At 39.3% G+C, this 72,089-nt stretch overlaps 2 protein-coding genes and 1 long non-coding RNA gene across 5 annotated transcripts; all 3 read left to right on the top strand.

Annotated features, from left to right (window-relative positions):
* Positions 1 to 16,644: 16,644 nt before the first annotated feature.
* On the top strand, positions 16,645 to 20,069 carry LOC108699575. The gene is made up of 3 exons (XR_001932817.2): positions 16,645 to 16,843; positions 17,702 to 17,786; positions 19,861 to 20,069. It is a non-coding gene; the product is annotated as an uncharacterized LOC108699575 (long non-coding RNA).
* A 12,840-nt stretch (positions 20,070 to 32,909) lies between these two features.
* On the top strand, positions 32,910 to 45,176 carry LOC443722 (cathepsin S). 2 transcript variants are annotated; one of them, XM_041573464.1, is made up of 9 exons: positions 32,910 to 33,005; positions 33,114 to 33,184; positions 33,310 to 33,456; positions 34,508 to 34,630; positions 37,650 to 37,805; positions 38,902 to 39,123; positions 41,321 to 41,486; positions 42,057 to 42,159; positions 45,077 to 45,176. In XM_041573464.1, the coding sequence occupies exons 3-9, from the start codon at positions 33,325 to 33,327 to the stop codon at positions 45,174 to 45,176; spliced, it is 1,002 nt and encodes a 333-aa protein (XP_041429398.1). In that variant the 5' UTR covers positions 32,910 to 33,005; positions 33,114 to 33,184; positions 33,310 to 33,324. The 2 variants fall into 2 exon arrangements, with proteins under 2 accessions (XP_041429398.1, XP_018086838.1); XM_018231349.2 differs by lacking the exon at positions 33,114 to 33,184 and having other exon boundaries at positions 32,961 to 33,005.
* A 3,288-nt stretch (positions 45,177 to 48,464) lies between these two features.
* On the top strand, positions 48,465 to 62,752 carry LOC108699063 (procathepsin L). Of its 2 annotated transcripts, none has more exons than XM_041573465.1 (8): positions 48,465 to 48,568; positions 48,727 to 48,891; positions 49,630 to 49,752; positions 54,390 to 54,539; positions 57,581 to 57,802; positions 58,350 to 58,515; positions 58,762 to 58,867; positions 62,474 to 62,752. In XM_041573465.1, exons 2-8 carry the CDS (start codon positions 48,760 to 48,762, stop codon positions 62,571 to 62,573), a joined length of 999 nt encoding a protein of 332 aa, XP_041429399.1. In that variant the 5' UTR covers positions 48,465 to 48,568; positions 48,727 to 48,759; the 3' UTR covers positions 62,574 to 62,752. The 2 variants fall into 2 exon arrangements, with proteins under 2 accessions (XP_041429399.1, XP_018086413.1); XM_018230924.2 differs by having other exon boundaries at positions 48,498 to 48,568; positions 48,737 to 48,891.
* Positions 62,753 to 72,089: the final 9,337 nt, after the last annotated feature.

Raw genomic sequence — 72,089 nt, 5'->3', positions numbered from 1 at the left:
ATTGATGGTTGCAGAAACACAAATGATTTACACATTTCTCTCCTTATTTCCTTAATTATGGATTGAAATATTATTAATATTATTAACATGTATTTATATAGCGCCAACCTATTGCGTAGCACTGTAAAGTAAATGTAATTATACAATTAAATCACATGAATTATATACATAGAACATATGGGGTTACAGATACATCACAATCAATACCGGTACAAAAAGGCGAGGAAGGCCCTATGCAAAGGAGCATACACTCTAAAGGGAAGGGAGTAATACACAAGGTGTGGGAGTGGGCAAGATCGAATTAAGTTGGTGAGAAATGTGGTATTGTATGTGGTGTTGCTTTTGGTAGTCAAGCAGAGTGAGGGTAGGCTTCTCGAAAGAAGTGCGTTTTAAAAGATTTCTTGAAAGCAAAAAGGTTGGGAGAAAGTCGGACAGACCGTGGGAGAGAGTTCCAGAGGAGGGGTGCAGCCCTCGCAAAGTCTTGAATGCGAGCATGTGAGGAGGTAATGAGAGAAGAGTTGAGTAGCAGGTCAGTAGAGGAGCACAGTAAGCGGTTGGGTGAGTATATAGAGATGAGTTCAGAGATGTAGGGTGGGGCAAAGTTATGAAGTGTTTTGAATGTCAGGGTCATTAATTTGAATTTGAGTCTGAAATGTAGCGGAAGCCAGTGCAGGGATTGACAGAATGGCGAGGCAGAGGAGGAGCGGTTGCTGAGGTGTATGAGCCTCCCAGCAGTGTTCATTATGGACTGGAGAGGTGACAGTCTCTGGAGGGGAAGTCCAATTAAAAGAGAGATACAGTAGTCTAGCCGTGATATGATGAGAGAGCGAATAAGAATTTTGGCAGCATCTTGGGTGATAAATGATTGTATTTTGGATACAATTTATTTCTGTTTTTGAGGCATTTGAATTACTTGTGTATATGTAATAGACAGTGGGGGGGTTGCTTTCTAGTTCTACTCTATTATATACATTCAGTTAACAAAAATAAACTAGCAGCCCCCCCTGATAGCCACAACCATCTCATTGTGACAAATCATTGTGACAAATCTGTTAAATAATATAATATAATACTGAATTATTCAATAACTGTATGTTCTACTTCTCAGCAAAAAAACCTTGCATATGTAACTTTAAATGAAGGGTAATAATCAGGTATTAGTAGCAATCCAGTAGAAAACTCAAATGTTTTAAGGATATAACTGTTCTGGATTCTCTCCTTCAGCATGTTCCGGAAAGCCAATATAAAGAAGATTATTGAGGAACATTCTATTTAAAATATTTAAAATATCATGTCTTGGATAGACAGCCAAGTGCTTACCCTTTGTTCTACTGCTGCTCTCTTATTACTCAGCTTCTGGAGATCATGCTTAATTGTTATATTACTAAAATGTTTACCAGTCCTTATTTAAAGTGGGATTTTTGGTTTTCCCTCTAAACTGTAACACACACACATGCACTGAATAAGGTAAGCTACACAGTTTAATCTCCACCAGAATAGAGACAGAATATGAGCAGCACATACAAATACAGACGAGGACACTATACATAATTTGTCAATGTATTTTTCTTCTACTGAATAATGGAGGTAACAATAGGTCCTCACATATGAACGTGTTTCTTTAAACCAGAATTCAGCAGATATATTCTGACTTCTCATACACAAACTGTGTTTACTTGCAGAAGCTCTTATCTATCACTCTGTTTTGGCTTTTGTGCAGATATTTGCTGTTGTGACCACAGGTTCCTGTTTAAGGGAATGCAAGACCCCCTACCAGACAAATCAGTGTATAAACAGCATATTGGCTGCACAATGGGAAAGTTCTGCTGCTTCCGAGGATCTTCCTCTCACTGTGCAGGTAGAGTGACTCTTTTCTAATCATATGTACCCAGTCTATTCTATACAATTATCATGCACACTCACTCTTACATATTCCTCTATTTGTCTTTTTCTACTAAAATGTATTGGACCTGTTATCCAGAATGCTCAGGACCTGGGGGTTTTCTGGATAATGGACCTTTCTAGCTTTATACTTTAAGTCTACTAAAAAATCATGTAAACATTAAATAAACCCAATAGGCCATTTTGCTTCCAATAAGGGTTAATTATATCCTAGTTGGGATCAAGTACAAGCTACTGTTTTATTAATACAGAGAAAAACAAAATGTTTTTTTAAAATCTGGATTATTTGGATAAAATGGAATCTATGGGAGATGGCTTTTCCGTAATTCAGAGTTTTTCTGGATAAGTGGTTTCCGGATAGCAGGTGCCATACCTGTACCTGCCTTCACGAATCATTCATGTCTGGATATAGTATGCAACAAATCCACTATTTTGGATTCGGCCGAACCCCCGAATTCTTCACGAAAGATTCTGCCGAATACTGAACCGAATCTGAAACCTAATTTGCATATGCAAATTAGGGGTGGGAAGGGGAAAACATTATTCACTTCCTTTTTTTGTGACAAAAAGTCACAAGATTTCCCTCCCCCCTAATCTGCATATTCAAATTAGGATTTGGTTCGGCTGGGCAGAAGGATCCTGCCGAATCCTGCTGAAAAAGGCCAAATTCTGAACCGAATCCTCGGTGCATCCCTAATAATAACACAAGTACAAACATTGGCAATGCAAATTAATTAAATAAATTAAAGTCTACCCGTTAGAAGATAAGATCAGGACAACCTGTACTTTGGGATACGACTTACTGCCTTACAATAGACTAATCAAAACTGACGAAAGGTGGTTGGTAGGGGTCCCTGGAATTGTTTAGCAACTACGTTTATAAACAGGTACTGATATACTTAACTAGCATCTTGTAATTCACAGGAAGAAGAACGTGAATTTTATCACAGTTCATAACTTGGAATATTCCTTGGGACTCCACATTTATGATATTGGGATGAACCATCTTGCAGATATGGTAAAAACTCCAACATTCAATGCAAAGTTTTCCTGATGTTAAGTAGTGTAAAACTTCCTAGCAGCACTTTAACATGACTTAGTGTTGTGGCCTGTTGGTAAAGTTTTTTCAGTATGATGGATGAAGTACAGCAATATAATAACCCTGTAACACAGAAACATTTTTAATTAAAAATACAGTAGTAGATTAGGTGGGAGTGTGGGAGTAAATAGAATTATTAGGCCCATATTCTCCATTTCGTGAGGAAAATTGGCTGTTTTTTTGTGGGAATATGGAAGCTGTGCATCAGTCATTGCTATCACTAGGCTCTCTATACACCTCTATACATATCCCATAAACCCTTACTATTGCATTGCCAATGAGAGCAACGAAATAAGCTTCACAGGGCTGATTTGTGCCATCTCTTGAGTGCCCTTTGTCCCTTATATACAGTATACTGTGACAGGGTGTTTGGAAAACAACACTGTCTTGCAGGAAAGTACATGGAAAAGAGTACATTTAAACTGCAAGATAGGTGTTGCAAAGGAATACTTGGCTCAGGTAGGGTTAATATTCCCTCTCAGCCAGGTAATTAAGTGGCAGCTGAGAGAGGATCTACCTGACCATGTAAAAGGGCTGTGTGAGCAGAGTTCAGGGCTCTCCAGGGAAGTGAGGTGCTGTGAGAGACAGAGCTGGGCAGAAGGGTCTTTTCTGCCAGCAAGAGAGTTCCAGAGCTTGGAGCCTAAATCCCTTGTGGGGAAAGAAAGAGGAAAGGACTGGCAGAGGCTAGTGAGTCTGAATCCCAGGAGGGTAAGCGAGCAGGGCTGAGTGTGAAGCCCAAATACTTCAAGGTACAAGAGGGTGAGAGTTTCCCTTGATGGTGAGCGACCAGAGGGGGAAAAACCCTGAATGTTTTGCAGTGTATTTACTGAACTGTACCCTGCATGTTCTACAGTGAAGTTAAACTGTAACCTGAACATTTTTCTGTTGCCTTTTTGTTGGGAATGTCCAGTGCTTAATAAACCTGTGTTTTTGTCCTAAACCTTGGTGTCCCTGTCTCTAAGCTCCAAAATCCTATGCTACCTGCCTACCAAATGCTAATTCCCCCATAAAAGTGCATCTGCAGGCCAGTGGCATGTCACAATACACAAACATTCTCAGTGGCGGAACTACCAGGGGTGTAGCTGGTTCAGCTGCACCAGGGTTAGTGCTCCTGCACCCCCTATGGGGCCTGCAACCCAGGAGAGCATTCAAATAATTTCTAGATCACTGGGTTCTCTACATGTGCGCTGAGTGTGACGTCATCGGCCGGCACACGATTGTCTCCACCCGATTAGCCCTGTGCCTCAGATATGGTTTTGGGATCCACTCGTAGTTCGTGGAAGTCGCACAATTTATACATAGTTTGTTTGGTAGTGTCGGTTCCCAGCTTGTTTTGTGCTCAGGTATCCTGTATATCCATTGGCTACTCAGTATGTGAGATGCTCACCTGTCCTGTGCAGTCCACACACTCCCAGGTGAGCCCTGCGCCCCTGCGGCCCCACTCAGTGTGCCCTGTGCCTCAGTGACATCCTGGCTGGAAGGTTTGAGTCCAGTTCTGCCCAGTGGCCCAGAAAGGCACAGGGATTGGGGCCACACACTTCCACCCACCTTAGCACTATTAAGATTTGATCAGCAGCCCAGAGAAACGGCCCATTGTTGTCTCACTTGCCTCTCCCATTCCCATTCATTTATTCCTGGAGCAAAGTGGGGTCATCTGTGCCCAGCTAATTGTTAATTGCACTTCCCAGCGCCTCTCCAGGGGTTGTTATCATGGGTGGCTTGGCAGATGGAGATTTTACAGTGTGCACGCCACCAGCACTCTGGCACGCGATTCATATGAGGGGGGGGGGCGACAGGGGAGCCCAGGTGCCCATCCTGTACAACATTTTTTGGGTGGGTGGGTTAACAGATATTTCTTTGCAGTCTCTCTCTCCATGTGTGCCATGCTTCTCCCGAATGCCTCACAGACATTTTCTCAGCAGATAGGCTCATCTTATGAGTCCTATTTATATCCCCCCCATTTGAGTATAACTCATCCTGCAGTAGTTTCTTTGCGAATGGGCTTGTTACATATTTTCTCTGCTGGAGTTTACTCGGGTTACCTGTAACCTATTAACCCTATCCCATTTGCTGCTTTGCTCCAATGGTTATTGCCCCAAGCTGCCAGGAGAGGTGACAATGCCTCATAGCAGAAGCGCCCCTTCCTGTTCAGTTTAGGGGCCTAATACTACTTGATGTATGCTGAATTTTCCTTAATTATTTGTATGTATAACATAGAGGTATTGTTATTATGTGCCAGACAGGTGAGGAGGTGGCTGCAACAATGACTGGTTACATTGGCTCAGACCACAGCTATTTTACTATTTGACTGATAGTACAGAAGTAGTTTCCCATGTAGCACACAAGTAGTATCAGCCTCTCTCTATCTATCTATCTATCTATCTATCTATATATACACACGCAGGCAAATTCCATAGTTTAAGACCTTGCCAAACCATGCCAAATCTTTACATGCATGGACAACCATCAGGGCGACGAACACATCAGTGAGCCAACTGGAATTTTTAAACCTGACTGATTGACATTATGCCTGGTTTCTGTCAAGATATCGGTCAGGTAGGACCCCATATACTGGCCAGTTAGCTGCCAACACAGTCTGACCTTAATATGCAGCATAAGTGCAATAATCATGGTGCAGCTCATGAATGGTGGGAGAAGCAATTTGTGTAATCTTATAGCATTTTTCTCATTTGGTGCAAAGGCCTATTAACAAAAGGGGTAATTTACAGAGGCCTAGGGAAGCACGCCCCTTAGTGATTATTCATGCAACACTTTTTTAACTTTCCTGGCTGTGCGCTGCACCTCATGCTGGATTAAAATCTGCATCAGCATCAGCAAGCACAGTCTGTATTTATCTCCTGCTGTAAGGTAGGCAGTTTGGACAGGATCCGGTTGTGGCCTGTGCCCAACTACACTCCCTAACTAGAACATCTGAATGACAGGGGACATGTAGAGGTCTGCCAAACACAGGCAATGATGTATTGTAAAGGTTGCAGGGTTTGCAGTAATTCTGGGAGAGAGGAAAGCAGTGCACCAATTTTTACACTTTTTTTGCACACTGCCTTCCCTTAGGTAAATGATCCCTGTAGTGTCCTTGGATATTATACAAATAGTTTGATCAGTACAAACCTATAATTACTCTCAAAAAGTGAAAATATCATGTAGTGTTGCCCTGCACTGGTAAAACTGATCTGTTTGCTTCAGAAACACTAATATAGTTTATATAAACAAGCTGCTGTGCAGCAATGGTGAAAATTGAAAAACCGCTATATGGCACAGGTTAAATAGAGGATAAAAGATAACACCATTATGTTCTACAGAGCTTATCTGCTATCTGCTGTGTAACCTGAGCATATTCTCCTATGAATGGCTGTCCCATGACTACACAGCAGCTTATTTATATAAACAAAAGTAGTGTTTCTGAAGCAAACACAGCAGTTTTACCAGTTCAGGGCATTACTGAATTATATTTGTATTACTTTAAAACACTTTAATTTTTTGATGGTACTGTTCCTTTAAGTTAGTCTTCTAGTCTTCTACACAAATGTGAACTGATTTATATAAATGCCCTAAATTCTCAAGACCTTATAATATTGTATTCTCCATACTTCCACTATTTTGTCTCACACACACACTGGCCATACTGCTGCAGTAAAACTTTTCAAGTGACCTGGCAGCAGGGACCTGGGGATTCCAATGCATTTCAATGAAAAGGTACGTTTGGAAGTAGTGTTACCCACCCAAGAGGCGATTTCAATCCTGTGTACCATTACCCTTATAGAGTAATAAATTCCTTTCATTCCTTTCTCTTCTAAACCCTAACAGAGATGGTGCGGATCTTGCTACACTTTTTGTAGCGTGGGGGCTCTGGAATGCCAATGGAAAAAAAAAACGGGCAGACTGGTCACATTCAGCACTCAAGAACTGGTGGGTTGTTCATACACTGAAGGAAACAATGGCTGTAAATTTGGGTATTTAGATTCTTGCTTCAGATACATGATGAAATATGGTTTAATGGAGGATTCCGCCTATCCATATGAAGGAAAGGTAATACAGATAGGTGGAGGTGCCTGCCAATCAGCCTGTACAGGTACGAGACCTGTTATCCAGAATGCTCGGGACCTTGGGCTTTCTGGATAATGGATCTTTCTGTTTCTACTAGAAAATCATGTAAACATTAAATAAACCCAATAGGCTGGTTTTACTTCCAATAAGGATTAATTACATCTTAGTTGGGATCAAGTACAAGCTACTGTTTATTATAGGGATGCACCAAACCCAGGATTCAGTTCGGGATTCGGCCTTTTTCAGCAGGATTCGGATTCAGCTGAATCCTTCTGCCCGGCCGAACCCGAATCCTAATTTGCATATGCAAGGGAGGGAAATTCATGTAACATTTTGTCACAAAACAAGGAAGTAAAAAATGATTCCCCTTCCCACCCCTAATTTGCGTATGCAAATTAGGATTCGGTTCGGTATTCGGCCGAATCTTTTGCAAAGGATTCCGGGGTTCTGCCGAATCCAAAATAGTGGATTTGGTGCATCCCTAGTTTATTATTACGGAGATAAAGGAAATCATTTTTTAAAAAAATGGATAAAATACAGTCTATGGGAGATGTCCTTTCCATAATTAGAAGCTTTCTGGATAACAGGTTTCTGGATAACGGATTCTATACCTGTACAACATGGGGTAGAAATGTCTTTGGATGTATCAATTTTTTTTTTTTCACACAGCAAAACCTAGGCCCATTTTTATTTCGAAAACAAATGCAGCAACTGGTTGACAGTTGACAGGACTGACACCTGACCAGTATTATACAGGTCTGATCTGCAAAAACAATATGGTTCTACCTATAAGTTATATTTAAAGCACCTGTATTATATAAGAATGTATGGAATGCAGGGTACAGGCTGGCATGCACCAAAAGGCATGGCACTGCGCATAGACTGTGTCTTGGGTTGGTGGAGGAGGATAAAAAGAGTAACAATGAGTAACCAATGTCATTTGTCACTATGCCCTTAAATGTAATTAGTCAGAGCATCCTTAAAGCTTAGAACAAATAATAGGCAATCGGAGCATTAGGACATTAACAGCCTTAGAACAACCTTTAAGTCTCAGCTGATGTGCTAGCTTTAAATAAGATTTGAATAAGAGGCTGGAATAAGAACAGAAAGACGAGTAATAAAAAGCAGCAATAACCATACATTTGTAGCTTTACAATTTGTTTTTAGATGGGGTCAGTGACCCCCAGATGAAAGCTGGAAAGGGGCAGGAGATAAAGTCAAATAATTAAACTATAAAAAATAAATAATGAAAACCCAACGAAACGTTGCTTAGAATTAGCCGTTCTACAACATATTAATATTTATTTTTTTGCTTCGTTTCTTTCAGCTGGGGAACACACTTTGCGGACAAGGGATACATAAAAATGGCCCGAAATCGCAACAACAACTGTGGCATTGCCCAATATGCTTACTATCCAACTGTGTGAAACCTGGGCCTGCCCGACTAGATGTGCCAATGGGATTCTATCTGCAAGCACATTATTCTGCTAATTTCGTTTGTGTCTGAATTTGTTTTTTTTTTTTAATGTTTCTATTAACTTCTTTTGTGTTTACCTCTCTAAATGTAATTTCTGATTAAATAGATATTATTCTACAACAGCATAGAGCTAGCTGTCCTCAGGACATTGCCTTCTTGTCGCATCATTACATAGTAGCTGAAAAAAAATAAAATTTTAATACATTTCAACCTTTTGTGCATGGAATTCCTATGTGTAAATAAATATACTGTGTGTGTGTGTGTGTATATATAGATAGAGATAGAGATAGAGATAGAGATATAGATATCTATATATATATATATGTCATCAGTTATAAACGGTGAGTTCTGATGTCATTTGTCACATGACTCACTGAAACTTGTGTATTATAATAAATAATATAATTATTATAATAAATAAAGTACCCCCAGTTGCAAAATATGAGGATATTAGAAGTTACCTCGGAGTTCCCTGACCTGTATAAAAACACTCGGCCTCGTCCTTTTATATGGTCATGAAACTCCTCGGTAACTTATAATATCCTTATATTTTACAAGAGGGGGTACTTTATTCACTATCTATCTATCTATATATATATATGTATATGTATATGTATATATATATATATATATATATATATATATACAGCATTATTTAGTAGAGCTATAACATTCTAGTTATACATACAGGAAACATCTCTGGAGCCCATGAATGTACCCAAAGTCTATAATTAATAAAATTGCTAGCATAACAGAATAGAGGTTTTCTCATTGCACCTTCACTGGCCCCATGCTTTATCAGCAATTAAAGTGGTACTGACATTAAAAACTTCTCATCAAAATATACATTAAAAGTTACCTATAGGTCACGTTTTTTTGCTGATAGTGCTGCTTTTGTAAGTAATTATGTGAAAAAGGGAGGCTGCTCCGGCGTGTATACATCCTAAAAGATTCTCGAGATTGTGTGAAGAAGGTGGGAGTGTGAACTCTGCATTGGCAGTTCTAGATGGGGTTGATCTTTAACAGTTTTCTATTAATGGTGGGGAGGAGAGCAGAGCCAAGGCTAAACAGGTTGTGGTTATAAGGGATTCAATTATTAAGAAAGTGGCTAGGGCAATCTGTTGTCTGGATCACTACAGTTTGTTGTCTTCCTGGTGCCAAGGTTCAGCTTGTGGTTGATCGAGTAGACAAATTATTAGGTAGGACTGGGCATGACTCATATTGGTACTAATGGTAGACAGAGGAACTTAAAGAATGAGTTTAGGGATCTAGCCTTGAAGATTAATGGAGCGAAGAATCCAATGCCGCGGTTAATGGGCGATACCACTCTGGTCACGTGTTTAATTAAAATGTCCAATTTATTGTGATATCAGGTTAAAATCAAATATGAACACACACAGATGAAGCAAGCAGTTTCATGACTGTGCAAGTCACTTCATCGGAAGCCAATGCACCCTCTGCCGGTTACTTGTTTAAATAGCCACACCAATGAAATCATTAATTAAAGGCTATTAAACACAGTCAGAAAGTTACAATATAATGGTATATACCCATAATAATATTACTGGAGCCATAGCTCTGATATTATTGAAATCACGAACTGTGATGACCCGACAGTAAGAAGTATAAGGTATATTTCGACAGTTTTTTAAGTAATTTTTCACCGCATTGATTTTTCCATTTGAAATATAATAAACTAATTTCTAGAGAAAAAAAGAAGAAAAATACCTAATAAATAGAAAGAAACAATGATAACAACAAGAATGTTTATAGACATTTAATAATACCACAAATATTAACATATACTAAAAATATACTAAATATATAATATGAAGAGATCTGGCCTATTTATAATAACTTTTGATATTCATATTATATTATATTATATAATATCTCTCTTTCCTTATACTTCTTACTGCCGGGGTATCACAGTGTGTGATTACAATAATATCAGAGCTATGGCTCCAGTAATATTATTATGGGTATATACCATTATATTGTAATATTCTGACTGTGTTTAATAGCCTTTATTTAATGATTTTATTGGTGTGGCTATTTAAACAAGTAACCGGCAGAGGGCGCATTGGCTTCTGATGAAGTGACTTGCACAGTCACGAAACGCGTCGAGCCATGCTCCCCCCTGCTTGCTTCATCTGTGTGTGTTCATATTTGATTTTAACCTGATGTCACAATAAATTGGACGTTTTAAATATATATATATTCTTTTTCATGAATAATGCCTAGATGGTAGGCTGCAAGTACACTAGACAGTGGTATTAGTAAGGGGTCATGGGGAAGGAGTGAAGGGGCATACAGTTTACCAGCTAGGGAGATCCCTACAAAAAAAAAGCAGACTAATAGTAACTTTAAATGTAATTCTCCAACAAATAATGTAAATATCAGACGAAAATTAGATTACATGACAACACAGGACCCAGTGCAGTCTCTATATTCTGATTATTAATCAGTCTTGCTGTATCGGCTTCTGGCGGATATTATTTGACTTGTGTTGTTTTGATCATTTGCACAGTCTTGGTCTTGCAAAGATGTTTCACAAAGTTACATGATGGTGACCCCCTGTGGCCAACTTTGAAAGAGTAAATCATTTGCTTAATTAGGCTTCTGGTGCAGTAGGTTTAGTATAAAAAAATACAGCATTTCTAGCATTATTCTATTCTATTCTATTTTAGTTAGTTCCCCTTTAATCTTCTTTGGTATAATTACATTTTAGCTTAATCGTCTGATGCTTCATAACTAGTTTATCACCAAGGGAGGAGGGGAGGAGTTATTTGAGAGACAATTCAGGGTTTTTGGGATTTAAAACTTCTCCTGGAGGAGTATTACTTATATCCGTGTTCTCTTTGGGCTTTTTTCTCTTGCCGCCTGGCTCCTCTCCAACCCCACACAATTCCCCACAAGCGTGATGAGTTAAACATTTCCCTGCTGAAGCCGATAGGACTGTGCTCTGTGTTAGCTAAGAGCAAAGGACACTTAGGGGCCCATTTACTTAGCTCGAGTGAAGGAAAAGAAGAAAAAATACTTCGAATTTCGAATGGTCGAATATGGCTACTTCGACCATAGAATTGGCTACTTCGACCTTCGACTACTACTACGACTTCGAATCGAACGATTCAAACTAAAAATCATTCGACTATTCGACCATTCGATAGAGTACTGTCTCTTTAAAAAATTCTTTGACCCCCTAGTTCGCCACCTAAAACCTACCGAGGACAATGTTAGCCTATGGGGAAGGTCCCCATCGGCTTCCTAACAATTTTCTGATCGAAGGAATATCCTTCGATCGATGAATTAAAATCCTTCAAACCGTTCGATTCGAAGGATTTAATCGTTCAATCGAACGATTATTCCTTCGATCGTTCGATTGTAGGAATAGCGCTAAATCCTTCGACTTCGATATTCGAAGTTGAAGGATTTCAATTTGGCAGTCGAATATCGAGGGTTAATTAACCCTCGATATTCGACCCTAGGTAAATCCACCCCTTATTGTAGAGCAAGCAGGTTGGCCAGTCACATACTTAATTCCCCATCTGGCCCATTTTTTTCCTGCCCAGAGTTTTTTTCATTTATTTTTCTCTGGGGAGAACACTTTATACATGTTCATTTTACCTATTTCATCTGTATGTCAGTGTTAATCTGCACATGTATGGTAATGATTAGGGGCCTAAACAATTTGGCGGCGCGATAGGAAGATCCTGAGACCATTAAATAAATAAATAACCCCATTTTCTCACCCAACAGAGGGGTCAGTTCCAGAGCCGGGCAGCTGATGCAGTAGGTGTGTGGCCTCAATGGCAAAGCCAGCACCATGGACAGAGCACAGCTGAATCTTATGTGTCTTAGCAGTCGTACAGCCCAGTAAGTACAGCCTTGTTTTTATTCTTGTTTATGCAATGGTTAACAGTCTTATCAAAGTAACAGAAACACTTATCGGCAAAAAAACAAAAACAAAGTGAAGTACTTGAAACCGTAAGGGTGGAAGGATAATTACAGGGATACCACAGAACTGCCTTTTACAGAACCGCGAGAGAGGTTGAAAGAAGCTGCTCTGCATAAACACCAGCTTTAAATTCATGTTTTGCCACTGCTTTATTTTTCTATAACATATGTAGCACACCCTTGAGTGCACTTTAGCTGTGGATTTGTGACTATGTGTGACCAGGCTAAAACTGATTGTAATGTGCCCAGGACCCCAGTCTACACGTGCAACTCCCAGTACCTGGTGTAATTCAGTGCAGCAGGAGATTCAGTCAGACAATTTTCTTTGCAGTAAAATAACTTGTTTATTTAACAGGGGACTGTTGCAATGGAGTAATTCAGAGGCACTTAGATGTCCACAGAATAATAGTACCAGGATAATGTTAAACAGCAATACTCCCTCCAGGGGATACCAAGCGCTCCAAGGGAGCTGATATACAAAATAGGTAACTTCGGCAGGGTAGCAGCAATAAAATACTCAAACGATAATTACCAATCTCACTAGGCAATATCCCTCCTGATGATCACTAAAGCTTGGGTTTCTCAGCCTTGAGTCTTGTATCTTGGTACCGGACTTGGTCCTCAACTCACCCACTGTAATCAGCCTGGAGTCTTGGCACCCTATCTGGTCCTCAACTCACCCACTGTTTTATGTGAATACAGTATGAAATAATATAATTTTATGATCTCTCAATGGCTCCTTGTTTTTTTCCTGTGATGATCAGTGTGTGTCAGTGTCTGTAACACACACCTCTATAGTTAGAAAGTTGTATAGATAAATACATGGATTAATGTGGTTGAAAAAATACATTTGTGTTAATCCTACTTGATCCAATAGAAAGCCAAAAACCCATCACAGGGAAAAAATGATTTCCTGACTCTAAACGAACAATCGGCCCAGTCCCTGGATCAAATTTATACAAATTATAAAGTACATATTAGTAACCTTGTGTATTCTCTCTTGCTAGAAAAGCTTCCAGCCCTTTCTTGTCTAAGGTATCTACCAGTACAACTGCCCTTGTGTCCTCTTGAAAGATCTAATGGTGAATAAAGCACGGGAGAGTTTATTGTATGGTTCTATTATATATTAATACAGATATGGGATCCATTATCCGGAAACCCGTTATCCAGAAAGCTACGAATTACAGAAAGGCCGTCTCCCATAGACTCCATTATAATTAAATAATACATTTTTTTTAAAAATAATTTATTTTTTCTCTGTAATAACAATACCAGCAATGCATGCGACTAGTTTCTCCATACAGGAGGTTTCTTCAAGCTGTCATTTCCAACAAAGGCTTTTCTACTACGTTAATTTCAATAAGTGTGTTCAATACTTATTCACTGGGGGTCATATATAAAGTTTGCACATCGCATATTTTTTTGCAAATGGTTGTATTGCCCATGTTTTTCCTGAACGCTAATATATTGCACTGCTCTGCCCGTCTTTCCGTTTTTTGCGAATTCGCATTGTGAATAAATTTTCGCAAATGGCTTGCAAATGAGACAGGTGTTTGCGTGAGTGCGCCCACTGTGTGAGGTTGTTGTGCGCAAAAATAGCGCTGACAGTGGGGGTAGTTTATAAAGGTTGCGCAGAACATATTTATTTGCAAATGGTTGTATTGCCCATGCTATTTCTAGAATGCTTAAATATTGCACTGCTCTGCCCATCTTTCTGTTTTTTTCGAATTCTCATTGTGAATACTTTTTCACAAATGAGACAGGAGTTTGCGTGAGCACACCCAATGGCGTAACTACCGAGGAAGCAGACCCCGCAGTTGCAGGGGGCCCAGGAGTACAGGGGGCCCGGCATGGCCTGCTTCCTCAGTAGTATTCTCAACCTCAGTTAGGGTTGCCACCGGGCCGGTAAAAATTATGGTTGATCCCAATGTTATTAATAGGGAAAAATGATAAATATATAAGAAGGCCGGTAGGCTGATTTCGTCCCCCCGCATCATGAAGGTAGCCAGGACAAGCTGTTAGTAATTGATCTTCTTCCTCCCCCCACACAGGAAGTTCAAAAGCAGAAGAATCTGTAAAGATCTGTGCCAGACCTGCTGCATCATCAATCACTGTGTGCGCTTTGTGCAACAGTGTGAGGTGAGGTAACATTTTGTACTACACAAAGTTTTTTTTTTAACACCACACACAGTGATTGATGATGCAGCAAGTCTGGCATCACATCTTCAGTCAGGGTAGTGGCTAGTTCCTATCTTTAGAATGGACCTGACGTCACGGTCATGTGATCGTACCATGTGACCGCTCCACTGAGGAATTTCCTATTACTGAGCTGAGCATCAAATTCAAGCTTGGGAAAGAGGTAATGGTTCTAGTGGTGGGCTGTGGACTCTTGACAAGACCTGCAACTTGTATTGTACATTTGGTACACGTTGTTACCTCTACCTTAGGTTTTCTCGAGTTCATTGTGTCGCTGGATGTTTGTAGGGTGAGGGGGGACACTGTGCCTCAGAATTTCTGTAGGGGGGGGTACTGTGCTTTGGAATTTCTGTAGGGGGGACACTGTGCCTCGAATTTCTATAGGGGGGGAACATTGTGCCTTGGAATTTCTGTAGGGGGGGAAGATTGTGCCTTGGAATTTCTGTAGGGGGGGACACTGTGCCTCGAATTTCTGTAGGGGGGAACACTGTGCCTTGGAATTTCTGTAGGGGGGGCACTGTGTCTCGGAATTTCTGTAGGGGGGGACATTATGCCTCTGAATTTCTGTGTGGGGGGGGGGCACTGTGACTCATAATTTCTGTGTGTGGGGGGGCACTGTGCCTCAGTATTTATGTGGGGGGGAACATTGTACCTCGGAATTTCTGTGGGGGGGACACTGTGACTCGGCGGCGAATTTTTGGCGAAACGAAATGGGTCAAATTCGCCCATCCCTAATCGTGGGTATGGTCTATAACATGGAGTGACTAACACTGGTTTCCATTATCGGCCCTCCACCATGTAGACCAGAAAAATTCCGGCCCTCTGTAGCAAAGAAGTTGGATAGCACAAGGACATTTCCAGCCCACACTGGCTGTGTAAGCTGGGCTATGGAATTGCTAAAAAGCTAATTGTTGGCTCAGTGACCCCCATCCTTCCGTCTCAGCACAGGGAGATAACTGGTAAGGAATTGGGCTTGAACTATTTCATAGCTGTCATTAGCCATTTTAATTTTTAACCCATGGAAATTTGATATTTATTTTAATATATGTGCGGAGGTTTTTATATATGAATCCACCACAGTGTCATCTTGCTATGAGTTCTGGTGGTATTTATAATTAAAATTGCTACCGTGCTATCTGTATATGAATTCTGGGGGTATTTTACATGAAATTGCCACTGCATTCATTCTGCTTAGTGTTTTATATTATAAATGAAATTGCATTAGTGATTTTTTTTTTTTTTTTAGAATAATGAGATTTATAGGAAGAGGTTTAGAGGAAGAGCTAAAATAGATATGCCTTGCTATCTATATATTCAAAGTGGGCATGGTCTTACTTCAGCCCCTAAGTTTGCTCACAGCCTTTACAGAGAGAGATGCAAAATTGAAACTTTGCCATCCTTCTGTAGTTCTGAGGTATTTGTATGTGAAATTGACACTTTACCACCCTTCTATAGTTCTGGGGTATTTGCATGTGAAATTGACACTTTGCTCTCATTCTATAGTTCTGGGGATATTATACATGAAATTCTCCCACTATTTTGTGCAGAGGGGGCCCTAAAAAATGTTTTGCAGGGGGGCCCTGGCATCTGAAGTTACGCCACTGAGCACACCCAATGTGCACGGTTGTTGTGTGTGAAAATAGCACTGACAGTAACTTAAATTCGCACTTTTGTAATTCAGTCGCAGAGTGTGCACATAAATATTCGTGATTTTTGACATATTTAAAAAGCTCTTATAGACATTCGCATTGTGAAAAAAAATTGCAATTCTGTTTGCACACTCTTATTTAGCTTTATAAATGTAACCATGCGCAGGGCAAATATATTCACTTTGCAACCAAATCTGCCCTGCGCGAAGTTTAGAAATGAGCCCCACTGTGTCATTCCACTTTTCTACACATAACATAATAACTTATGGACTTATTTATTTTGATTTTTTTGTAGGTGCGGATTACTTGGGTTGTTACGAACATCTGCTGTAAATTTCATGTCAATAGCTCCATTAGAAATATATCTACTGTGAAAACCACTGACGTGTTCAATACTTATTTTCCCTGCTGTATAAGCACATTCTGTTTAAAGTTACATTATTAAAACCATCCATCAATTATATTGGAAACTGGAAAGAGAAGCTATAGATACTCCAGGTATGTTATATGAGCAATGATAATGTACATTATAATGTATATTCCCCCCAATTATAAATCAGTGTGATTCAGCCACAGAGGGACTAATATGTAATATCCAAGGGATTATAAAGTGGCAGTTAATGTAAATTGCATATGCTCAGAGGGCTACTCTTAGCAACACTTGTAGAAAATCCTTACATTATATATAAGTTGTACAGAACTTTCCTGCTCTTGCTTATATAATTTGGTCTTATTTTTGCAGATAATACAGAAAATTTCTCAAAAGAGCAAACAAATTTTTTCATATTTCATTTTGAAATCTGACAGGGGGCTAGACATATTGTCAGTTTCCCAGCTGCCCCTGTCATGTGACTTGTGCCTGCACTTTAGGATGGAACTACTTTCTGGCAGGCTGTTATTTCTCCTACTCTTACTGAATCAGTCTCAGTGGGACTTGGCTTTTACTACTGAGTGTTGTTCTCAGATCTACCAGGGAGCTCTTATCTTGTGTTAGGGAGCTGCTATCTTGTTACCTCCCCATTGTTCTGTTATTAGTCTGCTGGGCGGGGGAGGGAGGGGTGATATCACTCCAGTTTGCAGTAAAGAGTGACTGAAGTTTATCAGAGCACAAGTCACATGACTGGGGCCGTTGGGAAACTGACAATATGTCTAGCCCCATGTCAGATTTCAAAATTAAATCTAAAAAAATCTGTTTGCTCTTTTGAAAAAGGGATTTCAGTGCATAATTCTGCTGGAGCAGCACTATTAACTGATTAATTTTGAAAAAAACATGTTTTCCCATGACAGTATCCATTTGACTTATGAATAATTGTCTTCATCCAGAATATTGATTTGTTAATGTTTTATCTTGTATAGGAATGTAGAAGCAGTTTAGATAATACCCAGAATGCTCCAAAATGCGTGAGATTTATTCTGGTTCAAGAAGCCAAGAAATCTGAAGGTAAAGTATTTCAGGAATTACTAACCCCCTATTGCCCAGTATTACTGTACAGAGGGTTAATATTTTGGGAGGTGGAACTAGATTAATGGGGAAAATGTATTAAAGTCCTGAAGGTAAAATCTAAAAAATATTTAGTTTTTTCCCTAGAAAACTCGAATTTTTCAAAATGTATTATCCCCTGATGCTGCAAAAAGCCCAATTTCAAAAATCCACCATCTTAGACTTGTCTAGGTTCTGTCAGTGGGAGAGGCACCTATACCAAAATTGAGAGATGTGGGAGAAAAAACGAAAAACTAGAGCAATTTGGGTTTTTGCTCGATTTTATAAAGTTTTTCCGCGATCCAATTAATTTGAAACAGATTTTTTTCGCCAGCGCTACGCAAATTCACTAAAATCCGAAGTTGCGTTCAGGGGAAGCATAAAGTTGCGAAGTTGCGCTAGCGTTAATTGGCCAAGCAAAGCAAAGTTACGCTAGCGATGCTTAATTTGCATACGGCGCAATATTGAAGTTACAAAGCATCACTACACAAGCCTGGGAAACCTTCAAAACAGCAAGTAAAATTTTTATTTTGCCCTACACATGTGCCCACTGTATAATATAAGTTGCCATGAGTTAGGAAATGTAGGGGGGAAGGAGGGGAGCCCCAAAAATTTTTTCAATCTTTTTCAGCCTATCACCCATAAAAAAAGAAAAATGCCAGCGTTTTTTGGGACTTAGAAAATGTTTTAACTTTTTTTGAAGCGATCCCTATCTACTCTATTGCACTTCGCCTGGTCTGAGGTGGCGAAGGAAGTCTGGCGTAAAGGTGGCCATACACGGATAGATCCGCTCGTTTGGCGATGTCGCCAAACGAGCGGATCTCCCTCCGATATGCCCACCTTGAGGTGGGCAATATCGGGCTGATCCGATCGTGGGCCCTAGGGCCCAACGATCGGATCCTAGCGTTCGCCAAACGGGCGGTCGGATCGCGGGACCGCATCAACGAACAGATGCGGCCGCGATCCGACGGGATTTTTAATCCCATCCGATCGAGATCTGGCCGACTTTCGGCCAGATCTCGATCGGGGAAGCCTGTCGGGGGCCCCCATACACGGGCCAATAAGCTGCCGACACGGTCTGTTGGCAGCTTTTATCGGCCCGTGTATGGCCACCTTTAAAGGTAGCGTTCAGAAAAATGCGCTCGTCAGTGAATTTGCGTAGTAACGTCCGTTGCGCAAATTCGCCAGGCATAAGGGTGCGAAGTAACACTAGCGAATTTACGCCAGCGTCCGTTAGTGAATCGGCGAATTAATGAAAATGCGCTATGCTGGCGAATTAACGGTAGCGTTAGGTGCTTCGTCCTTTAGTGAATTTGCCCCTTAGAGAGGTGGTTCACCTTCAAAGGGGATAATCTTTAAATGGAAACTTAAACTTTTAGTGTGATGTAGAGAGTGATATTCTGACAATTTGCAACTGGTTTTCATTTTTTGTGTTTTTTTTGTTATTTAGCTTTTTATTCAGCAGATCTCCAGTTTGCAATTTCAGTAATGTGGTTGCTAGGGTCCAAATGACCCATGTATTGAGGCTAAAATACAAATAGGAGAGGGCCAAATAGAAAATGAGTTATAACAAGTATCGGTAGCAATAACAATACATTTGTTGCCTTACAGAGCATTCGTTTTTTTTAGATGGGGTCAGTGACCCCCATTTCAAAGCTGGAAAGAAAAAGTCAAATCAGTTAATATAAAAAATAAATAATATAGACCACATGAAAAGTTGCTTAGAATTGGCCATTCTATATTAAAAGTTAATGTAAAGGTGAACCACCCCTTTAAGTTAACTTGTCATATCTTATAGAATGGCTAATGCTAAGCAACTTTTCAATTGGCCTTAATTTTTTAATAGTTTTCAAATTATTTTCCTTCTTCTGACAGCTTCCACACGGGGTCACTGACCCATCTAAAAAATAAATGCTTTGTAAGGCTACAAGTTGTTTTTACTACTTTGTAGAATATTTCTATTCATATTCCAGTTTCTTATTCTTATGAACAGAGGATAAAGTAATATATATAATTGGTATTTTTTCTTTAACAGACAATAGACTGGGATGCCCCGAGGAGGAAAGACATTAGGCCTCTATTCATCCCTCTCCGTGTGCCGTTCCTGCTGCTGAAGAAAATGTATCTCTTCGAAGCCAACCGATGTTATATTATACCGACCAACTCCACCCCGAGAACTTTTTAAAGAATTTTAATTGCCACCCCACATTTTGAGGAAGCCTGAATAAATTGATCAAAAATTGACATCTGTGAGTGTGTGTGGAACCAAGATGGAGGATCGACTTTCTACTGCTCAGCGTCTGTAGCAAACAGTTGAACAAGACAAGGGGACTGATAAATAATAACTTCTTGGTAAGCGACTATTTATGACTTTAAGGGGCAGATTTACCAAGGGTCGAATTTCGAAGTTAAAAAAACTTCGAAATTCGACCCTCGCATTAAAACCCTTCGACTTCGAATATTGAAGTCGAAGGATTTTTGGCGTATTCAATCGATCAAACAGAAATCGTTCCATCGAACGATTAAATAGTTTGAATCGAACGCTCAAAGGATTTCTATTCGATCAAAAAAAACCTTAGAAAAGTGCTGTGGAAGGTCCACTTCGGTAGCTTTGGGGGCCGATTCACCAAGGGTCGAATATCGAGGGTTAATTAACCCTCGATATTCGACTGGGAATTAAAATCCTTCGACTTCGAATATCGAAGTCGAAGGATTTTAGCGCAAATAGTTCGACCGTACGATCGAAGGAATAATCATTCGATCGAATGATTCTAAGGATTTTAATCCAACGAATGAAGGATTATCCTTCGACCAAAAAAATTTAGGCAAGCCTATAGGGACCTTCCCCGTAGGCTAACATTGAGTTCGGTAGGTTTTAGATGGCGAACTAGGGGGTCGAAGTTTTCTCTTAAAGAGACAGTACTTCGACTATCGAATGGTCGAATAGTCGAACGATTTTTAGTTCGAATCCTTCGATTCGAAGTCGTAGTTGAAAGTCGAAGTAGCCCATTCGATGGTCGAATTAGCCCAAAAAACAGTAGTTGTGCACGCGGGCGGGCGGGTTTTGGAGAGTGGAGTGTAGAATTATTTCTTCAACCGAGCTCCACTTAGCTCCCCTGTCCTTGGAGGGGGAAGACCCCAACTGTGGTCACCATTATTCAACAGAGGAGAACAATTGTTCACCTCCCAACATCTCTACTGAAGAACTGTATTGAGGAGCTTTCACACTCACGTGGAAGTACAGCAGCATAAACGAGAAAGGGATTTCCATCTCTTATCCTTAATGAGCCAGAAAATAACCCTTTGTTTACACTTTTTATTATTTATATTTTCATTCTTTTTTATGTAAAGTTCTTTCCTATTTATAAGTAGGAGTGATCTCTGGCCTATGTCAATACCATCTCCCATTCCCCATCTCACCAACTAGTGGACCATAATAGAGTCTCAGGGGCTCCTTGTCATGGTGTTTATAGAGCTAGCAGGAGGCTTGTTGGAAAAAAGGCAGGCAGGAGTTAAAGGAGAACTAAACCCTAAAAATGAATATGGCTAAAAATGGCATATTTTATATACTGAACTTGCACCAGCCTAAAGTTTCAGCTTGTCAATAGCAGCAATGATCCAGGACTTCAAACTTGTCACAGGGGGTCACCATCTTGGAAAGTGTCTGTGACACTCACATGCTCAGTGGGCTCTGAGCAGCTGTTGAGAAACTAAGCTTAGGGCTAGTCACTAATTATCCAGCAGAAAATGAGGTTGGTCTGTAATATAAGCTGATGCTACAGGTTTGCTGATTATTAAATTCTGATGCTAATTGCACTGGTTTCTGTGCTGCCATGTAGTAATTATCTGTATTAATTACTAATCAGCCTTATATTGTGACATTTCTATTCTATGTGTACTGTATATTGCGAGTGTGTCCCTAAGCTCAGTAAGTGACAGCAGCACAGAGCATGTGCAGTGAATCAGCAGAAAAGAAGATGGGGAGCTACTGGGGCATCTTTGGAGACATAGATCTATACTGCTGGGGTTGCCTTGGGCTGGTAGAGAAGCCCAAAATATAATGTACAACATTTCTAGCTACGTCTTTATTAAGGCTTTAGTTCTTAACTGCTGTATATCATGAGCTAAGGGGGCCCAAACCAACAGTTGGTCCTTAAACATTGGCCCTTGAACCAAAACAAAATGAAAAACTTTGCTCTAAGGGTCTTTTCTGTTTTTTGCTGCTTATCAGCTTGCAGCACCAGGCACAGAGGAGCAATGTCATAACAGATATTGCAGTAGAACTTCATTAAAAATAAATTGCAGAACAGATCAAACTGCAATATTTCCGGCCTTTGTCGATCTGATAACAGTTGATAAAAGGCCATGTGAGTGGAATACTTTACTGTGTGATCTGTGGTCTGTCCTTCATTTTTAATAAAGTCTGTATTTGGGAGTGGGGAAGCGATTGCTGTGAGTATCCAGTGTTAGATGTCCACTGAGGAACCTGCAGCCTTAGGGAACTGGATATGATTAGCCAACGGCTATCTAAGTAATTCCCAAATGTCTTTTGTTTGGTTGTTGCATTTCCCAGCACTCCCTGCAATACGTCCCTCAGCCAGTTCTCTATATCCAAGTACAAATATTATTTTCCTGATCTGAAATGTCCCCTAAGACAAGAGGCACAATTATATAACCACAACATGATAACGTTATATGGGATAAGATACATCTTATCCCATATAACGTTATCATGTTGTGGTTATATAATTGTGCCTCTTGTCTTAGGGGCACATTTACTTAGCTCGAGTGAAGGAATAGAATGAAAAATACTTCCGAAGTTTTTTTTGGCTACTTCGACCATCAAATTGGCTACTTCGACCTTTGACTTCGACTTCGAATCGAACGATTCGAACTAAAAATCATTAGACTATTCAACCATTCGATAGTCGAAGTACTGTCTCTTTAAAAAAAACTTCGACCACCTACTTCGCCACCTAAAACCTACCGAGCACCAATGTTAGCCTATGGGGACCTTCCCCATAAGCTTTCTAAGCTTTTTTTGATCAAAGGAAAATCCTTCAATCGATGGATTAAAATCCTTCGAATCGAACGATTTTTCCTTCGATGGTTCGATCGAACGAAATGCGGTAAATCCTTTGACTTCGATATTCGAAGTCGAAGGATTTAACTTCGATGGTCGAAAATCGAGGGTTAATCAACCCTCGATATTCGACCCATAGTAAATGTGCCCCTTATTGATGTGTGCGTTTATAAGAAAAATGGCTTACTGGCAACTGATTTATATGTTTAATCCACTGATAACTACACCCTGTGCCTTTATTCTTCATTGCACTCTAAGATTAAAGGGGTTGTTCGCCTTTAAATTAACTTTTAGTATGATTTAGAGGGGGTCATTTAGAAACTTTGCGCAAGGCAGATTGGTTCGCATAGTGAATATATTTGCCCTGCACATGGTTATATTTATAAAGCTGAATAAGAGGGTGCAAACAGAATTGCAATTTTTTTTCACAATGCGAATGTCTATAAGAGCTTTTTAAATATGTCAGAAATCACAAATTGCAAATAATTATATTCACACTCTGCGACTGAATTACGCCACAACTTTTTAGTGGCAGAGAAAATATTCACAAAACAGTTTCGCAAAGTGCGAATGTAAGTTACTGTCAAAGCTATTTTCGCGCACAACAACCTCGCACATTGGGTGCGCTTGCGCAGACTCGTGTCTCGCTTGCCCGCCATTTGCGATAATTTATTCACAATGCAAATTTGCAAAAACCCAAAAGACGGGCAGAGCAGTGCAATGTTTTAGCTTTCAGGAAAAAACATGGGCAATACAACCATTTGGGAAAAATTTATGCGCAAACTTTATAAATGACCCCCAGAGAGTGATATTCTGAGATAATTTGCAACTGGTTTTCATTTTTTATTATTCGTGTTTTAGAATTGTTTAGCTTTTTTATTCAGCAGCTCTCCAGTTTGCTATTTCATCAATCTGGTTGCTGGGATCAAAATTACCTTAGCAACCATGCATTGATTTTGAAGAGACTGGAAAATGAATAGGGGAGGGACTGAATAGAAAGATGAGTAATAAAAAACAATAGCATTACATTTGTAGCCTTACAGAGCATTTGCTTTTTAGATAGGGTCAGTTGAAAGTTGGAAAGAGTCAGAAGAATAAGGCAAATAAATCAAAAACTATACAAATGAAAGGCATTGGAAAAGTTGCTAAAAATTACCCATCCTATAACATTCTAACAGTTAGGGGCAAATTCACCAAGGGTCGAATATCGAGGGTTAATTAACCCTTGATATTCGACTGGGAATTAAAATCCTTCGACTTCGATATTCGGATTCGGATTTTAGCGCAAAAACTGCGATCGAACGATCAAAGGAATAATCGTTCGATTTGAACGATTAAATCCTTCGATTTGAACGATTCAAAGGATTTTAATCCAACGATCGAAGGATTATCCTTCGACCAAAAAAACTTAGGCAACATTGGGTTCAGTAGGTTTTAGATGGCGAACTAGGGGGTCGAAGTTTTTTCTTAAAGAGACAGTACTTCGACTATCGAATGGTCGAATAGTCGAACGATTTTTAGTTTGAATCGTTCGATTCGAAGTCGTAGTCGAAGGTCGAAGTAGCCCATTCGATGGTCGAAGTAGCCCAAAAAATACTTCGAAATTCGAAGTTTTCTTACTTCGAATCCTTCACTCGAAGTTAATGAATTGGCCCCAATATGTAAAGGCAAACCACTCCTTTAAGTTTGCAGGAGCAAAAAAGATGATATGTGAAGGAGAAATGCATAAGATGGGATGCAATGAAGAATAATTAGGGATAGAACATCTACTGGCACCCCAAAAAAGGGTACATACAGTGCCTTGCAAAAGTATTCACCCCCCTTTTTTTACCTATTTTGTTACATTCCAACCTGTAATTTTAATGTATCTTAATCTTATTTTATGTGATGGATCTGCACAAAATAGGCTAAGTTGGTGAAGTGACATCAGAAAAATATATATAAAAGAGAATTATATAAAAAAAATAAAAAAAACTGAAAATTGCCATGTGCATATGTATTCACCCCCTTTGCCATGAAGCCCCTAAAAAATCCTGGTGCAACCAATTACCTTCAAAAGTCACATAATTAGTGAAATGAAATATAACATGATCACTTGTTTTTTTAAATAATATATTTAAAAATAACACGGGCACTTGGTTCCCTTAAAAGCACTGGCACTTGTTTCTATGGGAACATGGGCACTTACCCCCCCCTTTTTTTTTAGTACGGACCTGCGGCCCTTAAAATAAAAATTAAAATAAGAACAATATTGATACAAGCCCTATAAAACAACAAGTACACTTAATCCCCCCAATAACACTGGTATTTATCCTCAATAATGCACAGGCACCTATCTCATATAGTTTCACGGGCACTTTCATAAAATAATATTGGTATTGGGTTCCTATAACAATAATAAATAATAATATTGGTATTGGGTTCCTATAACAACCCTGGTATATGTCCCTCAACAACACTATAGAAGGGAAGGGGGAATTATATGAATTGATGGATTTTAATCGTATAGGATGTAATGTTCCTTCCTGATGATCTCTATTTCTTAAAATTATTGTGTACAGGAATTTATGTATTTTTTTTCTCTCTCTTTTTCTTTCTTCAATTTTGTAACTTGAAAATTAATAAAAAGGAAAAAATTTAAGTAAAAAAAAAATAAATTGTCAAATGAAGTCCACTTGTGTGCAATCTAAGGGGCACATTTACTTCGGGTCGAATATCGAGGGTTAATTAACCCTCGATATTCGACCGTCGAAGTAAAGTCCTTCGACTATCGAAGTCGAAGGATTTAGCGCTATTTGTTCGATCGAACGATCAACGATCAAAGGATCGATTCGAAGGATTTTAATCCATCGATCGAACGATTTTTCTTCGATCACAAATTGGCTAGAAAGCCTAGGTTTTAGGTTCTTCGATTGGAAGTCAAAGTCGTGGTCGAAGTAGCCAAAAAAATACTTTGAAATTCGAAGTATTTTTTATTCTATTCCTTCACTCGAGCAGTAAAGTAAATGTGCCCCTAAGTGTCACACCTTTTCTGACAATGGAACCACAACAAACCTGCCAAGAGAGGGCCACCCATCAAACAAGACCGGGCAAGGAGGGCATTAATCAGAGAGGCAGCACAGAGACCAAAGGAAACCCTGAAGGAGTTTGCAGAGTTCCACAGCAGAGACTGGAGTTTCTGTCCATAGGACCACAATAAGCCATACACTCCATAGAGCTGGGCTTTATTGAAGAGTGAACGGAAAGCCATTACTTAAATGGATCCTGTCACCAGAAAACATGTTTTTTCCAAAACACATCAGTTAATAGAGCTACTCCAGCAGAATTCTGCACTGAAATCCATTTCTCAAAAGAGCAAACAGATTTTTTTATATTCAATTTTGAAATCTGACATGGGGCTAGACATTTTGTCAATTTCCCAGCTGTCCCAATTCATGTGACTTGTGCCTGCACTTTAGGAGAGAAATGCTTTCTGGCAGGCTGCTGTTTTTCCTTCTCAATGTAACTGAATGTGTCTCAGTGGGACATGGGTTTTTACTATTGATTGTTGTTCTTAGATCTACCAGGCAGCTGATATCTTGTGCCAGGGAGCTGTTATCTGGTTACCTTCCCATTGTTCTTTTGTTTGGCTGCTGGGGGGGGGAAGGGAGGGGGTGATATCACTCCAACTTGCAGTACAGAAGTAAAGAGTGATTGAAGTATATCAGAGCACAAGTCACATGACTTGGGGCAGCTGGGAAATTGACAATATGTCTAGCCCCATATCAGATTTCAAAATTGAATATAAAAAAATCTGTTTGCTCTTTTGAGAAATGGATTTCAGTGCAAAATTCTGCTGGAGCAGCACTATTAACTGATTCATTTTGAAAAAGTTTTTTTTCCCGTGATAGTATCCCTTTAAAGTTAAAAATAAGAAGGCACTTTTGAGTTTGCCAAAAGGCATGTGGGCGATTCCCCAAATGTATGGAGGAAGGTGCTCTGGTCATATGAGAACTTTTCGACCACCAAAGAAAATGCTATGTCTGGCACAAACCCAACACATCCCATCACCCCAAGAACACAATCGCCACAGTGAGACATGGTAGTGGCAGCATCATGCTGGGGGGATGTTTTTCAGCACTGGGAAACTGGTCTGAGTCGAGGGAAAGATGGATGGTGCTAAAGACAGGGATATTCTTGAGCAAAACCTATGTCAGTCTATGATTTGAGACTGGGACGGAGGTTCACCTTCCAGCAGGACAATGGCCTAAGCATACAGCTAAAGCAACACTCGAGTGGGTTAAGGGGAAACATTTAAATGTGATGGAATGACCTAGTCAAAGTCCAGACCTCAATCCAATTGAGAATCTGTGGTCAGACTTGAAGATTGTTGTTCACAAGCGAAAACCATCCAACATGAAGGAGCTGGAGCAATTTTGCCTTGAGGAATAGGCAAAAACCCTAGTGGCAAGATGTGGCAAGCTCATAGAGACTAGGGATGCACCGAATCCACTAATTTGGATTTGGCCGAACCCCTGAATCCTTCGCGAAAGTTTCGGCCGAATACCTAACCGAATTCAAATCCCGATTTGCATATGCAAATAAGGGGTGGGAAGGGAGAATTTTTTTTACTTCCTTGTTTTGTTGTTTCTCTCCCCGCCCCTAATTTGCATTAGAATAAATTAGGATTCAGATTCAGTTTGGCCGGGCAGAAGGATGCTGAATAAAGGCCAAATCCTGGCCAAATCCCAAACTGAATCCTGGATTCTGTGCATCCCTAATAGAGACTTATCCAAAGCAACTTGCAGCTGTAATTGCCACAAAACGTGGCTCTACAAAGTACTGACTTCAGGGGGGGTGAACAGTTGTGCACGCTGAAGATTTCTGTTAGTTTGTCCTATTTGCTGTTTGCTTCACAAAAAAAAAAAATATGCATCTTCAAAGTTGTAGGCATGTTCTGTAAATGAAAAGGGGCAAACTCTCAAACGATCCATTTTAATTCCAGGTTGTGAGGCAACAAAAGATGAAAAATACCAAGGGGGTCAATACTTTTGCAAGGCACTGTATAATACAATTTTTTTATTTGTTGTCACTTGTTGAACTTGATCCTACCTCCTTGAATGACCAGAAAATAGGCAATTGTACTTTAAGGGGTGGTTCACCTTTAAGTCAAATTTTAGTATGTTATAGAATATATGTTATAGAATGTTATAGACTAATTCTAAGCAACTTTTCAACTAAACTTCATTATTTTTTTTTATAGGTTTTAATTATTTGCTTTCTTCTGACTTTTTTCAGCTTTCTAATGGGGGATCACTGATGCCATCTAATAAACAAATGCTCTGTAAGGCTGCAAATGTTATTGCTACTTTTTATTACTCATCTTTCAATTCAGGTCCTCTCATATTCATATTCCAGTCTCTTATTCAAATTAGCATGGTTGCTAGGGTAATTGGATTCCTAGCAATGACATTGGTGAAATAAAAGTGAAATAGCTTAAAAAGCATAAATAATAAGGAGTGAAAACCAACTGCAAATTGTCTCAGAATATCACTCTCTACATCATACTAAAACTCAATTAAAGGTGAACAACACCTTCAAGAGAGAAATGGGGTGAATTGTTTAATGGAATAAATTCTTTGTGAAGATTCCCCAGTGATTTTCCCCATACAATTGTAGTGGAGAAAATTCGCTATAGAGGTAAAAGCGGTTGCTCTATCATTACAGCAGCAGTTTGTCCACTTTCAACCTAGAGAAATTTCTCTTGGGGAAAATTCATTCTTGTGCTCTTATCAAAGGGCTGGTTCACCTCTACGTTAACTTTTAGGGGCACATTTACCAAAGCTTAGTTGTTCACCTTACTTACTTTCAGTATGATGTAGAGAGTGTTATTCTGAGACCATTTGTAATTGGTTTTCATTTTTTTTTTATTTGTGGTTTTTGAGTTATTTAGCTTTTTATTCAGCAGCTCTCCAGTTTGCAATTTCAGCAATTTGGTTACTAGGGCCCAAATCACCCTAGCAACCATGCATTGATTTGAGTAAGAGACTGGAATATGAATAGGAGAGGCCTGAATAGAAAGATAAGTAATAAAATGTAGCAATAGCAATACATTTGTAGCCTTACAGAGCATTTGTTTTTAGATGGGGCAATTGAATTCAATTGAATAAAGGGGTTCAAGGCTGCAGGCTGAGTTATACAGGGAACTCTAAGTATCATTCATGTATTATAAGGGATAATGTACCCCCTACTGTAAATGATAAGGATATTAAAAATCACCAAGGGGTTGTTCTGTGACCATATAAAGGCACAAGGCTGAGTTATACAGGAAAATCTGAGAATCACTCGTGTATTATTAGGGGTAATGTACCCCCTACTGTAAATGATAAGGATATTAGAAGTCACTGAGGGGTTCTGTGACCATATAAAGGCAAAAGGCTGCAGGCTGAGTTATACAGGAACTCTGAGTATCACTCATGTATTATAAGGAATATTGTACCCCCTACTGTAAATTATAAGGATATTAGAAGTCACTGAGGGGATCTGTGACCATATAAAGACACAAGGCTACAGGCTGAGTTATACAGGGAACTCTGAGTATCACTAATGTATTATAAGGGATAATGTACCCCCTACTGTAAATGATAAGGATAATAGAAGTCACTGAGTGGTTTTGTGACCATATAAAGGCACAAGGCTGCAGGCTGAGTTATACAGGGAACTCTGAGTATCACTCATGTATTATAAGGGATAATGTACCCCCTATTGTAAATGATAAGGATATTAGAAGTCACTGAGGGGGTCTGTGACCATATAAAGACACAAGGCTACAGGCTGAGTTATACAGGGGGAACTCTGAGTATCACTCTTTTATTATAAGGGATAATGTGCCCCCTACTGTAAATGGTAAGGATATTAGAAGTCACCGAGGGATTCTGTGATCATATAAAGGCATTAGAAGGGATTTAGAAGCTTACCTCTAATATCCTCTTATTTTATAACTGGGGGGGGTGGCATTATTTAGATGGTCATGTGACATCAGTAAAAAAAATCTATAACTGATAGCACTGGGCACCTTTTTATAAATAAATATTTTATAAGAAATCATGTTTTGTATGTATTGTTGGTCACAGCAACTTACATGTTTCTTTAAGACTGGCTTAAAAAATTCCAGTTTGGCTCTATGATGATGCTGTGTATAAAGCATGTGAATATTTTTGAAAATATTTATTGTAAATTGAGGGGAGCTTTCTGGTCCTATAGTTCTATATGTTCACTTCCCATAATAATAAAAAATAGCAGCTCCCCTGATAACAACAAGCAATTTGATAATCTGATGATATCACAGGACACACATTGCCAAACCAAGTGACAAACCACAACTATTTCATCATGATAAATTCTTTAGAAAATATAATACTGAATTATTTAATACTTGGTCCAGGGTTTTATTTCTGGAGGTTTCCAATGTAATTGTGGCTTACTATAGAGTATTAGGAGCAAGCCATAAAAAATGAAATACAGGTATGGAATCCATTATCCGGAAACACGTTATTCAGAGAGCTCTGAATAACGGAAAGTCTGTTTGCCCATAAACTCTATTTTATCCAAATAATCCAATTTTTTTAAACTAATTTCCTTTTTCTCTGTAATAATAAAACAGTCACTTGTACTTGATCCCAACTAAGATATAATTAATCCTTATTGGAAGCAAAACCAGCCTATTGGGTTTATTTAATGTCTACATGATTTTCTAGTAGACTTAAATTAAGGTATGAAGATCCAAACTATGGAAAGATCTGCTAACCGGAAAACCCCATGTCCCGAGCATTCTGTAAAACAGATCCCATACCTGTATAATGTTAAACAGCAATGTAAAGTATACTCAGTGGGCATCTGAGCACTTGCATTTTACATTTATATTATATTTTGTACTGTTTAAAGACTTAAGAGGTCATTAAATTCTGCCGCGAGTGCGAGAGCACTAAGGGGTGTAACATCACTCACACTGGACTCTGTCCTGTTCTCCGTTTGCTCCCTAACTGGCACATTTGAATAACACATAAGTTAAGGGATGAATACAGCTTTGCCAAAATCAGGCAGCACTAGAATTCATGGGTCAGATACAGACAAGTGACTATTCTGTAGGAATAGTGCAGGAGTGCAAAACATGGTTTACCCCTATGGCTATGAAATTCCGTAATACACAGCAAATGTTGTACCCATATCCGGAAAACTCAAGGTCCCGAGCATTCGGAATAACATGTCCTATATCTGTTCCAACTAAATGTGCTACTTTTAGGGGGTTATGTACTAAAATCTGAATTTATTTTATAATTACAATAAAGAAAGCTTGACCAAACTCCCATGCCCAATTTTGTCTTATTTCTTAATAATATAACTTGAATAAATCAGATCGGGAAAACCAGATAAAATCGATTGAAAACTCAAAACCGTACAAATTTTTGGTCGGATTTTGGGGCTAAACCCACCGAAGAGCACAATAACTTCAATTTGGGATCGGCGCCTCTTCCACTGACTTGTGCAGAACCTCGACAGGTCTGACATGGCAGATTTTTGGATTCTTGCTTTTTGCAGCCTCGGTGTATAAGAAATCTTGAAAAATTCAAGTTTTTTTTTCCTCTAAAAATTTGAGGTTTAATAAATAACCCCCTTAGTGTCTAGCAACGTGATTAAGTGACTGAAGGCCAGTTTGCATTGCAGAGGCAACAGTATTGTGAACAGGGATTAATGTAGAAACTCCTGCAAGCTACTCCAAAACTCTGTTTCTTCATGGTGACTGATGTAGAGGGTTGTTTCTTGAGTTCAGCCAGGATAGAGCATAGCATACTCCAACAGCATACTGCAACTGTATTTCTTTTTGCTATTTGTGTTAAAGGTTCTTGACCTCCTTGAAGAAATATTGTTGGTTCATTAATGACTTGATGTTGTCATGCTAGTGATATGTCCCTGTCTCTGGCATTCTGGAGCCTGTCCATAAATTGTGTAGGTGGCAAGCTTTTAGTAGGTATTTGATGCCCCTCTTCTACTAAAAGGGTTGTAGACAGATTACAGTTGTCAAAGTTTTCTGCCAGCCAGACAAATCCATTATGGAAAAGGACCTTGGAGTCCTTGTAGATGATAAACTTGGCTGTAGCAAGCAATGCCAGTCAGCAGCATCAAGGGCAAATAAGGTCTTGAGCTGTATAAAAAAGGGCATAGAGTCAAGGGAGGAGGGGGTCATTCTTCCCCTGTATAGAGGTCTCCAGTGCCCAAACAGGACATTATTGTATTAGAGAGGGTACAGAGAAGGGCAACTAAGCTGGTAAAAGGTATTGAAAATCTTAGCTATGAGGAAAGACTGGCCAAGTTGGGGATGTTCACACTGGATAATGGGCACTTAAGGGGTGATATGATAACTATGTATAAATATATAAGGGGATCATATAATAATCTCTCTAATGCTTTATTTACCAGTAGGTCTTTCCAGCTGACACAAGGTCACCCATTCCGATTAGAAAGAAAAGAGATTCTGCCTAAATATTGGGAAGGGGTTTGTTACAGTGAGAGCTGTGAAGATGTGGAATTGTCTCCCTGAATCAGTGGTACAGACTGATACATTAGATAGCTTTAAGAAGGGGTTCGATGGCTTTTTAGCAAGTGAGGAAATGCCGGGTGCAATGTTAGTAAACTCTGCAAGTCCAGTTGCTTTAGACATTTTTATTAGATACTGTATATCATGACCTGGATGGATGAAACTCTTCATACACGTGTACATGTATGCAGGTCCAGCAGAATTGAGCAGCACGTATACAATACAAACAATCTACAATTTGTCTCTGTACTTTTCTTCTACAGAATGATCGATGTAATAATAGGTCTCCCCCATATGAACACATTCAACCAGAATTTATCAGATATATTAAAGTGGCTGCAGTTCTTATCTATCACCTCTGTTTTGGCTTTTGTGCAATATTTGCTGTTGTGGCCACAGGTTCCTGTTTGAGGGGAACGCAAGTACCCCCCTTCCCCCAGACAAATCAGTATATAAAGCTCCAGATTGGCTGCACAATGGGCTGTTGGAAAGTTCTCCCCAGGATCTTCCTCTCACTGTGCAGGTAGAGTGACTCTTTTCTCATCTTATTCACCCAGTCTTTTCTATATAATCATGCACACTCACTCTTTCATATGCTTTTATGCTTTCTATGTGTGAATATGTGCATTAGCTCTATCGCGAAGAACGGTGAAATCAAGTTTCCCAAGAATAAGAACTAATTAACTACAGAATTGTACAAAGGTGAATCAAGGTTGAATTATAAAGCATTAACCTTGTATTTCGAGGCATGCCACTCTTTCTTTAATCTATCCACTGTATCTGCCAATACAGTACTAGTTTATTGTTATTCCCATTTATGTTTGTAGTGCATCAGGAAGACCATGGGACCATCCACCATATTCCTTGTGTCTCTGTTTTCCCTACTGATCCCGGCTCACTCTGCCCCTGATCCCACCCTGGACTCTCACTGGCAGCTGTGGGTTAAAAAACACAAGAAGACCTATAAGGATGCGGTAAGGCAATGGTTTTGCTAACTGATAGTCCTGTTTATTTACAATTGATCCACTCTAAACCTAAGTCTCCTATAGTTTAACTTTTTCCTACAGCTGACAAAATGTAACCCTGTTGATAGCTTGTTGAATTAGCATACCTTGCCATAACAATAGCAAGATATTTAGATGCAACTTGTACAATGGATCCTATTAATGTAGTCTACTGGATCCATTTTACAATTAATTGCCATCTTTTTTAGGAGTATTGATCTGTGCAGGCAGGCAGGCAGGCAGGGTTCTGAATAACAGAGTGGAATACAATAACATTTAATAACATAATAACATAAGTACAGGTGTGGAACCTGCAATACAGAATACTTGGGACTTGGGGCTTTCTGTAATTTGGATCCACTTTGGGAGTCTACCGGTTAGACTAGCCAGTGCTAGTAGATGAGAGCAAGACAACCTGATCTTTCAGATATTACCTATTACTTAAATGTTTTAAAGGAGAAGGAAAGGCTAAAATGAAGTAAGCTTTATCAGAAAGGTCTATATAAATACACCAGTAAACCCTCAAAGTAATGCTGCTCTGAGTCCTCTGTCAAAAGAAACACAGCATTTCTTTCCTTCTATTGTGTACACATGAGCTTCTATATCAGACTTCCTGTTTTCGAGCATGAACCTCCAGGGCAGGGCTTGAGCATGCTCAGTTTGCTCTTCTCCCCCTCCCACCTCCCATCCCTGCTGTAATCTGAGCTCAGAGCTGTAAGTGAGCAGGGAGAGACTCAGGCAGGAAGTGATGTCACACCAATCTTATATGGCAGCTTCTATCCTAAACAAACAGAGACAGCGTCTAGAGCTGTTTACTCAGGTATGGTAAATCATTCTGCAGAATAAATATAGTGTTCTAGCTTGCACTATTGTGGCTAATCTATTGCCAATAAACTGTCTTGGAGCTTTCCTTCTCCTTTAATTGGTAGTTATCTGATAAAAACGTAATGGCTGATTCAGTTCACCTTCTATTTTTGTAATTTAGTCCTAAAAGCTTAAATATCGCCAATGCAATTCACAGGAGGAGGAACATGCAAGACGGACCATCTGGGAGGAGACACTGAAATTTATCACAGTCCATAACTTGGAATATTCCTTGGGACTCCACACTTATGACGTTGGGATGAACCATCTGGGAGATATGGTAAGAACTTTCCAAACTTCTATGCCAAATGAAGCTTCCCTGATTTGTGCAGTCTCTGATACACACCCTCATATTATACACACATTCTGCACAAATCTGTATATGTATCTGTAGGATCTAATTACAATATTACAATCATTTTAAGCTGCTTGTGTAACAATTTTACTGGCACATTTAAGGTAGGATTATACTGCCCAGCACTTTGAGTACGTAAAGGGGTTGTTCACCTTTGAGTTAACTCAATGTAAAAGTTATAGTCTGAGAAAATGTGCAATTGGTTTTCATTTTTGATTCTTTGTGGTTTTTGAGTTATTCAGCAATCTGGTTGCTATGGTTCAAATTACTCTAGCAACCATGCATTGATTTCAATAAGAGACTGGAATATGAATAGGAGAGGGCCGAATAGAAAGTAGCCTTACAGAGCATTTGTATTTTAGATGGGGTCAGTGACCCCCATCTGAAAGCTGGAAAGACTCGGAAAAAAGGCAAATAATTCAAAAACTATGAAGAATAAATAATTAAGACCAGCTAAAAAGTTGTTGAATTAGCCATTCTATAACATACTAAAAGTTAACGTGAAGATGAACCACCCCTTTAAGTGCTAGTTGTCAGGACGTTTTGGGAGGTTGCTACATAAATTAATGGTTCCTTCATCCAGGAGTCCCAAGTCCCAGTAGGAATCAAAGTGCTAATAAATAAAGACTTTTATAGTAAAGAATATAGTGCTTTGAAGATTATCAGTCCCCTGACTCTGGGCTTAATAATACAGGTATGGGACCTGTTATCCAGAATGCTCGGGACCTGGGGTATTCCGGATAAGGGATCTTTCCATGATTTAGATCTTCATACCTTGTCTACTAGAAAATCATTTAAACATTAAATAAACACAATAGGCTGGTTCTGCTTCCAATAAGGATTAATTATATCTTAGTTTGGATCACGTACAAGATACTGTTTTATTATTACAGAGAAAAGGTGAATCCTTTTTAAAAATATGGGTTATTTTATTATAATGGAGTCTATGGGAGATGTTCATTCAGAAATTCTTACTGGATAGCGGGTTTCCGGATAAGGGATCCCATACCTGTAATAATAATAATAATGTTTATTAAATACACAATCCCACAGCAACTTGGTAGTCAAACAAATGAATTACACAAATTAGTTTAGGCTCATACAGGGTCTCAGTGTTAACTCAAAAACCATCGTTGACACCCATTAAGCATATTGTTAAAGAGATACTGACGCTAGAAAGTAAACCATTTTTTACATCTTTTATAACATTGCTTTTGCATGCTATTTCTAATTAATAAAAGTGTTTGCCCAATGCATATACCTGACCTATCTGATCCCCATGTTCCTCTGTGATGGGCTGACATATTTAACAGAAGCTTGTTAGCATTAGAAACTCTGACAATTACTTACAAAAGCAGCCCTAACAGAGACAAATAAACAACATCATCTATAGGTAACTTTTAATGTACATTCATATTCTGAAGAGTAGTTTTTGAGTGTCAGTGTAACTTTAAGTCAAATAAATGTTGGGAATCACAGACCAACTACACAACTATCTATAAAGAGGTTTGGATCTATATAGCAGTTACTCCGCCTTGGTTCCTTACATCTATTCTACTTTAGCACCACTACTAGTACTACTTTCACCTAGAAAATGACATCTCCTCCTAGGCACTTTACAAACCTTGCCATTAATATAGCTCTTATATTTATATTTAAATACCTTTATTATAGGTATGTGTATATTTCGGACTTTAACAACGGAGAGGAAAGAGAAAAGAACACCTCTTCTATCAAGTACCCCAATGGTCCGTTTAAATAAATTGATTTCCAAATTTAACAAAAAAAAATTCATTATCCTCTTTGAATTATCACCAAACTGTAATCACCCCAACTGGGTTTCTACTTATCAAGTAAAGTGCTAGTGCTATTAATTCAATCCATTAGATAATTCATTTAAATTCCATTAATTAGATGCTTGTGAATTAAAAAAAGGTGCTAATTGATTAAATTCATAAAAAAAATGACTAATACCAATAATTAAATTAAGAGTGATGGACTACCTAAAGTGCATTATTGTTATAATTTCAATAATTTAAAAATGTTAAAATTACATAAAGTGCAAGGGCAATTGTTCACCGACCAGGATTGTTGGAAAGAGAATTAATTATTGACCAAAATTGATTAAAAAGATAAATCGATTTCCCAGCAGCTCAATCCAGATATAATGTTATGAAAATTGATGTAAGAAGAGGTGGAGTTGTCCCTATACTTTCTGCCTAATGATTTCTAGTCCTGGGACACCACAAAGTAAAGAAAGGCAGGGAAACCAGGACTGTGGTCTCAGATATTACACTGGCCCTAAATAGATAAGAACTGTCTCAACCTCAAAAAAACACAAATCCTGGTCCCCTTGGGAATCCCAGTGTGGGATTGCAATAGAAAGAGAAGAGAAACAATATTGAGTGCGGAGTTTCAAAAAAAAAGCCACCCCATTGACCATGACCAATTCCAATTAGTTAAATAGTAAAAAGCTTAAAGCTAACAATTAAAAGCTATGTAGCAGAGTTTTTTTGTTGTTAAACTTGGAAATCAATTAATTTAAACTGACCCTTTGGGGTACTTGATAGAAGAGGGTTCTTTTCTCTTTCCTCTTGGTTGTTATGGTCCGAAGTCATACTGATTTAATCAGGACTCATCTTCTATCGAGTGGATAAATTGTAATTGTAATTAAGTATGTCTATATTTCTGCAAGTACTGACCCAATGACAGTTTACATATTGAGACACACACAGAGGGACTGTGTATGTCTTCAAATAAATGATCATGTGTTTGTGGAACAGTTGAAATGAATGGAAAGTGGCCAGGTTCTGGGTTTGATTTGGGGTCTGGCTGGGTTTAAGATCAGGGACCTAACAGTTTTTTTATGTATGCAGAATTTGTTTCATATGTATGTATCACTGTGACTGTGTAACATGGCTGTATTGTTATTATTATGTACTAGACTGGTGAGGAGATGACACCAACAATAACAGATCACATCGGCTTAGGTGATTCGTTGGCCAACATGACCGAAGTGCCAAAAGAGGTATTAGAAGCTCAGGCGCCATCATCAATAGACTGGAGAAGCAGCCACTGTGTCACCCCTGTGAAACACCAGGTATGTGTATATTATATTAGTATTTATTGTTCAGCACTGTGGAATAGCTCATAGTACAAGTTGATCCAGGGACTAGTCCGATTGCCATTTTGGAATAAGGAAGGAATTTTTCCCCCTCTAAGGCAAATTGGAGAGGCTTCAGATGGGTTTTTTTTGCCTTCCTCTGGATCAACTGGCAGATAGGTAGTTAATAAAAAAAAGAAAAAAAAAAAGGTTTAACTCGATGGACATGTGTCTTTTTTCAACCTTACTTACTATGTATATGTTGGTGCTTTATAAATACATATTAATAATACTACACACAGCTATGCTGAGTAACCTACTTAATGGGTAGTAGAGAAATAGTTCCATAGTAGCACACACTAAATAGTATTGGCTTCTATTGTTTATTATTATTATTAACATGTATTTATATAGCACTAACTTATTGTGTAGCACAGTAATGTAAATGTGACTATACCACTAAATCACATGAGTTCTATACATAGAACATATGGAGTTACATACATCACAATCAATACAGGTACAAAAGGTGAGGAAGGCCCTATGCATAGGCATACAGTCTAAAGGGAAGGGAGTAATACACAAGGTGTGGGAGTGGGCAAGATCGAATTAAGTGGGTGAGAAATGTGGTACTGTATGTGGTGTTGCGTTTGGTAGTTAAGCAGAGTGAGGGTAGGCTTCTCGAAACAAGTGCGTTTTAAGGGATTTCTTGAAAGCAGAAAAGTTGGGAGAAAGTCGGACAGACCGTCGGAGAGAGTTCCAGAGGAGGGGTGCAGCCCTTGCAAAGTCTTGAATGTGAGCATGTGAGGAGGTAATGAGAGAAGAGTTGAGTAGCAGGTTAGTAGAGGAGCGTAGTAAGTGGTTGGGTGAGTATATAGAGATGAGTTCAGAGATGTAGGGTGGGGCAATCCTATGCACCCTTGTTGGGACCAGGCCTAGGGGAACCAATGCTCTGCAGTGAAAATACATTTTTGGAGATTTGTGTCACCCATCCTAGAGGAAATTTCATAATGCAATAAAACAACCCGTGTACCCTTAACCTTAATAAAGTGATCAATCCCTTGCAATTCCTTTCTTTTCTGTCCCATAACAGGGCTCTTGCTATTGTAGCTACGCTTTCAGTGCCGTGGGGGCTCTGGAATGCCAATGGAAAAAGAAAACGGGCAGACTGCTCACATTCAGCCCACAGGAACTGGTGGATTGTTCCTACACTGAAGGAAACAGTGGCTGTTATTGGGGATATTTATGTTATTCTTTCGCATACATGAGGAAATATGGTTTGATGCAGGAATCCGCTTACCCATATGAAGGACAGGTACGTAACAGCACTGCATACAGCAGGGGGCAGCACATGGGCATCCCCTGGAACACCCCTAACTTGCTCATCTTATTGAGAATATGCAAGCACCAGAGGATGCAAGACACTAGGGAGCCCTGTGTGTAAATGGGAACTATTGCAAAAATAAAAAAATAATTTAAACTTCATCATACTGAAATAAGAATCTTTCTAAATACAATCAATTAAATATTCTGCATCATTTCTGAAATAATCAAGTCTATGTTCACTATCCCTCTCTCAGCATGTTTCTCTTCATTCTCTCTTCATGCAGCAGTTGGGTGTCAGATATTCATTGACAAATCCAATATATCTTATAGGGGGTTTCCTTTCCTAGCAGATATATCAGAGCTCACTCAAATAACTGATTCCAGTACAAACAAAATCTAACAAAATAACTGCCTTTTGCACAAATTCTGCATGTAGAGAGACATGGGGGCAAATTCACTAAGCACCGAAGCGCCTAAAGCTAGCGTGAATAAGCCAGCCTTGGGCATTTTTGTTACTTCGCAGATTCACTAACGGACGCTGGCGTAACTTCGCTAGTGTTACTTCGCACCCTTACGCCTGGCGAATTTGCGCACGCACGCATTGTTCTGAACGCTACCTTTTACGCTAGACTTCCTTCGCCACATCAGACCAGGTGAAGCGCAATAGAGTAGATAGGGATTGCTTCAAAAAAAGTAAAAAAATTTTCTAAGTCCCAAAAAACGCTGGCATTTTTTCTTTATTATGGGTGATAGGCTGAAAAAGATCGAAAAATTTTTTGGGGCTCCCCTCCTTCCCCCCTACATTTCCTAACTCATGGCAACTTAACTATACAGTGGGCACATGTGTAGGGCAAAATAAAAATTTTATTTGCTGTTTTGAAGGTTTCCCAGGCTTGTGTAGTGATGCTACATATCCCTCCATTGTAACTTCAATTTGGCTCTGTATTCAAATTAACCATCGCTAGCGTAACTTCGCTTTGCTTGGCGTATTAATGCTAGTGCAACTTCGAAACCTTACGCTACCCCTGAGCGCAACTTCGGATTTTAGTGAATTTGCGGAGCGCTGGCGAAAATACGACTGGCGAAGTGCGGCGAAGCAGCCGCTGGCGCAACTACGAATCTTAGTGAATGTCCCACTAGATGTCTGGTGAACTCTAATACATCTTTTAGGCAAAATGATCCCCCCTATAAGATATATTGATCTAACTGTCAATGAATATCTGACACCCAACTGCTGCATGAAGACAGAATGAAGAGAAACAGATGCTGAGAGAGGGATAGTGAACTTGATTATTTCGGAAACAGTACAGAATTTTGAATTTTTTGTGTTTAGAAACTTTCTTATTTTAATTTGCTGAAGCTAATATTATATTTTCATTTTCACAATAGCTCCCCTTTAATGATTGCTTATGAGAGAGCTGCCTTGCACCCATGTGAGCTGTGCACCTGCTTATAGTACGGGTGCCTGTACCCGGTGAAGTTTAAACTCAGGAAGAAACACTAGGGGAAGTTTCATTCCTGAAAATGCCTCTTTATTTCAATAGGCAGCACTCCAAGGAAAGTATATGAATGGTGACAGCCTAACTTAGTCTAGAATTACATGGCTGGCTAGTTTAGCCTATTAGTAGTTGACAAAGCTTGTTAACAAGTTGGTGTAACGTATTACATGATGGTAGTCTGAATTTATTTAATATTACTATATACAGTATGAAAATATATTTAAATATGTGAAAGTAACTTTACAATGAGTTCATTTAATTATAAAGGAAAAAAGGAACAGGCAGTTGAAGTTATATAATAATACTAATATTTCACTTTATGCTAAAAGCTTTACTCATCATGCCCAGGTGAAACAGCCACTTGCTGAACCAGACACATCTTGGGCTACGTTAAATTTAGTATAAATCAAGGAATAAGTGGAAAGTGTTCTGGAAGGTGTTTCATTGGCTAAATGCCTTCCCTTTGTCCGACCAACCACTAGCTTGGTATGGGTACAACCAGTGTCCCATTCTAGGCAGGCATATTCTAGTAGTTATATATAGTTATAGCAGGAGGGAGATTTACTTTCATATTATTTATGAAACCCCTTTATGCGGTGGCTTTGCAGAGGACTTCATTTTGTGAACGCTGCTTCTCCACAAAGAGATGACTGATGAGAGCCTGTTCTTCTATCTACTCCCCACCAGGAAGGAAAGTGCATAAGGAAGAGGTCAAGTAATACAGGATTGGTACATTATTTCTACAGAGTACCTGCTGGCAATGATCACGCTCTCATGAATGCAGTGGGGACAATAGGACCCGTGTCTGTTTGGATAGATGCCGGTCATCAAGGGTTCCGTATGTACAAGTCAGGTGGGTTCCAGATCCTGTGTAATACTGTACTGTCTCTGTACAAACCCAGTACCAGTAAAATGTATAATTTTCGGCTGAGAAGATGCTCCAGGCAGAAGCCCATATTGGTGCTGGGCATGGAGGTAATGTAGGATCCACTTGATAAAGGACCTAGCCCGAAACATGTTGTGGTGCAATTTTCCCCAATAAAAAGCAATTTGCAGTCATAGTTACTGCCCTGGATTTGTCCTGCTTCTTACCATTATACATGATCGGTCCATTATTTCACAATTTCATCATCAGCCTTTATCTCAGTGGAATACAGTCTCAATTCTCTACTGAATGAAGGCACACACATGCTCAACTGGCCAGTCTCATCACAAGTCAGTGGTTAGAATGGCAACTCTCTGGAAGTTGCTTCAGTGCTGACCAGGGACCTACCAGTTTGGATATTCTCTCTGAGTGGGTTTGTGAAGACAAGTAAGATGTGATGTGGTAGTGCCAATTATACTGTATAAATGTACATGCACCAGCAAATTACACAGTTGAACAAGAAAGTCTTGTTCAGTTTTACATTCTTGTGAATTTCAGGTGTATATTATGATCCATATTGCACCAACCATGTAAATCATGTAGTGCTTACGGTTGGATATGGAACAGAAAATGGTATCAACTACTGGCTGGTTAAGAACAGGTAAGATACATGGAATAAATTCATTTTAATTCTTTCACCTAATAAAGAAGGCAGCATGTGCTCTTCAGAATATTTTATTGACTTTCGGATGATATTCTACTGTGAGGTTACCAGATCCGGGGGCACTAAGAAATGCATGTTGCAGGGCTGGTTACAATTTAGTTGAAATGCAATCAGTGTAGCCCTTCAATGTCAACAGGTTTTAACAAATGTCCCGGAATTTTCAATTAACTTGGAAACAGCGACGTCCTGGCAGGGTCGGACTGGACATGGGGGGCCCACTGGGTTACAAACCTCCAGGCCCCCCTGCGCATATGCGAGAATGCCGGCACGCATGTGCAAACGTTCGTGAGCGGCTTGCATGCGTTAATGTTTGTGAGCAGCGCGCATATGCAAACGCCGGTGGCGGTGCGAACACAGTAAAGGCGCGACTTCGGTGTAGGGGGGCTTGGCCAGCAGGGGCCCACCGGGTTTTTATCGGTTTTTATCGGTGTCCCATCGCCGATTACTGGGCCCCACAGCAAACTATTTTTCAGGCCTCCAAAATGTTTAGAGTTTGACCTGTTTTAACAATATTTATTGAAATTGTATATGAATTAGGGCCTCAGGGTCTGCTTCCTCTGTAGTTACGCCCCTGCCTGGAAACCTTCTACTGTATCAATCACCCAAGTTGCAAAATAAGTAGCACCTGAGCATCAGCTAATGCCCTGTACTCATATGGTACTGACAATATTCTTGCTTCCTACTGGCCAACACAGGAGCATTGACCTTCTAGTAGTGGGTAGTAGGATCTATTCATGCAGAATGCATGGAGTGCAGTGTACAGTCTGGCATCTACCAAAAGGCAGGGCACTGCCACTTTAGGGGTCATGATTTCCCCAGGCAGAAGTGAAAGAGCATGCCCCTTATGCTCATTCAGGCAGCACTGCTTCTGCTTCTGCTCTGAGGAATGGTTCAATTTTTACCCACAATCAGTCAGTGCCTTAGATCTTTCACACAGGTAGGATAAGCCATAGCCAATCAGAGCACTAGGATATTTACAATATTAATATTGAACCATTCAAAGAGCTGCATCAAACTGTAACAAATCATTAGCTACTTCATGGGGCCAGACTAGTGACACATGTTAAATAACCCTGCTCTTGCTTATGTCCCTTTCCAATCCAAACTTAACCGTGCCCAAAGTTGTAAAGGCTTTTAAAACCTCCTCACCGTGCCCACCCCCTATGATTATGTCTAAAAGGAATGGGCTCTCCATGGGTTTAGTCAATGGAATAGTGATAGGTATGGTAATGTCACAAGCAGAATGGCTCCTTAATGAAAGTTGTGCCCACGACTCACACCTTAAAGCAGTGGTCCTCAACCAGTGGCTTTTTGATGTTGCTCCCAGTTGATTTGCCTCAAAGCAGGTGCTTATTTTTGAATTCCTGCTTTGGAGGCAAGTTGCATAAAAACAGTTGTTCTGCCAAATAGAGCCTCCTATAGATCGCCAGTGCATAAAGGGACTACCAAATGGCCAATCACATAACTTTTTTTGCAACACACAGGAACATTTTTCATGCTTGCGTTACTGCTCAACTCATTTTACATCTGAGTGTGGCTCACAGGTAAAAAAGGTTGGAGACCCCACCATAAAGTATTATATCAGCCTAAATCTTCCTAACTTTCAGGTAAAGCTCATGGGTCCTGTGAGTTTCATGCGGACCAATGCATCAACAGGGTAACCACTTACAGGACTAAACTAACCTGTGGCCAATAGTAAATGTGCAAATACTAAATAAGCCTAGCAGAGTCTTCATCAGGGCACATGGTGGGTGACTATAAGGTGCAGGTCACATGGGCGACTTTATTACCTGGCATTGCCCTGTGCCAAGTTCCCAATGGTTTTTATAGATGAGTCCATCTTCAAATGAGGAGAGGAAATATATAAAATAACTTGTAAAAAAAAAAAAGTGACCCTAGTTGGAATTTTGGGGTTCTTTATTGGCTACAACCGGGCAGAAGAGGAAGTGTTAACCCTGGTGTAACATAGACAGTTCCAGGGAGCTTGCCTTAGTAAATGGGTAACAAAAGGGACTGGCTGCTAAATTGTTTCAGCCACAGAAGGAGCCAGCAGAGAAGTGTAAATGAGTGCATCGCAGTACTGCAGCAAGGAATACATGTATGGGATATGTTATCTGGAAACCTATTATCCAGAAAGCTCTGAATAACAGGAAGGCCATCTCCCATAGAAAATACACGAACAGGAGGACTGCACTCCGGTAGAAAACAGGTTTTTATTGCTGGGTACTGTAGAAATACATAGGCCTTACGCGTTTCGGGAACACCTTCCCTTAATCAAAGGCTTACAAAATGAGTCGAACACATGCATTATATAGCATTGATCTCTATTGGTTATCAAAAATTATTGCGGCTAAAAAATATATATATATTTTCTTATACTTTCTTATACTTTATATGTCAATAAAACCAACCACACTCTGCTAAAATGTATAAAACAAAAGAAGGGGAAGGGGATTCATCTCCCATAGACTCCATTTTATCCAAATAATCCACATTTTTAAAAATTATTTCCTTTTTCTCTGTAATAATAAAACAGTACATTGTACTTGATCCAATTAAGATATAATTAATCCTTATTGGAAACAAAACCAGCCTATTGGCTTTATTTAATATTTACATGATTTTCTAGAAGACTTAAGGTATCAAGATCCAAATTATCCAGAAAACCCCAGGTTCCGAGCATTCTGGATAACAGGTCCCATACCTGTACTACCATCTAACTGAGCCCTGCTGTTTCCTTACTTATATCTCTGCGACTGTATAACTCTCTAATTGCCATTCCTCACTCACATTTACTTTAGGATCATTTATATTGCATTTTAAGAATAGAAAATCATTTTGGTTTTTTTTTCAGTTGGGGAAAAAACTATGGAAACGGGGGATACATAAAAATGGCTCGAAATTATGACAAAGACTGTGGCATTACCCAGTTTGCTTACTATCCAACTGTGTGAAGTCTGGTGCTGTCAGATGGTCCAGAGGGATTTTATCTGCAAGCAAATATGTCTGCTAATTCTTTTATGCCTGAATTTGTATTTGTTTATATCGTGTTCTTTGGTTTTTAAATCATTGAATGCCTAGATTTTCTGCTTACATACATATAAGTCTACAAGAGAAAAGCTTACTGTGTACTGAGGACATTGCACTTTTATATTGCACACATTAGTACATAGGAGCTGAGGTTGAAAAAATACATTATCAATTTCAATCTTTGGTTCAAGGACATCCTATTTACAAAACTAAGTAGATCTTGCATGTATACATACAGACATTTAAGAGGGGATTGTGGGATCCCATGAAGACAAGTATAATGTCAACCCTGCTTTTATGAATAAAATTGCTAGCAGCTCAGAACAACGGAATTTCTGATTGCTCATTCCCTGGCCTTGTGCTTTATCAGTTATTATAAGTAAAAATAATAATATATAAGTGCATACACTTTGGAAAACAGGTGATTTGATTCACAAACTTACTGATCTTAAAATGCTGAACCCCAATACCTGTTTATATTCACTTAGATACAAAGATAAAACATAAATGCAGGGGTCTTCTGGTAAGTTTATTGTCCAATATGCATAGCATTATCAAAATAAATGGCCTATAGAGACACAAAAATGAAAGTGTTGTATACAAATTATCATGGCTGTCACTTTAGTAACTCCAAAACCATTATATTGCCTGCATGTTATATATATGGCAAAAGCCACAAAAAATAAGTTGACCTCAGAAAATCACATATTTTTGAAAAGTACACATTCTGATGAATCCAAAATGGATAAATAAGTATTTCTCAATATGAATGACAGGGGTCTATTGAAATGCTTGACTTCCAATGTGCATAGGATTGCATTTGGAGACCACAACATGAAATTATCACATATATGAATTTATATAGCTGATAGAGGGTAAGTGATAAAAGTGATGCTAACTTGATGTGGAAGATTAAAGTAAATTTGTTCAGTGGTTTTAAAGGGGAAGTAAAGTCTAGAATAGAATAAGGCTAGAAATGCTGTATTTTGTATACTAAACATAAACATGAAGTTACTGCAGCACAAGCCTAATAAAACAAATGATTTATGCTTTCAACGACCGGCCACAGGGGGTCCCCATCTTGTAACTTTGTTAAACATCTTTGCAAGACCAAGACTGTGCACATGCTCAGTGTGGTCTGGGCTGCTTAGGGATCTTCATAAATTATCAAAACAGCACAAGTCAAATATCGTCTTCAGAAGCCGATACAGCAAGACTGAAAATCAGAATATACAGACTGCACTGGTTCCTGTGTTGTCGTGTAATCTAATATTGATTTTATAGTTTTTGTATTGTTTAATACAAACTTTCTCCAACTCTGCAGAACCAGTGGCTGCAGCAAAATAATCCTCCAAATAGAATTCCAGTTTATCTGTTTAAATCTGGCTCCATGATCTTTGTCTCCTGCAGCTGGAGTTGGATCCCCAGTAAAATAAAATCCAATCCTGCTCTACAGGGAAACAAACAAAGCTGCTTGAGTTCTGCATGGGTGGGAAGTAAGTAACTCCCCCTGCTGTTCATAAGTATGATTGTTTCCCTGCACAGCAGTTAGGGACTGTCTGACAATTCCTATCCACAGCAGTAAATGAAGGGAGAATTTCACTGCATACAGTCAGGTTTCTTATAAAAACGATACATATTTTTTAATTAAAGTATATTCAGGTTTCTTTTTCATTAAAGAAAGTAAAAATGGGATTTTATTTTTTTGCCTTTACATGCCATTTAAAAGCACTTATTGTGTCTAATTGTATCTTCTATTTTGTTCTATTTAAAAGATAAATACTGTTTAATGGGACTTATATCTCTCAGCTCTCTCTATAAGGGTTTAAAGGTGGTGTGCTAGTGAAACTTTTTATATACAGTAGACCATGGGGCAGTTTAAGCTATACTAGCAGCTGGACGGCAGACGCTTCTACCCTCTGGCCCTGCACTTATTACTAACTTCCACTCTTAGATGGCTATTCTCTGGTGTTTTTCAGCTGGTAAAGAAGTGCCAAAGTCTATCTATAGATTTAGCAGAGCATTTAAAACGTTTGAGCAGTTTCATTGTAAAACATTTGGATTCATATTTATCAGCGTGGGTAGATGTAAGCTAATGTGGATTTATTAAAGGAATAAGATATGATGACCAAGACATAAGACACCCGTAAGCCTGACACCTGTTGTGAAAACACACCTGAAGATATAGGAAAGTGATGACAACACAATTTTACTTCTTTAGTGGTTCCTGGTAAAGCCCCACCTTGAGTAAATAGTGCAGTTTTGGGCTCCAATCCTTAAGAAGGATATTAATAAGTAGGGGTTGCTTTTGAGGAACTTTTATTTGAAGCAGCACAGGTGGTTTTTCCCACCCTACCTGGGTGAGGTAGGACAACAGATTCTAATAATACCTTTAAGAGGGCTTTGGCTGGCTTCTTGAACCAGCAGAATATCAAAGATTATAGTAATCACAAGGTCTAGAGTTAGTTAGATTCTCTTCAGGATATGATGTAGGATTGCCTGTGTTATAGATATCTGATATGGTTCGGCAGGGAGGTAAATAAAGTAGATCAGGGTAAGGCTGCTTATATGATATATTTAGACTTTGATAAAACATTATTAAATCTAACTGGACTAACCAATCAGCACAAGAAAAGTAAGTATATTCAATGGACGAACGTCCAGAGAAAGTCCCAATTGTGCCACTATGGTACCTTCCCCAATCTTGTAGAAGAACAGGGGTAACTGGGGACTGATTCAGTTTGTTCTATCCATAACCACAGCCCCAATGACAAAAGCCTCTTAAATAAGAGAATACCCCTGTTCCACTGCAGTCTCTCCTTGATTATGATAAAACGTGACCCATGATTGACCATAACCTCTCCCACTTCATCAGAAGCCCCCTCTGTCATGGGAATCCTGACTGAAGTACCTTCTCTGCCCCTGATGGTGGTTTTGGGTCTGAGGACCATTGGGATTCAATGCTATATGTTGACAAGGTACTCAGCTCAGTGACAGGAGTTATAAGGCACCCTGGAGGCAAGGGCCCTGCTAACAGAGTGATTACAGACCAAATAGACAATAGCTCACCAAATGTGAACTTATTTCTTTAAACCAAAATATGGCAGCTATCCAGACCAGTCACACCCAAACCCAAAGTCAGTTGTTCTTATCAGTCATGTCATTTTGTACTGATATTTGCAACAGATTCCTGTTTGAGGGGAACGCAAGAACCCCCCTTCCCCCAGACAAATCAGTATATAAAGCAGAAGGTTGGCTGCACAATGGGCTGTTGGAAAGTTCTCCTGCTTCCCAGGATCTTCTTCTCACTTTGCAGGTAGAGTGACTCTTTTCTCATCTTATTCACCCAGTCTATGCTATACAATTCTCATGCACACTCACTCTTATATATTCCTCTATTTGTCTTTGTTTAGACAAAAAAACAACTTTTTTTTTCCAAATGGAACATATGAGAGTTTTATTATGTTGCTTTAGTTGCCTTTAGGTTTCTAGTGCATCTGGAAGACCATGGGACCATCCACCATATTCCTTGTGTCTCTGTTTTCCCTATTGATCCCGGCTCACTCGGCCCCTGATCCCACCCTGGACTCTCACTGGCAGCTGTGGGTTAAAACTCACCAGAAGACCTATAAGGATGCGGTAAGGGAAATGTTTTCACAATTTTTTCCTTATCTAAAATGTCCAAGGACTTTGCAAACCCTGCATCCCACCATAATCCATTTGTATAGGTGTTCCTGATGATTTGGGCACCCTACCATAGTGGAAAGGGTAGGAAGTTATGAGAATTAGAGCCCTTTTTAAGTAGCAGACGTGTTTACTACTGAGGTCAAACGTGTGTCCCCCAACCTTTGGTTCATAAGAAGTTAAAGGCAAATGAAAATACTGTTTTATCAGTAATTCAGCCGTCATTTCTATAATGGTTATGGCAAAACCCAAGTGTTTCCCCAAAATAAATTTAAACCAAAGATTCGGATTCCAGGATTATCAAGTAATCAAATATACATCTTTCCAAGATTTCTCCCCAATTAGCTTTCTGGTTTGAAACTTCCAGCCCTAGCCCACCATTACATATTATACCTGGTAATTGCTGCAAATTTGTAGTTAATGAGATCTCAGTCCAGCCTGGGTAGATGGGATCAAGACAACCTAATTTTTGGGATATACCACATTGTTATTGTAATGTATCCCAAAACATAGAACAAAAGCCAAGGTCACAGTCATTGTTTCACAGAAAAGGACACTGCCCGACTAGACCACTAGGTATTATCACAGTTATATTTTATAACTGGTTGGTATAAGCAACTGCATTTATTCAGTTCACCATCAGTGTTTGCAAGTTAGTTTTAATATACTTAAAGAGCACCTTACAATTCACAGGAGGAGGAACATGCAAGAAGGACCATCTGGGAGGAGACACTGAATTTTATCAGAGTCCATAACTTGGAATATTCCTTGGGACTCCACACTTATGATGTTGGAATGAACCATCTGGGAGATATGGTAAGATCTCCAACTTTCTATACACGTTTTAGTACAGGTATAGGTTCTGTTATCTGGAAACCTGTTATCCACAAAGGGCGTCTCCCATAGACTCCATTTTATCCGATGAATCCAAATTTTATAAAATTATTTCGGTTTTCTCTGTAATAATAAAGCTGTAGCTTGTACTTGATCCAAAGTATGATATCATTAATCTTTATTGGAAGCATAACCAGCCTTTTGGGTTTATTTAATGTTTACATGATTTTCTAGTTGACTTAAGGTATGAAGATCCAAATCATGGAAAGATCCGTTATCGGAAAACCCCATGTCCCGAGCATTCTGGATAACAGGTCCCATACATGCTAGTGTAAAACTTCCTGGCTGCACAGCAAGGGCTGTCCAACTGGCAGCTCGCGGGCCGACCCCCCCCTTATATGGCCCTCCACATCAAAGTCTGCCTGCTGTGTCTGATTACCATATGTAAACTTTAAAAGATATCACCACAGAGATTGACTGGCCCCTGCATTGTTTAAACCTCAAATTCAGACTAATCCCCTGTATTGTTCACACCTGTGATCCCCCTGTATTGTTCACACTTGTGACACCTCTATTGTTTATATCATAAACCCTGTACTGTTCCACCTGAGACCCAGACTGAAACTGCCTACATTGCTCACCTGTTCACACTTTATACAAAATGCTAATAGGGCACCAGCTCTGTGTCACTGTATGTAGTACATATTAGACTGGTCCTGATTCCTGTCTCCTGCTCTGTTCTGCCTTCCCTATGCTCCCTGTGTGTGTCATACTTTGGTATTTGTTCTGTGGGTTTGTTAGCAATTGAAAATTATTGTTAGTGGCCCCTAAGGTGTTTAATCATATGCTGGGGTACTGTATTATACACAGGGGAGGAGGAGGCATATGGATTTATGGGTATGTCTTGATATGACAACTTTTTTCACATATGAGTGACATCCTTGCCAGGGAAGGCACAAGGTAGTTCGGCACCCCAGGCAAGAGCTTCAATCAGTGCCCTCCTGTCTTGCATTACCATTTCCCTCCTTACCATGATGGTTTTTAAATAAAGAGAGCAAGAAAATGTACAACACTTTTTCATTTATATTACTGCCCCCTATACCTGTACCAGCAAGCTCAGCAGCCATCCATCATACTGTCCTCCAGCAGCCATCATATGTGCAAGGCTGAGAGCAGCAAGAGCCACACCAAGTAGGCCGCCAGCTCTCTGCCTCTCTCTCTGTCATCCAACACATCAGTGACGTCATTGACGCGTATACGCACATTGTGCTGCACCGCACAGCAGGATCTGTTACTTGCCGGCACGAGGGAGAAGTTGAAGGAAATTGATTCCACCCAACTGGGTGACCATGATTACTGAAACAAAGTATTAAATAAACGTTTGACAAAAACTAAAGAATTAAAAAAACTAAAAAAAATCCCCTTTAAAAGTGCGCCCCTCAATGATGGCGCCCTAGACAGCTGCCTACTCTGCCGACCCCTAGTTCCCTAGCCGTGATCCCTGCAGTGAGCACCAACCATTTGTTTTTTTGGTGTGCTATTAATGTGGACATGGTCTTGCGGTAACATGGGTGTGGTTTAAAGTGGGTGTGGTCTAAAACAGGGAGTGGCTAACACTGGCTTCCGTTATCGGCCCTCCACCATGTACATTAGAAAAATTCCGGCCCTCGGTACCATAGAAGTTGGACAGCACTGTCCTAGAGCATTCTATGATAACAACAAGCCCCTGACTTTCTCTAGAGGGCTTGTACCTCCAGGGCAGAACTCTTAACTGGGTTGTGTTGACATCAGGCTCCCCTGACTCATCCATCTGAATCAGAAGATGATGGCCAAAGAGTAAAGGTGGCCACACATTGATATTCTGAAACAATGTGCCATTGGTTTTCATTTTCTTTAAATTTTTTATGGTTTTACAGTTACTTAGCTTTTTGTTCAGCAGCTATGCATTTGGGTATTTCAACAACAATCTGGTTGCTAGGGTCTTAGTTACCCTAGCATCTAGTCAGGGGTTTGAACTAGAGATGGGAATATGAAGTAGAGGGTCTGCATAGAAAGATAAGTAATAAAAAGTAACAATAGCAATGAAATAGTAGCCTCTCAGAGCAATAGTTTCTTGGCTGCTGGGGTCAGTGACCCCCTTTTCATTTGAAAGCTGGTAAGAGGTAGAAGAGAAAAGCAAATAAATAAAAAAAACTATAAAAAAAGCAAATAATGAAGACAAATTCCAAAGTTGCTTGGGATAGGGCATTCTGAAAGTGTGACTGAATGTGGTCATCATACCTGTGGCAAATTACATATATATGTAAATAAACATGAGCCATTTTGCCTAGTAACTGAAGGAACTGGTCGTGTAGGGGTTTAAAGGGATTTATTAACCTGCACATGTATTGACAGAAATATGAATAAATGCCACATCAATACTAAATCTGTTTCATATGATTTATAAAAGAAGCAGTGATTCTGTGCAACGACACTCATACAACAGCTAAAAAAGGGGAGGTAAAGCATTTTACTATCAAATAGATGTACAACAGTAAAGAATAGGTGGGGAGTAAATAGAACTTATTAGCAGGGGCGATTCTTGGTATAATGCCGCCTGAGGCGGCCTTCTTTCGCCGCCCCCCTTCCCTCCTCCCGGCACTAACCTTTATAGCGCCAGAGAGGGCAGGGGCGGTCCGCGACGATACGTGCAGAGAGCGCGATAGCGCTCTCTGCGCTAGAAGAGACGAATTTCCGGTTTGAAAACCGGAAATTCGGCTCTTAGTTACCAGGAGCGGCATTTTTGCCGCCCCTGGCAACCAGGGGGGCGCTGCCGCCTGAGGCGAGTGTCTCAACTCGCCTCATTGGTGGAGCGCCCCTGCTTATTAGGTCCAAATTCTTCTGATCTTAGGAGAAGTATCTGTCGTAGGTATATAGAAGCTGTGCAGCAGCCATTGCTAACATTAGCCCCTCTATACACATCCCATAAGCCACTGCCATTGCTATTGCACTTCTCTTGAGAGCAGGAAATACGTTTCCCAGGGCAGATTTGTGCCATCTCTACACAAAGAGCCTAATATTCTACATTTTAGACTGTTTGTGTAACCATTTTACTGGCACATGGGAAGGTTTGAGAGGCTGGTACATCAATGATTGGTTCCTCCAACCAGGGGTCCTCAGTACCATTAGGAAACAGACAAAACAGAACAAAGACTTGTATTAAATAGGACAGTCCATTGTAGAGTGGACCTGTCACCCAGACACAAAAATCTGTATAATAAAAGTCCTTTTCAAATTAAACATGAAATCCAAATTATATTTTTTATTAAAGCGTTCATAGCAGTTGTAAACTGTTTAAAAATCTCAGCCCTGGGCATAGAGGCGGGGCAGACAATTACTTTCACTTTCCATTCAGCACTTCCTAGATGTCACTGCTCTCCACACATTCCCCCATTATCTTTACCATTTAATTGTGTGACCAGGGCATGGGGATGGACATCAGGTCCCCCATTCTGGTGCACAAACAAGATTCTGTGATGATGCAAGGCTTGTCTTAATAACAGTGTCCACAAAATGTCTCCTGCCTGCTTGCTATCATTTTGAAATTCCAGACTAAAGGAAGCAAGATTAAAATAATTTATATAGTGTAATTAAAATTCATTTTGCTTGACTAATGTGATAAAATAGGATTTTGAATAATTTTTATGGGTGACAGGTCCCCTTTTAACAACTCTAGGTTTAAGTATAATGGCACTGTCTCGCCAATGCATAGTTTCACCCCTATAACACTTAACAGCTCCCTGGTAGTAACACCTGTCCCCATTAAACTTTAATATGTGTATTGTGGTGATCTCAGGAGCCTGTATTTCTGCCAGTACCTTCCATTGGCAGCTTCCATATCGTGGGGCACTCATAGACGTACTCACATTAGATAAATCAGCCAGCCTAAAGTTTCAGCTTGTCAATTGCAGCAATGATCCAGGACTTCAAACTTGTCACAGGGGGTCACCATCTTGGAAAGTGTCTGTGACACTCACATGCTCAGTGGGCTCTGAGCAGCTGTTGAGAAGCTAAGCTTAGGGCTCGTCACTAATTATCCAGCAGAAAATAAGGTTGGCCTGTAATATAAGCTGATGCTACAGGGCTGATTATTAAATTCTGATGCTAATTGCACTGGTTTCTGTGCTGTCATGTAGTAATTATCTGTATTAATTACTAATCAGCCTTATATTGTGACATTTCTATTCTATGTGTATTATATATTGTGAGTTGGTCCCTAAGCTCAGAAAGTGACAGCAGCAAAAAAAGATGGGGAGCTACTGGGGCATCTTTGGAGACACAGATCTTTACTGCTAAAGGGCCGTTGTTGCTTTGGGCTGGTACAGAAGCACAAAACACAATGTACAACATTTCTAGCTACTTCTTTAGTTAGGCTTTAGTTCTTCTTTAATGTTCACGGTTGGCTCCTGTAGGTAGGATAAAAGCACCTCCTTTCTCTAAGGATTTCCTCCTCAGTTCTCCCTCTTATACACGCTCTCCTTTTGGGCCTCTAGAGTTCTTTGTCCTTTGCCTATATATTTTACTTGTGGCAATCCTAATGTTATGCTAAGAGTGTAACATGTATTGCTATTCTGTGCCAGACAGGCGAGGAGGTGGCTGCAACAATGACAGGTAACACTGACCATTCATTGGCCAACATGAACGATGTACCACATGAGTTATTAAGGACTAAGACACCGGCATCAATAGACTGGAGAAGCAAAGGCTGTGTCACCCCTGTGAGACGTCAGGTATGTGTGTGTCAGTATACAGTATAAATATATCTTATATCACATCTATGCGCATCTATACTACAGAGAAGTAATATCCCTTGTAGTGCACAATAAATCTCTATATACACACAGCACAGGCAGTTGTCATAGTTAAAAAGTGACATGTTGGAGACACTTCAAGAGAATTCAGTTACTCAAATGCAGTTGACTCAAATGCAATCAGTTTGCAATCAAAGTTACCCATGTCCAGGGTCATCTGCTGGTTTTGATTCTCTGATGCAGGAAATAATAGTCCTTGGCATGTTCCTATTTTGTAACATTTATCAACTACTTCCACCAGCCAACCAGCTCCACTACTGCTCTTCCACTAGCCAAAGCCACCCCAGCTTCACTGCACTACTTCCAGTACTTCACTGTAATTAAAGATGGCCGTGTGTTCCACAGTGGAATGTGCGGGGAGTGGTGGTGGTTTGGGCCCACATCTTCTAGGCAAAAGGAGCCCACCTATAAGATATATTGGGGCAAATTCACTAAGCGCCGAAGCGCCGAACGCTAGCGTTAATTCGCTAGCATTTGGCATTTTCGTTACTGCGCAAATTCACTAACGAACGCTGGCGTAGTTTCGCTAGTGTTACTTCGCACCCTTACGCCAGGCGAATTTTCGCTAGCGACGTAACTACGCAAATTCACTAACTTGCGCAGTGTACTGAACGCTACCTTTTACGCTAGACTTCCTTCGCCACCTCAGACCAGGCGAAGCGCAATAGAGTAGATAGGGATTGTTTCAAAAAAAGTCAAAATTTTTTCTAAGTCCCAAAAAACGCTGGCGTGTTTTCTACATTATGGGTGATAGGCTGAAAAAGATCGAAATTTTTTTTGGGGCTCCCCTCCTTCCCCCCCTACATTTCCTGACTCATGGCAACTTACCTAGACAGTGGGCACATGTGTAGGGTAAAATAAAATTTTTATTTGATGATTTGAAGGTTTTCTAGGCATTTGTAGTGCTGATACGTATTCCTCCATTGAAATTTGAATTTGGCGCCGTATGCAAATTAGCCTTCGCTAGCGTAACTTCGCTTTACTTAGCGAATCAACACTAGCGCAACTTCGCAACCTTACGCTACCCCTGAGCGCAACTTCAGATTTAAGTGAATTTGTGGAGCGCTGGCAAAACTACGCCTGGCGAAGAGCGGCGAAGTGCGGCGAAGTTGCGCCTGGCGCAACTTCGCATCTTAGTGAATTTGCCCCATTGGATCTAACTGTCAATGAATATCTGACACCCAACTGCTGCATGAAGACAGAATGAAGAGAAACAGATGCTGGGAGAGGGATAGTGAAGATTAACTGTCAGAAACAGTACAGATTTTTTAACTGATTGTATTTAGAAATTTTCTTATTTCAGTATGATGAAGTTTATATTAAATTAAAATTTTCGCGATAGTTTAATTTTCATGGCAGGCAGAACAGACAAAATGGCGTTTACTTTCTCACTCCAGGATTTAGCTTCAAATGAAATAGTCAGGACTCAGATGACTATAGGGATTATTCTATAATAGCAAAAGGGATATTCTTTACAATATAAAAAGAACAGTAATATTAATAATACAGTTATAATACAATAACATAGGAACTCCACTTTCTTCTAAATATAAAGCTGTGAGAATAAAGGGTGAGTTTAGCACAATGCGCTACCCCAGCAAACATGCTGTGTTGAGCAGGACCAAGAAAGGTAGGTCTCCAGTGTTAACCCCAATAGTAAAGGGAAATATTTATTTTATTTTAGCAGAGAGTATATATATTGCTGTGCAATCTTTTTTTATCTAATATAGTTAGTTAGCCAAAATGTAATGTATAAAGGCTGAAGTGACTGGATGTGTAACATAATAGCCAGAACACTACTTCCTGCTTTGCAGCTCTCCTGCCTTCCACTGATTGGTTACCAGGCAGTAACCAATCAGACACTTGAGGGGGGGGAAGGCACATGGGTCATAACTGTTACATAGTTACATAGTTAAATTGGGTTGAATTAAGACAAAGTCCATCAAGTTCAACCCCTCCAAATGAAAACCCAGCATCCATACACACACCCCTCCCTACTTTTAATTAAATTCTATATACCCATACCTATACTAACTATAGAGTTTAGTATCACAATAGCCTTTGATATTATGTCTGTCCAAGAAATCAACCAAGCCATTCTTATAGTCATTAACTGAATCAGCATCACAACATCACCCGGCAGTGCATTCCACAACCTCACTGTCCTGACTGTGAAGAACCCCCTACGTTGCTTCAAATGAAAGTTCTTTTCTTCTAGTCTAAAGGGGAGGCCTCTGGTACGGTGATCCACTTTATGGGTAAAAAGGTCCCCTGCTATTTGTCTATAATGTCCTCTAATGTACTTGTAAAGTGTAATCGTGTCCCCTTGCAAGCTTCTTTTTCCAGAGAAAACAACCCCAACCTTGACAGTCTCCCCTCATAATTTAAGTCTTCCATCCCTCTAACCAGTTTAGTTGCACTTAGTCTCTGCACTCTCTCCAGCTCATTTATATCCCTCTTAAGGACTGGAGTCCAAAACTGCAGTGCATACTCCAGATGAGGCCTCACCAGGGACCTATAAAGAGGCATAATTGAGTTAATGCCCTTTTTTATGCAAGACAGAACTTTATTTGCTTTAGTAGCCACAGAATGACACTGCCCAGAATTAGACAACGTGTTATCTACAAAGACCACTAGACCCCTGTTGCATTTGAATCTGAGCTGAATGCTGAGGATCAATTGCAAACTCACTGCACAGTTATGTCCCATGTGGCCCCCCTTCAAGTCACTGACTAACTCAGAGTAAGAGAGCTGAAAAGCAGGAAGTAGTGTTCTGGCTATTATGTTAGACATCCAGTCACTCCAGCCTTTAAAAATTAAATTTTTGGCTTACTAACTATATCAGAAAATAAAAATATTTTGCACATCCTATCTATTTACCCAGTTTTTATTTTTATACTATACTGTTCCTTTAAAAGAAAGAGTTCAATCCCTTTCAACTCTCTTATGAACCCCAACAGGGATCATGCGGCTCTTGCTATGCTTTCGCTAGCGTGGGGGCTCTGGAATGCCAATGGAAAATGAAGACAGGCACGCTGGTCATTTTCAGCCCACAGAACCTGGTGGATTGTTCCTACATGTATGGAAACAACGGCTGTAAAGGGGGAACTTCCAATTCTTCTTTCACATACATGAAGAAATATGGAGTTATGGAGGAATCCGACTACCCTTATAAAGCAAAGGTAATACTGTATAGAACCTGTTATCCAGAATGATCGGGACCTTGGGTTTTCCAGGTAATGGATCTTTCCATAATCTGGATCTTCATACCTTAAGTCTATTAGAAAATCATGTAAACATTAAATAAACCAAATAGGCTGGTTTTGCTTCCAATAAGGATTAGTTGGGATCAAGTATAAGCTACTGTTTTATTATTACAGAAAGAAAGGAAATCATTTTTAAAAATTTGGATTATTTGAATAAAATGGAGTCCATGGGAGACGGCCATTCTGAGCTTTCTGGATACCGGGTTTCCGGATAACGGATCCCATACCTGTAAAGTTACTAAGATACTGAATAACAATCACATAGAAGATACTCTACAACTGGCCACACACTGATTGAGTGATTTTTATGTTATTTTCATCATTTAATGGCCACACTTTGGAATCACTGACTATATATTGAATGTCTAATTGCAGGCAAGGCATTTATATACCTTTCTCTGATTTATAGATGGGGCAGATAATGACTGATAATGAGTCTGTTCTTCTCCCTATTCCCCACCAGGAGGGACAGTGCAAAAACAAGGAGCCAAGTAATGTTGGACTTATAAAGGATTTCCAACGTCTACCTGCTCGCAATGAAACTATTCTAAAGAAAGCTGTGGGAACTATAGGACCCGTGTATGTTGATATAGATGCCAGTCATCAAGGGTTCCGTATGTACAAGTCAGGTGGGTACCGGAGCCTGTGTAATATTGTACTGTCTCTGTATAAGACTTGTGTAAAACTGTCCCATTGTCTTTTTGGGTGGGGTAGGAACATTGGAAGTCATTGGGGCAGGGACTGATGTGAAAACAAAAACAGTCTCTGGAAGGTGTGATGTGTTGGTGCCATACAGTATATATGTGTTCATGTGCCAGCGAGTTATACAGCACGCCAAGAAATCAGGTTCACTTTTACATTCTTGTGAATTTCAGGTATTTATTATGATCCATATTGCAGCACCAAAACATTAAACCATGCTGTCCTAGTGGTTGGATATAGTATTGAGAATGGTCAATATTACTGGCTGGTTAAGAACAGGTAAGATATATGGAAAGCTAAATGAAGTTTTGTAGCCCCTGTATACATCTATAAGCTTAGTTTACACCATGCGCAAATATAATTAGTGGATGCACAATAGGGATTCCACCCCAGGAAAGAAGTATGGTTTGTATGCGCTTCCTGCAATAAACGCTATCCCACCATCAATAGTTGCATTAACAACCAGACGGTTTTACTTTTGTCCTAAGTAGTCCCGTGGGTATCCCAGAATTTAACTTAAGACAGGCAGGCTGCCAATCCTCTTCTCTGTATTTCACCTCAATAAAACAAAAAGGGAAACAGGAAAAACCAATGTGCGCTCCCGTAAAACCTAGCACCGGGTCCCTGCTTAGTTGTTACTTACAGGATCCTCAGTGTGCGATTGCGTGATATTGTTTTTCCGGCGGTTCTGCCTCTCTGGACTGGTAATCGAGTCCTGTTTTTGAAATCCCGTCGTCTTCCTCGTGTTCCACTGCTTGTGCGTCTTCACTTCCTAACGCTCCTGTCTCTCCTTCAAATCCACGCTGGGAGCTGGTGGTTTGTCAGTTCTGCACTACCAGCTCCCAGTGTGGATTTGAAGGAGAGACGGGAGCGTTAGGAAGTTAAGGGAAGATGCACGAGAAGTGGAACACGAGGAAGCCAAGGGGATCGCAGAAACAGGACTCCATTATGAGTGAATACCAGCCCAGAGAGGCAGGACTGCCGGAGAAACAATATCACGCGACTGCACACTGAGGATCCTGTAAGTACTAACTAAGCAGGGACCTGGGGCTAGGTTTTACGGGAGAAAGCTGTTATAGAAACAGTAAAGTCAAAAAATAAAAGTGTTTTAAAGTAATGAAAATATCATGTACTGTTGCCCTGCACTGGTGAAACTGATCTGTTTGCTTCAGAAACACTACTATTGTTTATATAAATAAGCTGCTGTGTAGCAATGGCGGAAATTGCAAAATGGCTATATGGCACAGGTTAAATAGTGGATAACAGATAACACCATTAGACAGACGGAGCTTATTTGCCATCTGCTGTGTAACCTGAGCCTTTTCTCCTTTGAATGACTGCCCCCATTGCTACACAGCAGCTTATTTATATAAACAATAGTAGTGTTTCTGAAGCAAACACAGCAGTTTTACCAGTGCAGGGCAACACTGTGTTTTATTTTCATTACTTTAAAACACTTTTGTTTTTTGACGCTACTGTTTCTTTATAAGCGATGCTTTAGTGGACGCTCAGACTCTCTCCTTCTCTCCCGTATTGCATATCTATTAACGTTTGTACAAACTAATCACAAACTTCAAATTTGAATAGGAAATGGCTGACAGTAACTACTAGTCAATCAGGGACACTTATAGGACTGGCTTAAAGGAATTGTTCAGTGTAAAAATAAAAACTGGGTAAATTGGCTGTACAAAATAAAAAATGTTTCTAATATAGTTAGTTAACTCTATAACTCTGAGTTAGTCAGCGACTTGAAGGGGGGTCGCATGGTACATATCTATTCAGTGAGTTTGTAATTGATCCTCAGCATTCAGCTCCGATTCAAAAGCAATAGATATGACCCATGTGGCTCCCCTCAAGCCACTGATTGGTTACTACCTGATAACCAGGGTAACCAGTCAGTGTAAACTAAGAGAGCTGAAAAGCAGGAAGTAGTGTTCTGGCTATTATGTTACACATCCAGTCACTCCAGCCTTTATACATTACATTTTTGCCTAACTAACTATATTAGAAACATTTTTTATTTTGTACAGCCTATCTATTTACCCAGTTTTTATTTTTACACTTAACAATTCCTTTAATATGGAGCCTTGCATGAGAGCATTCACACTGTCCAGGCCAACCTTCATGCAGCAATAACATTAGGACTTTCACAAGGCAAGAACAACCTGTAACAAATCAGTAATTCAAAGGTATACTCTGCTCTTGCCACTGTCCCTTCTCAGCATCAATCTCGACCTGGACAAAATTTTAAAAGTTTTTAAAAACCCACGCCTGACCCACCCCCTGTCATGAGGAATGGGCTTTTTGCTGGTTTCTTTAATAGATGATAATGTCACATGACGAAATGAGCCTTAAAGGAAAACTATACCCCCAAAATGAGCATTTAAGCAACAGATAATTTATATCAAATTAAGTGACATATTAAAGAATCTTACCAAACTGGAATATTCATTTAAGTAAATATTGTCCTTTTACGTCTCTTATCCAGAAATACTACAGCTCTAACTGTAACAGGAAGAAGTGTGGAAGCAAAAGTCACAACTCTGTCTGTTAATTGGCTCATGTGACCTAACATGTGGTTTGTTTGTGTGCACCGTGAATCGTAGGATCCAGCGGGAAGGCCCTTAGTTTTTAAAATGGCAATTTTCTATATATTATTAGCCAATGGCACATACTACTAAAAAAGTATATTTTACATATGAGCTGTTTCATGCAATATCTTTTTATAGAGACCAACAGTGTTCGGGGATATAGTTTTCCTTTAAAAGTTTTGCCCACAAGACACCTTTGAAGGTACTGTGCCAGCCTTAATCCTCCCAACCCCCACAAAAAACTCATGGGTCATGCTGACCAATGCAACACTAGGCTAGACTAGATAGCAGCCACTCACAGTATTTGAGTAAACCTACATATGGCTTATGGCTTGTAATAACCAGTGTCCATTATACTATATAATACACAAGAGTCATGAATATCCTGTAATTTATATCCTTATAATACACAAACACCATGAATATCCTGTAAATTATATCCTTATAAACGGTGAGTTCTGATGTCATCAGTTATAAACGGTGAGTTCTGATGTCATTTCTGTCACATGACTTACTGAAATTTGTGTATTATAATAAATAAAGTACCCCCAGTTGTAAAATATGAGGATATTAGAAGTTACCTTGGAGTTCCATGACCTGTATAAAAACACTCGGCCTTCGGCCTCGTGTTTTTATATGGTCATGAAACTCCTCGGTAACTTATAATATCCTCATATTTTACAAGAGGGGGTACTTTATTCACTATATAATACAGAAGAGCCATGAATGTCCTGTAAATGATGTACTAATAAACGGTGAGTTCTGATGTCATTTCTGTCACATGACTCGCTGAAACTTGTGTATTATAATAAATAAAGTACCCCCAGTTGCAAAATATGAGGATATTAGAAGTTACCTCAAAGTTCCATGACCTGTATAAAAACATTGGCCTTCGGCCTCGTGTTTTAATATGGTCATGGAACTCCTCGGTAACTTATAATATCATTATATTTTACAAGAAGGGGTACTTTATTCACTATAAAACCCCAGTTGTGTCTTACTCTGTGAGGTACCATTAGGCCAAGGCTATATAGATGACAGTTACCTTAGGGAAAAAGCTTCAAATGGGAAACAACAGGGACTGGTTGCTGCATTGTTTCAGCTATAGAAGGAGCCAGCAGGGCAGTGTAACTAAGTGCATCACAGTACTACCAGCTAACTGACCCCTGTTGTATGCTCATTGATATCGCTGTGACTGTGTAACACTTACAATTACAATTGCACTAAAATACATGTGCAAGATTCTATTACATCAATTGCTTTGGAAACGAAAATCCTTTTGCCTTTCTTTCAGCTGGGGAGAAGACTATGGAGACAAGGGATACATTAAAATGGCTCGAAATCGGGACAACCACTGTGGCATTGCCACCAGACCTGCCTATCCCATTGTGTAACGCCCCAGGCCTGTCAGATCGAATAGAACGGGATTTTACCTACTGTAAATATTTCTCCCTGAATGTTTTATTTTTTGATAATGTTGTTTTTTGTTTTGTTTTCTAAATGTCTAGATTTCCTTCTACAGAAGCAAAGCAGACATTCCTTTTCTGTTATACACATAATTACACACAACACAGGACTAAAGAGGTGGTTCACCTTTACGTTGACTTTCAGCATGTTATAGAATGTCTAATTGTAAGCAACTTTTCAATTGGTCTCCATTTTTTTTTTATAATTATTTGCCTCTTTTCAGCTCTCATATGGGGTCATCGACCCCATCTAAGAAACAAATGCTCTGTAATGCTACACATTTTGGGGCAGATTTATCAAGGGTCTATTTCAAAGTAATGGGAGTTTTTTTGAACTCCCATAACTTTGAAATTTGAATAAAAAAAGACCAACCAAAATTCTTAAAAAAAAAAGTTTTTTTCTGCAGGTGAATAGGCTGTATTCGATCGTTTGAATCAAAGTAAGTTTATATTCAATCGAATTGATTCAATGTATTTTCAAACAAAAACTTACATTTTTCAAAGTCCACCAATTGACTCCAAATGGGTTCTAGGAGGTCCCCCATAGGCTAAAACAGCAATTCGGCAGCGTTTTAGATGGCGAATGGTGGAAGTCGAAGTTTTAGAGAGACATTACATGATACATTTCGATATTCAAATTGTTTTCAAATTAAAATCCAATTTGGACTATTCCCTAGTCTAGGTACACAAAAATAGCTTGAAATTAGAATTTTTTTACTTTTTTCACATTTTCCATTCGACCCTTGATAAATCTGCCCCCAATTGTTATTGCTACTTTTTCTTCCTCGTCTTTCTATTCAGGCCTCTCCTATTCATATTCCAATTTAGTTTAACAGTAAACAACCCCTTTAAAAATACATATATATATATATATATATATATATATATATATATATATATATATATATATATATATATATATATATATATATATAGATCAAATTCTATTTTTTATCCCATTAAATCCTATTGAACTAGTAAAATGGTATAGCTGCATGTACAGGTATGGGACCTGTTATCCAGAATTCCTGGGACCTGGGGTTTTCCAGATAAGGGATCTTTCCGTAATTTGGATCTTCATACCTTAAGTCTACTAGAAACTCATGTAAACATTAAATAAACCCAATAGGCTGGTTTTGCTTCCAATAAGGATTAATTATATCTTAGTTGGGATCAAGTACAAGCTACTGTTTTATTATTACAGAGAAAAGGGAAATAATATTTAAAAATATGGATTATTTGGATAAAATGCAGTCTATGAGAGACGGCCTTTCCAAAATTCTGAGTTTCTGGATAAAGGGTTTCTGGATAATCAATCCTATACCTGTATATAAAGAGAAAAAGAGGATTTTGGGAGCCCATGAAGGCACGTATTTCTGCTGTTATAAATGAAGTCACAAGGAACACTGACATATTGGGATTTTTCAATGCACATTCCCTGGCTCAATGCTTTATCAGATACCAGTGATCATAAAATTGCTCTGTGTTATGGCCCCACGTTGGCACCTAGACATGATCCATTTTGTATTACATGCATTGCAATTTGTCACTATACAGAAAAAGAAAATTCTTTCTCATATCAAAATATTTAGAAATGTTAAGGTAAAAGCAACAGAAACAATACAAATTGCTAGCTCCCTTTCCACATACCAAATGGTGGGCAGAAGCCTCTCTCATAGGGGTTCTTAAAGGAGAAATAAAGTCTAAAATAGAATAAGGCTAGAAATGCTGTATTTTGTATACTAAACATAAACACGAACTTACTGCACCACAAGTCTAATCAAACAAATGATTTATGCTTTCAAAGTTGGCCACAGGGGGTCACCATCTTGTAACTTTGTTAAACATCTTAGCAAGACCAAGACTGTGCACATGCTCAGTGCGGTCTGAGCTGCTTAGGGATTGTCATAAATTATCAAAACACCACAAGTCAAATAATATCTGCCAGAAGCCGATACAGCAAGACTGATTAATAATCAGAATATACAGACTGCACTGGGTCCTGTGTTGTCATGTAATCTAATGTGGATTTTATAGTTTTTGTATTGTTTAATACAAACTTTCTCCAACTCTGCAGAACCAGTGGCTGCAGCAAAATAATCCTCCAAATAGAATCCCAGTTTATTTGTTTAAATCCGGCTCCATGGTCTCTGACCCTGCAGCAGGAGTTGAAAACAGTAAAGGGGATGTAAAGCCAAAATAAAATCCAATACAAATCTCTACACAGTCACCGACTGCTCTACAGGGAAACAAACAAAGCTGTTTGAGTTCTGCATGGCTGGTAAGTAGGGCGGGGGCTCCCCCTGCTGTTCATAAGTATGATTGTTTCCCTGCAGAGCAGTTAGGGACCGTCTGACAATTCCTATCCACAGCAGTAAATGAAGGGAGAATTTCACTGCATACAGTCAGGTTTCTTATAAAAACGGTACACATTTTTTAATTAAGGTATATTGGAGATAGGTTTCTTTTTCATTAAAGAAAGTAAAAATGGGATTTTATTTTTTTGCCTTTACATGCCATTTAACGTATCAAGCATATCAACCACTGGATCCATTATAAAGGCAACACTTCTGCCTCCTCTAAATATAATAGGTATCCCAAACATTCAGTATTTTACTTTACAGAGTCATACAACTATTGTGTTTTATATCCTTTCTAACTCGTGTCCCGACTTCTCCTCCTCCTCTTTTGCTGCTTTTTGACATATATTACCTGCTTTTGTATTAGACACAAAATGCCATGTATAACAGCTCACATGAACCATGGGATATATCCATAGATACAGGTTTGAAATATTGAAACATTACTAAGTTACTATTGCTTTATGGCATCTTGTCACATTTTTATTTCCGCTTTTCTGCAGAAAAATAAATAAAAACAGCTGGGTAAAAAGAAGAAGTGTTCAGTTTTATATGAACATTTATCCATGTATCGTACCAACAGAGCTTCCCAAACAAAGGATTACACTGTATTTTTATAACATTTTAAAGGGGTGATTCGACATTAAGGGGCACATTTACTTAGCTCGAGTGAATGAATAGAAGAAAAAATACTTCGAATTTCGAACGTTTTTTTGGCTACTTCGACCATCGAATTGGCTACTTCGTCTTTCGACTATGACTTTGACTTCGAATCGAACGATACAAACTAAAAATCGTTCGACTATTCGACCATTCAATAGTCAAAGTACTGTCTCTTTAAAAAAAACTTCGACCACCTACTTCGCCACCTAAAACCTAACGAGGTACAATGTTAGCCTATGGGGAAGGTCCCCATAGGCTTTCCTGCCAATTTGGGATCAAAGCAAAATCATTTGATCGTTTCATGCAATACCCTGAAGTTTTGGGGCAAATAATCCGAAATTTTTTTGAAAATCAATAAAAAATTTGAAAAAAACATGAAAATATGATTTTTCCCCCGCAAAGCAAATTTTTGGAAAATGTAATAATAAATGAGTGTGAAAAACCCGAGACGATTTGATCGGAGTTTCTAGCAGAAAATATTGAAAAAAATTTGAACTTTGATAAATAACCCCCATAATGTACAACATTTCTGTCTACTTCTTTAGTTAGGCTTCACCTTTAGATTAACTTTTAGTATCATGTAGACAGTGATATCCTGAGACAATTTGCAATTAGTCTTAATTTTTTTTTTTTTTTTCCAGTTCATTTTTTTCAGCAGCTCTTCCGTATTTCAGCAGTAATCTGGTTGCTTGAGTCTTATTTGCCCTGGCAACCAGACAGTGGTTTGAGTGAGAGACTGGAATAAGTATTGGAAGGGGACTGAATAAATCATAAAAAGTAACTATTAAATTGTAGCTTCACAGAGCATTAGTTGGCTGCTGTGGTCGATGACCCCCATTTGAGAGCTGGAAATAGTCAGAAGAAGAAGGCAAATAACTCAAAAACTACGAAGAATAAATAACCAAGACCCAAAAGTAACTAAACTGTAGCAACACAGAACATCAGTTGGTTGCTCGGGTCAGTGACCCCAAAAAAAATAGTTTGAATCGAAGGATTTAATCGTTCGATCGAACGATTTTTCCTACGATTGATCGAAGGAATGAAATGCGTAAATCCTTCGAGTTCGATATTCGATTTACTTCGACAGTTGAATATCGAGTGTTAATTAACCCTCGATATTCGACCCATAGTAAATGTGCCCCTAAGTGAACTTTTTGTATGTTATTGAATGGCCTATTCCCAGCACCTTTGCAATTGGTCATCTGGCTTTCAATGACTATTTACAGCTTTTATATGGGGTCACTGACCCCAGCAACCAACTGATGCACTGTAACGCTACAATTTAGTTACTTTTTGGTCTTCATTATTTATTCTTCATAGTTTTTGAGTTATTTGCCTTCTTCTTCTGACTATTTCCAGCTCTCAAATGGGGGTCATCGACCACAGCAGCCAACTAATGTTCTGTGAAGCTACAATTTAATAGTCACTTTTTATGACTTATTCATTCGCCTTCCAATACTTATTCCAGTCTCTCACTCAAACCACTGTCTGGTTGCCAGGGCAAATAAGACTCAAGCAACCAGATTACTGCTGAAATACGGAAGAGCTGCTGAAAAAAATTAACTGGAAAAAAACCCCCCAAAAATTAAGACTAATTGCAAATTGTCTCAGGATATCACTGTCTACATGATACTAAAAGTTAATCTAAAGGTGAGCTACTCCTTTAAAGGAGAGCTAAAGCCTAACTAAAGAAGTAGGCAGAAATGTTGTACATTATGGGGGTTATTTATCAAAGTCCGAATTTATCTTAATACTTTCTGCTAGAAACTCTGATCAAATACTCTCGGGTTTTTAACACTTATTTATTATTACATTTTCCGAAAATTTGCTTTGCGGGGGAAAAATCAGATTTTCATGTTTTTTTCAGATCTTTTATTGATTTTCACAACTTTTTCGGATTATTTGCCCCAAAACTCCGAAAACTTCGGGGTATTGCATGAAACCCAGAGCACATCAAAAAATCATCGGGACTTCTCCCATTGACTTATATGCAACCTCGACAGGTCTGAGATGCTGGATTTTCAGAATCTGACTTTCCATCCTTGGGGTTTAATAAATTCTGAAAAATTTGTGATTTTTTAAAAGTCAGATTTTATAAAAAAAATATCAAATTTTTGGGGATTTTTGCATTTGGAGTTTAGTAAATAACCCCCTATGTTTTGTGCTTCTGTACCAGCCCAGGGCAACCACAGCCCTTTAGCAGTAAAGATCTGTGTCTCCAAAGATGCCCCAGTAGCTCCCCATCTTCTTTTCTGCTGATTCACTGCACATGCTCTGTGCTGCTGTCACTTACTGAGCTTAGGGACCCACTCACAATATACAGTACACATAGAATAGAAATGTCACAATATAAGGCTGATTAGTAATTAATACAGATAATTACTACATGGCAGCACAGAAACCAGTGCAATTAGCATCAGAATTTAATAATCAGCAAACCTGTAGCATCAGCTTATATTACAGGGGAAGCTCATTTTCTGCTGGATAATTAGTGACGAGCCCTAAGCTTAGCTTCTCAACAGCCAATCAGAGCCCACTGAGCATGTGAGTGTCACAGACACTTTCCAAGATGGTGACCCCCTGTGACAAGTTTGAAGTCCTGGATCATTGCTGCTATTGACAAGCTGACACTTTAGGCTGCTGCAATAAGGTCATTATATAAAATGTGGCATTTATAAACATATTCATTTTCAGGTTTTAGTTCTCCTTTAAAGTTACTTATACAGGCAGTCATGTTGGGCTAAAACTTCAGCTACACAAGTATATACTGAGCAAGTCCAGATTTATGCAGCACAATAATATATACAGTACTGACCTTTCTCAGAAGTTTCTCGGAGATGATTTTATCTTTGGGCAGTTCCATTAAACTGGTGATAACAATCACAGTTATTAACGGTAAAAAACAGAAGAGTGTTTAAAACGAACCAATGTAACGGTATAATAGTTCCTTTATGGTTGCTCTATCTCTACAGATACATCCGTGCTTATACATCTGAAAGATAAACCATCAAGGACTGTCAGTTCTTACAGTTCAATCATTCATTTTTAAAATAATGTCCTCACTTAAAATTTAGATTGCCAGGACTTGCACACAAAAATTCACACAACTCGTGGGTATTGAAAAACAGATGATATTTGCAAAATAGTAATTCATCACAAAAGAGGAAAAAAACCTGTAAACAAATACAATCAGCATCACATATAAATAAAAATAAAACGTATCACCTTAGAGTATTCAACAGAAAATTTGCGTAAGGAAGCGGATAAATTGGCCGCAGAATGAGAATTACCCTGACGTTCAGGAATAAGGAATTCTCCCTACCAGCCAGTTGTGTCAATTTGCACCTTTATCTAAATTAAATAGATCCCTACTTGGTTCTTTAGAGTGCCCTTCATTGATTTACAGTATAGTCTTACTAAAATCCGAATGCAAAAATCACGAAAAATTTGTGATTTTTTTTTTTTTATTATAAAATCTGACTTTTAAACATTTATGAATTTTTCGGATGGAAAAGTCCAAATCTGAAAATCCGGCATCTCAGACCTGTCGAGGTTGCATATACGGCAATGGGGCAAATTCACTATGCGCCGAAAATGCGCTAGTGACGGCTTTGCCGCACTTCGTCAGACGTAGTTGCGCAAATTCATGAAGATCCGAAGTTGCGCACAGGTTAACGACTGGTTGAGAAGTTTTGCTAGCCATAATACCATAAGCAGTCCAAAGTTACGCTAGCAATGCCTAATTAGCATACGGCGTGCAGTTAAAGTACAATGGACGTGTATGCTGCAGCAACTACATTACACTACACAAGGCCAGGAAAACGTAATAAAATGTAAAAGAGTCTTATATTGCCCTACACATGTGCCCACTGTATAGTTTAGGTGCGAAATGTAAGGGGGAAGGAGGGTACCCCAAAAAAAATTTATGAATTTTTTCAGCCTATCACCCTGTAAAAAGTAAAAAAACGCCTGCGTTTTTTGGTACTTCACCTAGTCTGAGCTTGCGAAGTAAAGTCTGGCACAAGAGGTAACGTTCAGTAAAATCCGCAAGTTGGTGAATTAGAGTAGTTACATCCCTTCGCTAGAGCGCAACTTCGCCTGGCATAAGGGTGCGAAGTAGCGCTAGCGTATGTCTACTTCGCTAGTGATTTTACACCAGCCCCCGTTAGTAAATCGTCAAAGTGGCCAAATGACGTCACGCTGGCGAATTTTCGCTAGCGTTAGCCACTTCACCCTTTAGTAAATTTGCCCCAATGAGAGAAGTCCCAATGATTTTTTGATGCGCGCTGGGTTTCGGGCAATACCCAGAAGTTTTCAGGCTGACAATTACAGAAAAATCTTAAAAATCGGATGAAAAAGTCAGAAAAATTCATGAAATTCTGATTTTTCCCCACTAAGCAAATTTTCTGGAAAATGTAATGATAAAAAAGCATAAAAAAATCCGAGCGGATTTGATTGGATTTTGTAGCAGAAAATATTGAGATAAATTAGGACTTTGATAAATAACCCCCTTAGCTTTCAAACACATTGTTTTTGTTAGAATGGCTAATTTGGTATCTCAGTTTACATTTTCTTTCCCATTCAAGACAAGACAACATACAATACATGCAAATCGACCCACACAACATACAAAAACTACATGTTAAGAACCAATGTGAGACTGGGGGGGGGGTCCAGGGCCCGCACACACAAACATCCCCCACAGCCACATCCGGAACCTCCCCCCCCCTTCATTTCGTCCATGATCTGGGCCTGGGTGGAGGTTCTTTATAAAAATGATACAATAGACATGTTCCCAGACCTGTGATCATTTTTCAGTAAAAAAGTAAATTGCTTTTATGGATCTTATTGTCTTCTACAATGGCTAATTCTCTGAAGAGCCCAAAGCTTGTTACATACTTCTATGATAGGAATCACCCTGACAGATAAAGCACAATATCTGAATATCTAAACTGTATAAGTACATTTATAAGTAAGACACTTCTCAGGGTTGGCTAGCAAACAGCATGAATAATCTGGACCTAGGCCACTCTTGGGTGCCCCCCTACCTGTTCTGCTTTTGTGTACCCTTCATGAATTTAAACACATCTAGGTAACTGTGAATCAACCCACAATAGATTAAAAATATCTGGATCTGGACCAAAACTCAAGTCCAAACAGAAAACTGACAGTAGGAACAACACACAGAAAGGCCACCTCCCCTGGGACACAAACACAGGTCCAAGGACAGGCTACAGAGTGTGCTGGTAAATCAGACATTTTCTAATTGGACCAGAGTTGTTAGTGTCTGTCATGATTTTTATAGTACAGTTTTATTTCTATATTATTATATGATTACACTTTACAAGTACATTAGAGGACATTATAGACAAATAGCAGGGGACCTTTTTACCCATAAAGTGGATCACCGTACCAGAGGCCTCCCCTTTAGACTAGAAGAAAAGAACTTTCATTTGAAGCAACGTAGGGGGTTCTTCACAGGACAGTGAGGTTGTGGAATGCACTGCCGGGTGATGTTGTGATGCTGATTCTGTCTCCAAAAGGATCCGCACTCTCAGGACTTAAAAATAAAATGAATCTTTATGTACAGAACTTCAATCTGACGTTTCAGCCCCATCCAAGGCCTTTCTCAAAGTACTGAAACATTGTGAGTATGCCTTAAATCTGCTAATTTGGCAGGAAAACAGCATTGCCACAATGACATATTAATTATGTTAAAATACATTAACCCCCCTGTTATATATCAGATATATATCATATATATATATTTATATAGGTAAATGGGTCTGGTCACCAGTGCCGGCCAAGCCGATTGGGCGCCCTAGGCGACCCAGCTGGCCACCGCTCTCCCTCTGTGCACGCACCCTCCCCCCATGCAGCGTGCGCACACATGCACAGAACGACGGAGGGGAGATTTCCTGAGGGGAGGGGAAAACCGAAGAGGAGAGGGAGGGAACGGGAGGGGAGTGGAAAAAGGTGGAAGACAGGCACCTGCCTAGCGCCCCCCTTTCGTTGCTCCCTAGGTAGGTGCCTCTTCTGCCAACCCCTAGTTCTGGCCCTGCTGGTCACTAGTCCACTCTTGGAATCCAAAGTTTTTAACTTTGAATGTCTTCTGTGTGTAATAATGCTGATGAATTGTTTTATGGGGCATATATTTATTGAGGAAGATGTATTGTGATATATAAAAGGGGGGGTTAATGTATTTTAACATAATTAATATGTCATTGTGACACTGCTGTTTTCCTGCCAAATTAGCAGATTTAAGGCATACTCACAATGTTTCAGTACTTTGAGAAAGGCCTTGGATGGGGCCCGAAAGGTCAGATTGAAGTTCTGTAAATAAAGATTCATTTTATTTTTAAGCCCTGAGAGTGCGGATCCTTCTGGAAAGAATAGGGAAAATTTGATGTTTCTGCACCCA

The sequence above is a fragment of the Xenopus laevis genome, chromosome 8L, assembly GCF_017654675.1.
Source record: "Xenopus laevis strain J_2021 chromosome 8L, Xenopus_laevis_v10.1, whole genome shotgun sequence".
Taxonomy (NCBI): Eukaryota; Metazoa; Chordata; class Amphibia; order Anura; family Pipidae; genus Xenopus; species Xenopus laevis.
This window is presented reverse-complemented; position numbering and strand designations above follow the sequence as displayed.

Coding starts and splice junctions, on each gene's coding strand:
- LOC443722 (XM_041573464.1), top strand. CDS start 33,325: ATGGGACCATCCACCATATTCCTTGTGTCTCTGTTTTCCCTACTGATC. Junction 33,457..34,507: donor AGAAGACCTATAAGGATGCG/GTAAGGCAATGG, acceptor TGCAATTCACAG/GAGGAGGAACATGCAAGACG. Junction 41,487..42,056: donor GTTCCGTATGTACAAGTCAG/GTGGGTTCCAGA, acceptor TGTGAATTTCAG/GTGTATATTATGATCCATAT.
- LOC108699063 (XM_041573465.1), top strand. CDS start 48,760: ATGGGACCATCCACCATATTCCTTGTGTCTCTGTTTTCCCTATTGATC. Junction 54,540..57,580: donor TCACCCCTGTGAGACGTCAG/GTATGTGTGTGT, acceptor GAACCCCAACAG/GGATCATGCGGCTCTTGCTA. Junction 58,516..58,761: donor GTTCCGTATGTACAAGTCAG/GTGGGTACCGGA, acceptor TGTGAATTTCAG/GTATTTATTATGATCCATAT.